The 72,089-nt window shown below is 36.3% G+C and overlaps 2 protein-coding genes across 4 annotated transcripts; both read left to right on the top strand.

The window, feature by feature from the left end:
• The first annotated feature begins 14,615 nt into the window (after window positions 1-14,615).
• Window positions 14,616-17,337, top strand: cited2 (Cbp/p300 interacting transactivator with ED-rich tail 2). Of its 2 annotated transcripts, none has more exons than XM_088626290.1 (2): window positions 14,616-14,915; window positions 15,393-17,337. In XM_088626290.1, exon 2 carries the CDS (start codon window positions 15,399-15,401, stop codon window positions 16,116-16,118), a length of 720 nt encoding a protein of 239 aa, XP_088482416.1. In that variant the 5' UTR covers window positions 14,616-14,915; window positions 15,393-15,398; the 3' UTR covers window positions 16,119-17,337. The 2 variants fall into 2 exon arrangements, with proteins under 2 accessions (XP_088482416.1, XP_088482415.1); XM_088626289.1 differs by having other exon boundaries at window positions 14,640-14,915; window positions 15,390-17,337.
• A 19,304-nt stretch (window positions 17,338-36,641) lies between these two features.
• txlnba (taxilin beta a) lies at window positions 36,642-71,501 on the top strand. 2 transcript variants are annotated; one of them, XM_088626287.1, is made up of 10 exons: window positions 36,642-36,775; window positions 43,228-43,652; window positions 48,562-48,653; window positions 50,558-50,728; window positions 59,845-60,039; window positions 61,079-61,198; window positions 62,908-62,982; window positions 68,672-68,764; window positions 69,405-69,500; window positions 69,695-71,501. In XM_088626287.1, the coding sequence occupies exons 2-10, from the start codon at window positions 43,241-43,243 to the stop codon at window positions 70,175-70,177; spliced, it is 1,737 nt and encodes a 578-aa protein (XP_088482413.1). In that variant the 5' UTR covers window positions 36,642-36,775; window positions 43,228-43,240; the 3' UTR covers window positions 70,178-71,501. The 2 variants fall into 2 exon arrangements, with proteins under 2 accessions (XP_088482413.1, XP_088482414.1); XM_088626288.1 differs by lacking the exon at window positions 62,908-62,982 and adding an exon at window positions 62,779-62,853.
• The last annotated feature ends 588 nt before the right edge of the window (window positions 71,502-72,089 follow it).

Raw genomic sequence — 72,089 nt, 5'->3', positions numbered from 1 at the left:
AATCTAATGGTTGTTGTTAACACACCAGGCCACCAGATGATCCACTTTTCTTCTGCACCTGATCTCTTCTCCATTGCTGATAAGACCCACTAGATGTCTCATGGAATATACACAGTATATTTTGCTTCCAAAAGATTAAGAAGGTAGTTCTTCAAATAAGCTGTGTATTTATGTACTGGAACTGAATGTGTGTGTAGTTATATAAACTGTACACACTCACTGTTTAAAATGTAAAGAAGAGCAAAAATAGACTAGTATGGTTTTGGAGGATCAAATACAGTTGTAAAGAAGAATTTACCCTTTGTGATTTGTGAAGACCTTTGTGAAGGTCTTCAATCTTCTTTAAGATCACAAGATGATCACAACAGTGGTGATCTTAAATGAATACAAATTGCTTAAAATTGAGAAAGTACAAAACTTGAAAATTTGATTTTAATTGAGGATTCCAATTTTTAAAATGATTTTGTATGATAACATTATCTAAGCTTATCAAATTGATATAAAAATTGGAAGTGCTTTTCCAAGTGAAAGTTCAGATCTAGCTAAAGAAAGGCACTATCTTGAAAACAACTGAATTTTTCAAAACAGATTAAAAAAACATTTGGACAATAAAATGAAACATTATTAACTTACATTTGTAGATTATAAAATCTTCAAAAAATTAATGAAATTAATCATGTTTTGGACAAGATTGCAAAGTTGACAGCAGGTGGTACAGGATTGTGATTTACAGTGCTTAAACAGCATAACAAGCTGGTGATAGTGAGTAGCAAGGCAGAGTTTTATATGAAAGGAAATTAGCCAATTTGTCTACCAGTGGTGGCTGCTGCTACCTTTGACTGTGATCTGGTGATTTGTTGCCCAGATGTGAGGTGGAGCATGAAAGACAACATCAATGCAGCATGAATGAATTTGTTCTTTGAGACCTGCTGTTGATATCAACAGGCTTTTCAAAGGCCACATCTCTATTCAACAACAAATTTACTGAACAAAAAAATCCTATATACAAAACAGCTAAGAAGGAAATAATCAGCAAAACTATGGATTCTTTTATTATACATTCCTCATTTCAAAGAAAATATAGAAGTGACATGTTTTGAAGACATTTTACTGCAAACATTTCTTGTTAAATATTACAACTTACTAATAATGATAGCGACACAAGCCGTGGGTATTAAGTCACAGGACTTTAGTAATATTATCACTCTATATTTTTGTCCATAGAGTATTAGACTTGTCTTAATGCTGTTCTTCAATTACTCTTCATTAAAGCAGAAATTAAATATCACTCAGTTCTTCAGCTTCATGCAATGCCTCCAGGAAGGTGATTTGTGAATTAAAGTTGATTTTAAAATGATAATTACTCAAAGCGATTAGTGAAACTAAAACTGAATTTATGCTTAGTTATGGTAAGTCCACTGACTTTAATCTTTCTAAAGAATTATGGGATGAATTTCACAAATTAGTAAAAGATAAGAGTGCAACCATCATGAATATGCTTAATAAGATGACTAAGAGTGAATGGACCACAATGCTAAACTTCTAGATTTAAGTGGCTTAATGGCCATACTATATGCAGCTGTGCTTGTTAAAAGTAGAAATGTTCATGAGACAAATATGCAGTAAAATTAAAAAAAATGTCTTCTCTTATATTTTAGGAAACATTGAAGCAGGTTTGTCATTGGAGAATCTAGAGACAAGCTAAAGACAATTCCTCTATATTAAGGGAAAAAATAGGTGAGGTGTTTTGTATTGAATGTAGGAATCAAGCCTATGGACACATTATCACTGGCATATCATATAATATGTGAACTCGTGTGATTTGGTTTCAATTACATTACCTTGGTATCACTGGATTTATTGAATAATAGCTGTAGCTCAGGTGGTACATATAAATGCCAATTGTCCTAACTGAGGTTAATATAATTTTATTGAGAGGATTTATGAAGGTTATTCTTTTTTCATTTTTCAATTTTGAGCAAGCTAACATTAGGCATTATATTCCCCTTAAAAAGAAAATGCATTTTTAAATGTTGTATCCACCTTAGATTTAAATGACTGAAAGCACACAGTGCTTTCCCGTGCCACAAAATATTGTGGTGGGTTTTGACCATATGGCCTTCTGGTTAGCAGTTCATTAATCTGATTCCCTGCTGAGGTAGGTTCAGACTTGACACAGGGATTAAAATTGGATTGGAATGCCATCATCCTCTCGAATTGAAGAGTCATAGAAAAAAAGAAATTCTAGTTTTATAATGCTAAACTTTTCAGTATGAGTTTATATACAATTAATTTTAGAAGATTATACCCCCTTAAACAAGAATACATGATGAAAAAAATATAATTGGAGACCTTTGTGTTCTCCTTTTAAGTTATATAATTTTTATGTTCTTATAAAGTATGTTCACATTTATATATAATGATATAATGATGAGATACCTGTAAGTACTAAGTACAGACATTCAATGTATACACTTTTTAATTAATGCTATATTTCAATAATTATTCCCAGTCTCAATCTTTGATGGTTTTCAAATTATCTTATGTATATAAAGAATATAAAGAAACCAATCTAAGTGGAGTTTATAATGAAAATTCAGGAGGGATGACTACAACCACGTTCAATCAGACTCAGCTGATGTCTCACAATCACTCCTGATGTCCAATCCTCTCTTAAAATATTATAAATACCATACGTGATCCGCTTCTCTCCCTCACATACATCTTTCTGCCTCCCACCTCCACCCCATCTCCACCATTGCACCTGCTCCTTGTCACTCCTCAATCTGTATGGGGGTCATAGCATCATCATCCTATGGTCAGGAGGGTAGCCCTCAGCCACGCGAGTCAAATTTTGGTAAACAAAAGCTCCATAATCCTTTCAGTACACTTTTTGAGTGTTGTTATTCCTAGTACTAGTACTATTCCTCAACTAAATATACCAATATGGGCTCATGAGCTTTTGTAACACTGAAAACCAAGAAAAAGTAAGGCTAAATAGCAGCACATCTGAGTTACTTCTAAGATCTTCAAGTGGTGCACATTTTTAGTAAGGAACCCCGTTTTGAAACAACATTTCAGAGTTGGCTATTTATGTTATTGAACAAAAATAATTTAACAAGACAAGATGAATACAGACAGCAACATACTTTAAGAAATGGTGTCACTGGGTATCATCAGTCTCAAACCAATTAAATGCAAAATTTTCATGAAACGTAAAGTGTTCATTACAAAAAGAGCAAGGTTTCTTCAAGCATTGAGAAACACTTCACCTTTTGTCCCCCTTCATACAACAACCCAAATTTAAAAAAATCCTAAATCTAAAATTTGCAAATTAGGCTGACTTTGTATAACAATGGTAATTCTGGGCCAAGGTTAACAAGAATCCTTTTTCCTAAGGACTGGCTGCCAACATGGTACTATAACCTTGAGCTATAAGACAGGTTTATAGCTTTCAACTAAACTATGAGTACATTGATCATAATAATACATACGGTAGAGGGTCTCTCACTAAATACAGTAGATTGATTTAATCTTCCAGGATCAAATGAAAGATTATAACACAAATATTATCTTTTGTACTCAAAGCACATGGAATTTTTTTCCTTCAGATATTCTTTATTTATTAATAGTTCAGGGTACACAACATTAAAGTGATTTGCATAAAAAACAACTATATACAAATATACAAGTAATAGGTTTATTCCATGCTGAAAAAAAGAAGAAAGAGAACACAATGTTTCGGCCGTGGAGCCTTCTTCAGGTGTGAAGAAGGTGTGACACCTGAAGTGTGACACCTGAAGAAGGCTCCACGGCCGAAACGTTGTGTTCTCTTTCTTCTTTTTTTCAGCATGGAATAAACCTATTACTTGTTCCTTTGCATCCTACGCATGCTGACGCAGCTACCCACCTATATACAAATATGACATTTTGGAGTATTCATTTAAATATGACAATATGCTTTAAAACAAGAAAAAAACGTAACTACATATATAGTGAAAAAATATATTTAATCAACTAAAAACAAAAACTGTTTTCTAAAATTCTCATGCTAGATGTGTTTTTTCTCTTTGAAATATATTAACATGAATGTTAACATTTTATCTCCTTATCTCTGTGGCAGAAATCTCTATTCCCTGCATTTCTTCTCAGAATTACTATAATTACTAAGTAGTCTGCATCAATATACAGTACTTTATCTAAATAGATGGCTATAGACAAAATGGGATTAGCAATTCTTACAGATTTTTTTTAATCTATATGTATTTAAATCGCAGAAGGAGTTATTCAAGTTAACACTGAAGTGACATCTTCATACTTTTTGGTTCTTATTAAGACTCTATTAACAGTATTCAGCACAAACCGCAACTGAGACATATCATGGCCACATGTAAAAGAAAAGTGCACCGCTGCCAGAAATTACATAAGCAACAGCTTCTCGTTATCTGACAGATTCCTTTCTGACTGGATATACAGTAAATGTTAGAAAGAGAAAAGGTCACCTTGTTGATATTTCAAACATTCAATTTGAGTTAAAGATCAGAAAATTGATCGTCCAAACTTTGTATCTTGACTTTGTGATCATACAGCTATCTCTTTAGAGAAGCCAGTGTATCAGTTCCAACAACATGGCTGGGTAGCTTGTTTAATACTCCCACAACTCTTGTGTAAATAAGTGCCTCCTGTTCTCAGTTTTAAATGCGCTTTCCTATAGTTTCCATTCTGTCCTCTAGTCTAGGTTTCGAAGTAGGTTCTGGATAAGTTTTAGTGTAACTAAAGGTTGACTTTAAAAGAAAATACACGTGTTTAGTGCTTAATGACATCAAAATGTGACTGTACCAAAAACAAATAATAATTTGTTTTTCACAATTATAAACATTTATAAATGAGACAATATTCAGAGTCATTTAAAAATCCATACAAGAAGTATTTTGTGGAACATCTTTTGGATTAATAATTTCAGTAGTTTGGTGAACCCCTAAATAAGGTGGAAAAGATGTGTGATTGGAATATTGAGCGTTATTGGAGTAACTCACACAAGTGAGGTGAACAACCAGCCATCCATCAGGCTGGGCTTTTGAAACACCCAAAAGAAATGTGAGAGATCCCATAATGTTAATGCAGATGTCATCTTATAGCAAGATTGTTGTCCCCTCTGCCACAACAGCCTGGCCTTAAGGAGGTGCGTTACACCAATAAAGCCGCTAATCCAAATCACACTTTCTACACTTTCTTAATTAGGATTTGGGCCAAACTACTGAATCATCAATCAACACATTGTGATTTGCATGTCACTGCAAGCTCTCGGGAGTCACAGTTACACAGCAAGGCAAGGAGAGAAAGGCCAAATCAAGCTCTCCTATCACAGGTGGCATTCTGCCAGTGGAATTCTGCTGTTTTTGGAATCACAGTCATGTGACCGACACAGTTCTGCTCTGCCCCTGCTAGGATTCAATCATGGTCTCTAGCAGACTGAGAGCACAAACACAACCGCTCACTAGGATAGTGGCAAACTCCACTATGCCATAAGAAGGGGTCTTCTTTTATTTTTAGTTTTCTGTTTTTAAAGCTAATTTCAAAGAGAGGTTGTGCAATATAGATTTTTCGTAAATGTTAAACATTAAAAGATGAAACAAAAATGTCTACAAACAAAATAAAGATTGGTAATGGGGTCCAAAACCATATACGTATAAAACATGCAACTATAAAAAAGAAAAAAGAAGACAAAAACATAACAGATACATAGATGATGGTTTGAGAGTTGTTTTGAAAATGTTTTCTAATATTTCATAATACTTTAAACGTTTAGCACTAGTAGTATTTAGTTTGCTTAATAATACTGACAAATTATGACATTTTATGAAAATAGCACTTTGCAAAAAGTATCAGAAAATTAACAATAAACACTGTCTTTATGAACATTATTCTCATTATATTTTTTAGCATTATTTTAATTGCTTTTTTAAAGTTCAGCAGTATTTTCCCCTTTTAATTTATTGATCATGTGTACAGCTTGTTTTCGCTTTTGATTTCTATTTATATATATTACTGAAAAATAACTTAATTTACAAATAGAATCAGAATAAAAGGAAAGAGCAGTGTATACTAAATGCAAAAGACCTTCAGCTTTACATTAAAAGAATTTCCCTTAAAATAAAGCTACCTCTTTGTAGCCAATAATTCTTAGAAATGTTTTAATAATCGGATATATTCAATTTCAATGCAGATACTTTAGAAAATAAATTAACTTGTTTCAGTATCTTGTCTTTTCTTTAATTATCTTCAAAATAAGTAATCTAAATTTCATTACTGTCTACCAAAAAAAAACCTTTAAGCTAGAACTCCTATTGTACTCCTATATCACTCCTATGATAGAACTCCTATTGTACTCCTATATCACTCCTATGATAGAGCTCCTGTTGTACTCCTATTGTATTCCTGTATCTCTCCTGTGCTAGAACTCCTGTTGTACTCCTATTGTACTCCTGTATCTCTCCTGTGCTAGAACTCCTGTTGTACTCCTATTGTACTCCTGTATCACTCCTTTGATAGAACTCCTGTTGTACTCCTATTGTACTCCTGTATCTCTCCTATGATAGAACTCCTCTTGTACACCTATTGTAGTCCTATTGTACACCCGTAGCACTCCTATGATAGAACTCCTGTTGTAGTCCTATTGTACTCCTGTATCACTCCTATGATAGAACTCCTGTTGTACTCCTATTGTACTCCTGTATCACTCCTAAGATAGAACTCCTGTTGTACTCCTATGTCCACCAAAAACCAAACAGTGCTGAATGTTATATAATGAAATTATTAATATTCCCTTTATCTATAACACATTTTAACAACATCTCTAAAATTTGGACGCAATCAAAACAATTCCAATTATATGAGTAGAAATTGGTGTAAAAATGTAACAAACACTTCATAAAATCCAGGCAAAGTATAAGGGCATCATTTTCTGAAAGATGGGAATAGTTGAGAATATGCAGAATTAGTCTGATGTTCTTGCTGATGTGCCTGGTTCTCACGAGCCATGTCTGAATTTCATTTACTATCTGGCCAGACTTCATTTTAAAGAACATGTGGAAGCAAGAGCCAAAATCTTGTAATCCACATTTAACAAAGTTACACATCTCCGACAGTTAATTGAAAATTCTTTGTCTTTGCTGGGTTTAGAAATGAGGGTTACAAGTCCGGGTTTCATTGTAAATCTTCACGTCTTGAACATTCATTAAACATGTCAAATAATGGATTTTTAATATATTCCCCAAACTATAATTAAATTCTACTGTTAGACCAACTGGAACAAGTGACTTTTTTCATACTGCTCAAGGAGTCTGTAATCTCCTTTTTAGATATATCAGCCTTATGAATTTACTTCAATCATCATGAGTTTACAGAGTAAATACTTCCACTGTCACATTAAGATATTACAGTCCAGTTCAGAAAAATTACATTTATACAAGCTTACATAGGATGAGCAAACAGAATTGGAGATTTCCTTTGGGGTCTTACAAATTACATTATTAATTTTAAGAGAAGATATTGTAGATTGCTTATTATTCTTTTCATTTCCAATGCAAAGAGCTATTATTTTTTCCCCTCCCTCAAGCCACTTAGCCCGATGGCACATGAATATATCCACTCATTTTCTAACAACTTCATCCAATTCAGGGTCAGAGGGGAGCAGGAGCCTATCATGGCAAGCAAGAAGTGCAAGGTGGGATACAGCCTGGACTGGACATCACATAGACATAGAGACACAAACACTCACATCAGGGTCAATTTCTCCAGAAGTCAATTAATCTACCGTAATGTTTTTGGACAGTGAGAAGAAACCAGAGCACTAATAGGAAACCCATGTGAACATAAAAAGTCCATCCAGATAACACACCAAGCCTAGAAGTGAACCCAGGGCTCCAGTAATGTAAGGCAGCAATGCTAACCACTGTAATACAATGCCTCCCCATTCGAATACACCTTGGTTTAATTCTAAATATTATGTGTTTTGCTTAGCCTTTGACCTAATTGTCACTGGGTATTGCTCATGACAGTTACTTCATACTAATTCCTTAATTAATTAAACAATGAGTGCTAAATTAAAGTTATTCATAAATCCAAATTCTTTATTCTTCTGGAATATTTTAATTTCTTTACCACATTGAATAGCAAATTTTCTGAAAACTGAAATTCAATGGCTTGAAAACTAAAATACTCTCATACATGTATATTACCAGTGCTCTTATCATTGAATTCTTGCTCTACTAAATTTTTAATATTGCCATTAAATCTTTAGTCATTTAGAAGGAAATTTAGAAGGAAATGGTAAATTACCTATATCCCTGAATAATCAGACATATGAATGGAGTTGCTTAAAACAAATAGTACATGGAAATAAAACACATATTATGTTGTATTAAACATTTAAATTAATCTCATGATCACAAATACAAATCACTCGACTGTAAACAAAAATAACTCTTTTGATTTTGCTGTCTCAGTACTTTATGAAGATTCTATTGCTGCTCTGGGCTCAAAGGACTGTCCTAATTTATTAGACTAAGCGACTGTTAGGGGAAAAAAACACAAATTCCTCATCCACTTCTTTAGATTCAGCAGTGAAACATGATCCAAATGACACAAATGGAACAGTTTTGACATTGGTGTCTGAATACTTTTGGAGGGCAATATCTGCATGAGACAGACAACACATAGCAGGGAGAACGAGACAGAAATCAATCCAGGACTTTGAACCAGAAGTTCAAATTTTACAGTAGCAAGTATATTCTTTTGCTTTGGGGTCTGAAAAATTGGGAGTATTTTTATGTGGGAATCTGTCTAAATCATTGGAAGTTGCATTAATAGCCTCTGAAAACTATTATATAAGCTTTATTATAATCATTTTGTAAAGCTAGGAATTTGCCAGCAAAGTAATTACATAAGGTTCTATTATTATATAAGACATGAATTTTAACTGTAAATATTACAAATACAAACACTGTAATATTTACCGCTATAACTAACAAAATCCACCTTTCTTCTTGGGAAGATATTGATTCAATCTATCGATCAAAACTGAAACCCCAGTAGAATGATTGGAACCATGACTAAAGTAACTTAGATCATCCCATTATGACAGCCAATGTTTTGAGCCCAAATCACAGGAGTGAGTCTATGGAAGATAATAACCTCTGCATCAGTGTTCCTAGCAAAAAAGACACAAACGTTTTTTTCTTAGTGCTATTCCAAATACTTTTAATTGAGAAAAACAATGTTTAAGCATACTATAATCAAAATCAAAATTCATTGGACAACAATCAAATAAAAAAAATATATGAAGAAACAAATATTGCAACTTTAGAACACCAGAAGTAAATTAAATCATGATTACAGTATTCTATACATAAAAGGCATTGTGTAACAGTTCAGAACAAAAATTCCTTTCAAGCCTATTCACTTAACGTTCATATAATAAGTTTAAAAAAGAAATGAATAAAAAGAAAGATTTCCTACATTATTTGAAGCAGCATTGTATAGTCACTAAATGTCCTTGCTATTCATTCTTCTTCCTTCAATGATTGCAAAAGGGCTACAAAACAATGTATTTCTTCTTCTCAGACTTTTTTCAACAGTGCCCATAACTTCTGCAATGCAACACGTTTCAGACCCTTAACATCCCTTTGTGTAAAAACTTTTCTCCTGTTCTCAGTCTTAAACACATATTTCCATTTATGCCCTTTTTATTTAGGTTTTTATTTCACTTCCAATCCTGTTGCATGGGTTAACTTTGTCATTAGAATAAGGGAACATGAGAAAGGTTACAAACAAGAGGCTGCTATTCGGCTGGTGGTATTTGTTACTAGTAGCTAACCGATGATTGTATAACAACTGTGAGGGCTTCCATTTGTATAGTACTTTTTATTCCAAAGAATCCCTAAGCCCTTGACATATAAGAAAGGACCCACAAGTGAAGTGCAGCTCTCACCTGGGTGACACATGGCAGCCATATTGTGCTAGCAACCCCACTACATAGCGGTTTAGGTGGAGAAGAAGGAAATTTATTAGGGAAGATGTAGTGAAGTGACATAAAATGGAGCTGTATTACCAGTTGAATTAAGGGAGAATTTTAGGGAAGCCTGATTGTTCATGCGCAGAGCTCAATTTAACCAGGACACCAGGACTAACATACCTACTTTTATGAAAAGTGTCATGGAACTGTACGTCCCAAGTAGTTAGAAGATTGCAATGTAATGCATCTTCTAAACAATGGCACCTCCTACTGGTCCACCCACACCACTTGCAGCTGCAACATGGTTTTCCTTAGAGGTCTTCCATCACAGCTAAGTGGTAAGAATGCTGCCTTCAAGTCAAAGTCAACAACCACAAACAGGTGTTTCACTCTTCTTATCAACACAAAACAGCATAACATTGTTAGATGCAAGAATTTCATCCAACCATGTCAATATCTCCTTATTTTTCTTTTCACTTTTTAAAATTGCTACTTATAAATCAGATTGGTTGTGGTTTTATGCAAACAAAGTGAATTGAAACAACAACAAAAACACACCAAGAACAGGGAAAATTAAATGAATTTACTTCATCGCAGATACTCATTTTGTGCAATGTACAGCCACAATTTATTCTTTTCAATTTTCAACTCACCGGGGTTCCACAGACAATTCACAAATCGTTCCCTCTGAAACACTTTGACAACTTCCAGGCTTCTTCTTGCTAGCTTATTTCCACTTTCATTTTCACACAAAAAAACTTTTTTCCGTCATTGTTGCTGAAAAGGATTTTACTAATGAGCTCAGGCAACAATAACTACTACATCTTTAATCACCATTACTACTAAACATATAAAGGATACAATAAAAATTAAAAATTATAAGGTTCATCAACAGCTTGATATAGGCTAATGAATTTTAGTGTTTCTATTTCTCTACATTTGTGTAACTCTTCTACACTTCCTTACAAGATTTTCATGCATTACACCTCTAATGGGCAGTTTCTCAAAGGGATACCAGCATACTTTACATCCAGATCCAGATCTTTTGCAAATTTGAGGTACTCTGCAACCACAGTTACTTTTTAATAAACTAGCAGCAGAAGAAAGCATAAGCATGTTACTGAAACCAAGTCAGTTTGTTATATATACACTTACATAACTAGCAGCAGAAGAAAGCATAAGCATGTTACTGAAACCAAGTCAGTTTGTTATATATACACTTACATAAAGCTTTTCTGGACTCTCAACTCAAAGCACTTTACAGGTAATGGGAACTCCTCTCCATCACCACCCACCTGGATGATGCGATGGCAGGCAAACATCAGCTATCGGTGGGGAGGAGAGCAGAGTAATTAAGCCAATTCATCAATGGGGATTATTAGGAGGCCATGCCTGGTAAAGGCCAAGGGGAAATTTGGCCAGGACACAAGGGTAACACCCCTAGTCTTTTTGAGAAACACCCTTAAATTTTTAACAAGTACAGAGAGTCAGGACCTCGGTTTTATGTGTCATTCGAATATGCCTTTTTATACAGCATATTGTCTGCGTCACCATACTAGGGCATTAGGACCCACACAGACCACAGAGTTAGCACTCCCTACTGGTCCTACTAACACCTTTTCCAGCAACAAATAAACTTAGCTTTTCCAGGGGGTCTCCCATTCAGGTACTGGCCAGGCTCACACCTGCTTAGCTTCAGTAGGTTGCCAGTTGTGAGTTTAAGGGTGATATACCTGCAAACTTGACTGCCTTGAACTGCGTATCCTGACTTAATTCCCCTTTGTTAAAATTGTATTATATTTTCCACACCTAAAAATATACTTAGAAGTTCAAGAATTCATCTACTATGACCTTGCAGTGTGTAAATAAACCCCTAAACCACTCACTGCTATACATTGTTTATGAATCAGTGGTGGAAGCATCCCTCTTCAAATCTACGCTGTTATGTGCTGGGGCAGCAGCAGCATCATGGCAAGAGATGTAAATAGACTCCATAAACTGGCTCAGCTTTGGCTGGCTCTACTTTGGGGCTGAGCCTTGACACGCTGGAGGTGGTGGCTGAGAGGAGAATGCTGACCAAGCTCACAGCCATCATGAACAACGCCTCTCATCCGCTACATGAGACTGTTAGTAGAAACAGCGGAGCACTTTTAGTAAAAGACTGCTCCAGCTACGGTGTTCAAGGGAACGTTTCCATAGGTCCTTCCTCCCGGCAGCTTTCAAGGTGTATAACACTGCCCTAGCCTAGGGCTGTTAGCCCTTCATCTGCTCATCTATGGACAGCATGTTGCACTAATGTACTTTTTGGACACTGCATTAATATACTGTTTATGCTGTGGTACTTTCAATCTGTATATACCTATGCGCATTTTGAACATATTTTATTGTTTTACAGTGACTATTAGCATATTTTGCACACACCTAACTCCATTTTATTTTGTATTACTGTACTTATTATAATTTGTAGTCTATTCTTATGTCTGTTTTTGCTTGTCTTGGGCTGGGCTGCTGTAACACCTCAATTTCCCTTTAGGATCAATAAAGTCTTATCTATCTACTACAACTTCCAGATTTGAAATTTAATAACTTGTGTCTAATAAAGCAGAATCGGGAGGTAAATTTGATTTTTTTTTATTTACCCTTTGAAAAAACATCTTTACGTTTTTATTTACATTTTAACCCATGTGACTAAAAGAGAGAATAACAAAATACATAAACTATAATTTATCTTCGGTAAAAGAATAACCAGATTATTCTTAATAGAAAATTCACTGCTCTCTACCAATTTGTGTACTATATTTTAATGCAAATCAGTAGCTGCTAAAGCCTGTCTACCCCGGTACACCCCTCCCTCTCTCATACTGTCCAACTCAGCACTTGAGTGTTCAGAACATGCAGACACGCTGTTTGTTCTCCGCTGTGGGTACATTCCGCACCTCACGTCTGCAGGGGAAAACATTGTTAAAAGTGTTACTTAACCCTATCTTTTCAGTTCATAGTGTCAAGTAACACTTTTAACAATGTTTCTTTTTTTTAGAAGGATAAAATAATCGCCACAAATGTACCTCTTCAACATCTTCCAAATGAAAGCCAAAGGATCAGATTATTATTGATTAAGCTCAATGGGAGCCTCCACTAAAGTGAACCGTTATGTCTGAAATGTCCTGCAATTATTTTCGCGCTACTTACTGTACACGTGCTGTACCACTGTTAATCCCATGCTGTAGTGCAGTTATTTGCAAACGATTGATCGTTACAGTGATCAGTATACGTTTAGCCTTTACTGATGTTATTATCCTACTCTTGACGTGTTATCACGTACACATATTTTATGCCTTTAAGCAAGCCAATACGGGGTAAAAGGTCACAGAGGAAACCGTCCATAGGTGGGTTAGTAAAGTGCATTCCAGGATAATCAACTACCTTCCTGGAGGGTCAATAAGGTCCCCTTTCATCCGATTTGCCACTGTTGATTAAGGCGTAGAGTGTCTCTCCAAGGGATATAAGATGTACTTATTAATCACCGTCAACATTACCGCCACGAAATGGTGTATTAAAACAATGCGGGGGTCACTTAATAAACTGCTGAGTAAAGAATAAAATTTACAGTAAAAAGTTTACAGTGTAAGAGATAATCAGTGATAATAAATTCCATGCATGTTTTGGCTTTTTTTCCCAGTGCAAGTCCTTCTTGCAACCATCACTCTGTCTTAGCATTGTGATTTTAAATAGGTGTTCCCACAGTTAATGTATTTCCAAAGTGACTCGGTTAATCACAAGCCTGATCAGGCCTCGGCAAGCCCCTTAGAGGGCATGTAAAGGGAAGCCGAGCTCGCACCCTGTGGACCAGCTACGGGAATATACTGGTGTAAGTCGGTAGCCACCTCTAGGGTGAAGCTGGGAGCATTTGTGAGAAGAAACGCCTCTATTGCTTCAGCTCAGATGCCAAAGCTACGGGAGCTGAACACTGTCAACTCGAGAGAGCGCACGTCTGCAAAAGGAATAGGCTGCATACAAAACGCGGAGCTGAGAAATGTCCTGCAGAGAGGGTGTTAGTGAAGCGCTCTTTATAATGTTAAATTTGGCTCTCCTCAGTCGTGGCTCATGTCAGCTCAGTTATACTTGTGTTAATGTTGTTGACGATATGTTTTCTAACAGCTCAGCTCAGCCTTTCCGGAGCTTAGTGCTTTGTTTCAGATGTTCAAAGTGTGTACGTCTTCGTTTGCATGTTGACCTCTTAAAATATATAGTAATCATGGCATATTAATACATTGTAGCGTGTAAATTTTCTACATAAATTTTTTCTACCTTTAAGCAATCGCTAGCATAATTTCTACACAGTCTTGTTCTGATAAAGTCCTCTTATTGATTAGTTGTTTTTTTGCAGTTATCTTAATGTATGTTTTGTTTTTTTCTGATTTGCATTTAATGAGTGAGTAAGGTATAAGTAACATTCTAGTAAAAATCAAATATCGATAAGAAAAACTTGGATTCAGTGTATTTTAATCAGTTGTGCCACTTTGCCTTTTTCACCATAAACAACAGAAATTAAGATGCCATTAGGTAATGTTGCTAAATAAACTCTGCTTAACGCAGTAGACAGAAGCGTGAGACTATTCCATGTTTTTACAGGATCCTGCATCCAGATTTTTCCCTCGTCAGTTTCAAGGTTTGCCGTGGCTCCGCCCCTGTATGATTGTATATCAGCAGTGACCACAGGCGATTTGAGCAATTCTCATTTGTTGGACAGAGGTTGGGAGCGTGTGTCTATATCTGAAAGCTTTGCTGGGCTCTATGACTTGGAATACAGATTCCGTGCAGTAACTGAAATCGGTGTACTTTATCATATCGTGCGGACAGTAAAACGGGGGAAACGAAGTAAAAAGGTACAGCCCTTGAGGTAAGAACTATACAGTTTCAAATCCCTGGGGTTATATTCTCAGTAAAAACTAGCTTAATAGAAGAGTTGTTTCGTGACTGTATCGTTTTTTGTTAAAAAATATCTGTAGGTAACTTACGTGCTTTTATATTTTTTTCTGCACGTCTAATGATTGCAATTTATTTCCGTTTCTTTTTGCCCTTGTTAGCAAATGAGTTAAGGTTGGGTAAACAATTCTGACAGCGTGTCTTCAATTCGGAGTTGTTATTATTAAAGAATATATGGATTACACGAATGCCTGAAAGGCAGCACCTTCACATTAACCTCAAGACTATGCCAGTCTTTTATCAGAGCAATTCACATGTGCTGCGGAGTTAGGTTTAATGAGAATGACAGTGACAATGGGAACGAGCTGGAAGTTAATGTTGTGCATGTGACGAGAGTAGTCCTCGGATTTTGTGCATCATTTTAAAACTTCGCTTTTATGTGTCATAGAAGGAAGGAATGGCTGACCGCATGATGTCTATGAACCACGGAAGATTCAGCGAATCTGCAAACGGCATTCACCCTCACCATCCCACACGCAGGATGGCGATGGGACAGTTTTCTAACCCTCTTCATCATCAGCAGCAGCAGCAACAGCCGCCGCCGCAGCAGCAGCATGGGTACAACGGGTTAATGGGTGAACATTTGCACTACGGAGGGGGAAATGTGAACTCTAACCACGGCGTTAGACACTCTATGGGACCCGGAAATGTGACTGGTGTCCACCCTAACAGCAGCCTGGCCCCTACTGCACGATACAGCTCGCAATATGTGGGACCCGCCGTGAGCACTCAAGGACAGCTAGCAGCAAGCATGCAATTGCAAAAGCTCAACACGCAGTATTACACCCATCACCCTCACCCCTCTCATCATCACTATATGTCAGACCTACATTCGTCAAACCACCAGATGAACGGGACAGGACAGCAATTCAGAGACTGCAACCCAAAACATAGCACCTCCAGTATGCCTCCCCCAGCGCACCATGTGCCTGCAGCAATACTGCCCCCCAATGTTATAGACACGGATTTTATTGATGAGGAGGTCTTGATGTCTTTAGTCATAGAAATGGGATTGGACCGAATAAAGGAACTGCCAGAGCTGTGGCTGGGACAAAATGAGTTTGATTTCATGACAGACTTTGTTTGCAAACAGCAACCAAGCAGAGTGAGCTGTTAGTCTCACCATAAGGACTCGTCTTAAATTTGTTTTCCTCAGAAAGACATTTATACATTCCTTTTTAACATGATTTCTTTAACCTGTGTATCAAATGGCATCAGTCTGGAATTCCAATTAATCTAAATATTCAGGGTGGATTAAGAGTTCTGCTGAATTACGTATTTTTACTGATTTAAGCCTCTAAAATTTAGAGGTCTGTGCTATGGATCATTTCTTCCAAGGAGAGAGGTATGACTTGTGAGTGCACTACCATTGCAAGGGACTTTTCTGGTTTGTTTCCAAGTTCATGCTATGCATTATGAGTTAATTCAACTTTGTACTTGGAAAAATGAAGAAGGTAGCACAGAAGGCCCAAAAGCAAGCGGGTAGCTTCGTAGTTAACTGCACAATTGCTTTGTGCAAAGAATAAACGAAATCTTAAAAAATGCTGTGGTAGGTCAAATATTTATTTTCCTGCGTTTGTTTGAACATTTTTATAGAGGTGTTAAAGTAATATAAATTTAAATGAAGCATATACTAAATTATGTGATTATTAAACATGCTTGTAGGCAGGTACTGTGTATTTGTTAAAGACAGTAATATACTGTACAATTTAGTGGCCATATATTTATCAGATATTTGTGCTGTTAAATGATCTGTCTGATTATCAAGGGAGAAAATTGCAAGATAATGCTTTTTGCACACAAACTAGTTTGCAAAATGTCCTGTTGCTTTGATGCTGAACTAGAATCACTGATGTCGGTGCCCTGAATTTTAATTTTTCAGTTCCTGAATTTCTGTGGAAGTTTAAATAATTTGAATTGCCAAATGTTAAGGTTAGAAGAGTCAGTGTAAAGCCTAAATGGATACTGTGTCTTTAAGGGAGTAAGAAGAGACTTGTCAGGCCATGGAAAAGGATACTCTTTCTTAAAAATGTGCCACCCTCCCCCACTCTTTTATGTGAAGAGACAATAAAATGATGTGGAATGTTGACAAGTTAAGGAAGAACATTTTACAGAGGTGTTTTTTTCCCTTTTTATTTTGCATCTTTGGTTATCAAAATTTCCACCACTGTGCTTATTTAGTTTATGCGGTACAAGGCAATACTACTGTGTTGAAGCTTTCTAGGAAAGTTTGACAGTATTTTTGTACAAATTTTTTTTAGAAGAAAATGTTAATTTATTATATTTTAATTTGCAGACATAAATAAAAGCAGATAAAATGTATTCTGAAAAGAAAATGTGTAATTGCGTTTTTTCATTTAGCTTTATAGGTTAAAATCCGCTGGTAAAGAATGATTTGGGCTGGTAGACTTACATTCAGGCAAAATACAAAAACAACATTCGTAATGAAATCCTTATTTTCTTTAACTTGGTAAAGAACACGCTATGGTAAACAAAATGCAATACAGTCCTTTGTTTGACTGTTGAGTATTGGACACAGTCTAATATCTTGCGCATTTCTTAAGTGGCATTTTCTTCAGGGTTTTCCATTGGACACTGTTCTGTACAGTTTCACAATATATAACAAATTTGAGGTACTTTTACACATAAACACCAATAAATTTACAACCTTTTGTACACATAATGTATAAGAACAAATTGTCCATGAGAAGTCAGTGGAAAATTGTTGAAGTTTGTAAAATGACTAACTTAACCCATCTGGATTGCCCATAAACATGTCCGAATGTATTGAGAAAGTCTTCCTTATTGACAAAGCGTGATGAACCATGAAGTTCAACAGATAATATGAATTACAAAGCAATAGCTTTCTTTAAAATTATGTCTTAATGGGTTCAAATAAACTATAAAAACAGAAATAAAATGTAGACATTCTGGCTGGCTATAAAGAGTAATTTCTTTCTGTTACATTTAGCACATAAGCTAGAATTTTACTTTATATTTTATAATAAATCTTACTTTTTATAAGTACAACACAATGTGATGTAAGTTGTTCAATAGCGCAAAGACAAATATACACATTAGATCTAATAAGCTATAATTTTGTTGAAACCAATGCTTTAAACTCTACAGAATGTTTTATAGATTACTTTCCAAAACTACATCCTAATACAATTGTCATAAAGAGCATAGTGTGCTCTAGAATAGTGCTGGCTCTCTCAAAATGTTCAGTTATCAAAGTCTACGTTATAAACAACTTTATGAAAGCAATCCATAAAACAAAAACAGGTAAACACTTTTTTTCCCCCCCTGAATCAAGGTATGTGTTGATTTTCAGAAACAGCTATTATTTAACTGGGGTTTGAGTGTCTACATACAATACATAGATGAAACTATTTCTCTGTAAAGGTTTCTAATTTTAAAAGACCGCAGTCAGTGAATTAATTTAATATTGTTACAATTTTATTATTATACACCAAATTTGTTCTGGAATACAAACAACTCAGTTTTCTACTGTCAGTTTAGATGCTGACTCACAAAATGGCAAAGAGTAGAGAATCTTGTTCTGCAGCATCAGAGTAGAAAAAGATGCAAATTGATTTGTTTTAGCAGTGTTTGTCTCCACAGGGATATTCCATCCTAACTACTTTGCATACATTTACGCAGTAAATGTGAAAAAGCACCCAATACAAAATAGCTATTCTTTCTGCTAATGGCTTCAGAACTCATGTGGAATTGTGGAACTTGAGTGCTGCTACTTAAGACAGGATAATTCTCCATTAGCCAGAGCTCAGACTAATGATTTTACACTGAACTAGGTTGTATTTTTTAGATAGTGCATACAAGCAAGAAATAGTAATACTAAATAACACATACATCTTCTGCAATCTTTGTTCAAAGGTGTCATGAAACTGAGATAAGTATTATTGGTATTGAGTGTGCAAAAGAGTTGTCATCTGCTAAACATAAGTTGAAAATAAAACAGAACTGCAAAAGATATTAGATATTAAAGCTCATTATATCTTTAAATATTAAAGGTCTCATTAAAGTGGAGGTTTTGCACTTTGAGATCCACATACAGAGTTAATTTATAATGTGTTTTTATGTGTTTGTATTTGAAATATTCTGAATATCTTTTTAAAATATGCTTTTAAATCAAATTAATATATTGATACAGGTAGGTAATACATTAATAATAGTTGTATCATTGTTTATGTTGAATGAAGTTATTTCCTCATTGTTACATTTAAAAAAATCCAGTTTTGCATAAATCTGCAGAAAGAAGTTTGATAGAATTACATTCTGTGTTAAAATGAGCTTTTATCAGCAGCAGGAGTTTTGTGGATGGAGGCAATTGCATTTGATAAGGTGTTGGGTTTGCTGCTAAAATGATGTAGTCATGCTTAATTAACTTGGTGTTATGTTTAATTATTTAAAGAAAATAATTCCAACAATTTACTTTCTTGCAGATGTCATTTTATTGTAATGGGAAAGGTAGTAAACAACAAACAAATGTTGCTAATGTGAGAGCTGTGTAGGACAAGGGTAATATAAAATTTGACACTCATTAAATAAAATTTAAGCTTCAATCAACACTACCTAAAAGAACCTGCTTTTGAAGAACCAACCAGAAGCCTAGTAAGTGAATGCAGTGGAAACAATATTGAAACAACCTTTGTTACATTCTTCCACTGAATTTTTTTTAAGCATCTCCTGAATGGTACTTTCTGCCATCAGTTATACAAAATAAACAAAGGGACATTTAAAATCAGACATTTCATGTTGCCAAGCTTTATACAGTATAGCTACCATTATGTGATAACTAGTATAGGTCAAATTGTTTGCATGAAAAGTAACTATACGCATCATTTCACTGACCTGGCCGTGGATAGTTGAAGTTGAGGAGTTAATTTGCATATACACAGGCTGTTTTAAAATGAATTATTTCAGTGTATTTATACTTGAAACAAAATGTTGACGAAATGGGGGGAAAACAAGTTAAAATCAATTTATCGGGGCCTTTCAGACTTACTGTCAAGTAAAAATGAAAGGTAATTGGTCCTAAAAACCAATTACCAGGCCAGACCTAATGGAGGACAAATATGCATATGCACTAATATTGAGTTTAAATTTCAGTACTCTGTTTAAATTAGGATGTCGTTTTTTAGTACTAGCAAGTTTTCTCAGTCTTAATCCTCGAGTACCCTTGTGTCATCTGGTTTTCATTGTGATTGAATTTACAAATTAACATAAAGTCTGTGTTTCAGTGTTCTTCTCAGATAGGTTTATTGTTTCATTGATTTGATTTAAATTTACTTATAAGCCCGTGTAGTACTTGGAACACTAATTACTAGAATGTTTGACAGAGTCATTCCAACTTTTATACATAATTGATTGACACACAGTATCAGTTGTTCAGAAACCTGTAGGCTAACAATTTGAAATGTTTAAGTTGAAACTGAATCACACTCACTATATCACTTGAAATGCTGCAGAGTAACAGTTAACCAATCAATTAAAGATTCAATAAGTTTAATGATTTAGAACTTGGTTAAGTGCAGAGGACACAGGGATACTTCCAGGATCATGATTGGGAAAAACTATTCAATTCACTCTTCCTGAAATGTTGCTGTTATGAATTGTGTGTAAGAGAAAACATTAGAATCTCTATAATAAAATTCAAATACAACATATTTACCACAACATTTATTTAATTAGTTCAAGTAAGGAGCTGTGTCTACATGCATAGGCTGCAAAGGAACAAGTACAGTACAGGTTTATTCCATGGTGAAAAGAGAAGAGACACAATGTTTTGGCTGTGGAGCTTTCTTCAGGTGTGGGCTTATTTCATTAAAGGTTTATTCCACCTGAAGAAGGCTCCACAGCTGAAACATTGTGTCTCTTTTCTTTTCAGCATGCAATAAACCGTTACTTGTTCCTTTGCATTTATTTAATTATATTATATACGGATGTTTTAACTGTGATTGCAGCTGATGGTAAATGTATACAGTAAGGCACCTGAAGTCAGTTATTGATTTCCTTTTAAATGAGCTATAAGTATTTTAGATTTTAATATAACACTGAAATGAAAAAGTGATTTTTGTGAAACAAGGAAAAAGATTTGTTCTAAGAGGATATTATTTTATAATACATCAATTATAAGAGATTATTTGGATATTTTAAGCATGAGTTATAATGCACAAGTAAAATAGTAATATGAAATATTGTTCCTTTTTTTGTTCATTAGTCCGTGTTTAAAATAGTATATAACAAAGTGTCAGTCCACTTGAAACTCAAATGTATTGTTTCAGTGCGGTCTTGTTTTTTGCATTTCCCTGTTTTTGAAACATAAGCAGAAGAACATAATTCAAGATGTTTTTCATTGGAGCTTTTTGTTTGTATCAATTCCAATTTAAAAATATGTAGCAACTGGGGCTCAACTGATAAAGACACTTGCTCGAGTGCAGGCTGTGCTCTGTGATCATGTGTTCAAGCCTGCATTATGTCATTAGCAAACTGTGACTGACATTCCCCAAGTGGTGGCGTACAATTGGCTAGGAACCATCATGTGTAGGGCAGGGTTAGACAGCCAGGGCTCTCTTGACTCTGGGGTGACACACTGACCCCTGCAGCCTCCTCATTCTCCCATGTGAACAGTAGCAGGGTTCTTCTCTGCAAGCCAAGACTGTGGAAAACATTCCAAATTGGGGAAGTATAAAAAATTATTCTTTTTTATATACATTTTAAATCGCCAATATGTGGTAATTAAGTGCAGACAGCTGGCTTTTACTGCTGACGAAGCAGAGCCTGGATAAAATTAAATTCAGCATTCAATCCAATCAGCTGTTGTTTTGGGACCACTGTTTTTTCAATAATGTCTAGTGTCACTTGGATTGTCAGAGCAAAACATTACATAATCATGTTTAATAACGATGCACAATTGTGCTTGAAAATAAATGCACTGATGTTGCCTTGTGTGTCATATATATATATATTTTATTGGCAGTTTGACACCAATACTATAAATAATGTTTCAGAATTTCAGTGTACAGTATTTTAAGGAGTACATGAAGGATTGTGAAAACCAAGTCAGCATTATATGTGAAGGATCCTGCAAACTTCATCCATTCCTTTGGGATTTTTTTCAAGACTGGTATCATTTGACTATAAATAATTGCCCAGGTACCATAGAACCGATAGCAATATAATTCAGTAAAAAAGGCTTAACTCTATAGTATTCCAGGCAAGCACTCCTAAGTATGTGAAATAGATCTCAATAATTATAATTAGTCAATTAAGAATGAAAAGCTTGAAAACATAAACTGAAAGGTACCATTAAAGATGCTTATTTATCCTACTTCCTACATAAATACCTGTCAGCGCGATTACAGATAGTCTTTTATTTTTCAGTTTGTGATATTAATAATTTTGATCTGTACACTCTCAGTTAGATTTCTAACATGGATCATTGGTTGAGTAATGACTAATTATTAACATAGCCCTTAATTCACAGCTTCTCTTGTTATCTGTCAACTCAGACTGCAATGCTGCAATGGTTTTTAATGCCCAAAGGGGATTCAATAGTTACCAGACTGCTCCCCCTGCAGTATCTCTGAAGAATGATGAATCTGTGATGTACTGAAATGTATCTTTTTATTCCCAGAGTATCAGCTTTCTACAAGTTTAAAAATGCCATTACTGTGTGATTGACTGATTGGTTGGTTGACTACTTAAAAAGTACAACAAAATTCAAAAACTATAGTACAAGGAGAAAATCTCAATTTAAATAGTATTTCTGTGAAAAAGAGGTTGTGATGAAAGTTCATTCAACATAAGAAGTATAAACCTTTGGTGTTTCAATTTTTATTTAGATTAAATGATAGTTTAACCTTCAGGCTCTGTGGATTTTTATTTTTGAAACATATATTGGCACAATTTCTAAATTTAACAATTAACATTGTTTCAATTCTTCATACATATTTAAGGTGCCTTGCAAAAATATTCACCATGTGATAATCACTGACATACACACACACACCACTACCAGTGTGTTAACTTCATTTTTTCATATTTGAAGTGGCCTGTCTTGGTCTTTCTGACACCATCTGTGATCCTAGCTTTTATTTTGTTGCCTCTCAGGGAAGCACAGTCCTCTTCTTTCCAAGTTGTTAAGCACTTATTTCTGTGCCCACAAAATAAAAGATCCCCTTGACTCTACGCTCTGTCTGTATTAATCACTGAGCATTGCACATGCTCATCACATTTAGATCTTCTCATCAACTCCTCATCCACCGGTTTCATTAATCATCGGGGGCTGGAGTAGTCATCCCCTTTGTCAACTCCATGTTACACAGTTCTTAATCTTCACTTCACTGATTACTACTCACTTTAACATAACTTGATTTGCTCCATGTCACCCAATTACAATGTTAACAAACATTAACACTTATTCTCAGCCCTTTGCTTTTACTTGTCACTAACCACCAGATCTTCTAAAAAAAACAGTAATTTTACTAAGTACTAAGTTTTCCAGCTGATCCTGCTTTGAACGTCTGCAACCAACACTTGTGTCCCTGACATTGCAGCAGTTGGTTTGCTGCTTTCACTCTCTCCTATCTTACTCCAAAATCTCCAGTCTGTTCGCTGATGTTAATGCACAGTGAGTATTCAAGACTCAACTTGTGCAATCTAGACTGCTCTCTCTCAGCTGTGGTGAAACGATGGGCTGTTAACTTGCCAAGTGGTGCCCTAGTCCTTCAGACGCCAATGCCTCTAGTCAGTACTGACTCACCTGACTGAACCTGTTCCTTGCCAGAGCAGTTCAACCCCATTGAGCTTGGCAGATGAACTACCACGCAATCCGCCTGTCTAGCACCTGTGACACCCATTAATACAGCCTAAACAGTATTATCATAAGTCTCCGAACCTTACTGATTCCCACAGACCTGTAAACCAGCTCAATCCATTGCTAATGAGAATTCTGCTCAGGAAGTCTCACTCGTTCTTCTTCCAGGCTGGAGTCTAGATGCATACTGAAACTTCTTTACTATTTACAATTTACTAATTGACTGATTGAATAAATACCCCTGTCTCTGTGAGATCCCTCAGCCAGTGAATTTCAATCGTTTAGCCTTGACTAGTCGTGAATTTTCTTTTATCACAATTTTATTTTCTGAGATATCGTTGAGATTAAATTGAGACTGATAGGGAGCTGGTGCTCAGGGAATAAAAAAAAGATACATTTCAGTACATCCCTGATTCATTATTTTTCAGGGATACTGTAGAGGGAGCAGTCTGGTAACCGTTGAACCCCCTTGGGTATAAAGATCTTCTAAAACAACCCTAAATTAAAGTTGTAGAGAGGCACAGATCAGGAAAAGGGAAAAAAATAAAGACACTGAATTATCCTTGGAGCATGGTGAGGTCAATTATTAATAAGCAGAAAGTGTATCATACCACTCAGGCACAGCCTAGATCAAGCTGTCCCTCCAAACTGAACAGCTTAGCACAGAGGAAATTGGTTAAGGAAGCTACTAATAGACCAATGACAAGTTTGATCGAGTTAGAGACTTCAAAGGCTGAGATAGAAGAAGAAAAAAAGCATTTCACATCCCACATGAAGTTTGCAACAAAGAACTTAAGGGAATTTGGCAAAATCAAACTTTGGGACTTTATGGTCTAAATGCAAAAATGACGTCTGGTGTAAACAACAACAACAATCAACATCATCCCTACAGTCAATCATTGTGATGGCAGCATTGTGTTATGGGGCTCAGAAGGGAAGACTAGGCAAGATTAAGAGAAAATGGATGGAGCAAATTACAGTTAAATCTTAGAGGAATACCTGCATTAGTCTGATAAAGACCTAAAGGTGGGACAAACATTGACCAGCAGAATAACCCTAAGCACAAGACCAAAGCTACACTGAAGTGACTTAACAAAAAGAAAGTACTTGAATGGTCCTACCACAGTCCTGAACCACAGATAAAACATCTCTGGCAAGATTTGACAATTGCTGTGTGTCAACAAACCTCACAATACTTGATAGAGCTTAGTTTGCAAAGAAGAATGAGTGGAAATTGGTTTATTCCAGTGTACAAAGATCGCAGACTTATCCAAAAAGCCTTCCAGCTGCAATTCCTGTAAAAAGATTTTTCCATCAAGGCTGAATACTTTAACAATTACCATTGTCATTAAAAAAAATGTTTTCTTTACATTTTTGTGACTTTTTACAATTTTCTCATAAGTGTTCAGCTTGAGATTAGTGTTATAATTAAATCATTCAATTTACAAAAATGAGTATACATAATTTGTCATTCAACAAAATGGGATTTTGCTAAAAGGGCATGAACAGTTTCACAATCACTCTGAATTTATTAATCATCCACCAGTTCACAGGTAGGAAAGATTTCGTTTTCTACACCCACACACTGTTACCACCACTTCACAATATAATGAATGCCCACAAAACAGAAATATAATGTTGTTTGATTCCTAAGCCAGGCCTGCACCCACCACACAGAGCTTCCTTCCTCGGGTCAAAACGATGGTACAAGGCTGTGTGTGTGACAGATCTTTCTACAACTTTGTAATATGTACTCACATGTACTCAGAGCTACAGTGCAGTGAGGGTCTTGGTTATAAGCTGTTATGCAAAGCCCCTTGATGGCAATATTTATAATGGAAAATGGTAACTCAGTATACACCACCCATGCAACTAAACTATGGAAATAGATAGATAATGATAGTTTCACTATGACATGGTCACTAACTATAAATTCTATAAAAGATATTTGAATCATCCCTTAAAAACTACCATAGTAAACATAATTCAAAGAACTTCCTACTGTACGTTCTGAACCTGAATGGGAATTCAGTGTTTGTATTTCCATCTGCACAATATCTAAGTGTATTATTGTCTTGCTCAAGGAATTAGGGCAGCAATACCAGCCATTACCTCCATTGAGATTTGTTTCTGCTATGTAGAAATTCAGAATACAGTCGTTATTTATAAGATCATTTACTTACAGCAACAATAAAATAAAATGCTTTAGATGAAACCTATCTTATGCAATAAAGAACAACATAAGCAAAAATACACTTATGGGCTTTTGTTTTAAGTTAATATAAGTTAATATGCTTTCCAGTATATGAAACTGTGACAGGACTCTTTTCTTTTTTCCAGAACAAAGAGTTCTTTTTTACTGCAGTAAACTAAGTGCAGTTCTGTCCTGTAACCATTAGATGTAGCCTGAAGTGCATATGACTGATCTCTGTCTGAACAGCTGATTAGTTTGACTACAATTTTATATTCAATTTGATTCGGTGGGGGTATGAGTATTGAAAAGTTGTGCTAGACAGCTGTGTGGCATCTTTTCTTTTATTTTCCAAATTTCAATAACCCAACTAAAAATTCCTAAAGTGTGGAAAGAATCAGTTGTCGTCCCAGTAGCTAAAGTCAAATCTCCCAGTGATTACAGACCAGTAGCCCTCACCTCTCGGGTTATGAAAAGTTTTCAACAGATTGTGAAAAATTCAGTTGTAGCCAAAGTAAAGGATAACCTACTGTAGATCCATTACAATTTGGTTGCAGGGCAGGTAGGGGGTGGAAGATGCTACAGCATGCCTTCTTAATCTTGTTCTCCAACAGCTTGAGGGAAACAAGACCCATGCTAGACTGCTGTTTGTGGATTTCTCCTCTGGATTTAATTGTATCCAACCTCACTTACTGGCAACTAAGCTATTGTCAAACTTTGGTCTTGATCTCAGTCTCGTCAGCTGGGTTACTGATTTCCTAACAGACAGAACTCAGAGGGTGAGAATCAACAATGTTTTATCAGACAGAAAGCATTACTCTACACGGTCCCTCCAAGGATGTGTATTGTCTCCCTTACTCTTTGTCCTATACACAAAGCTATGTATGCAAGAGCTATCACCCCTCAAGACACGTAATCAAATTTGCTGACGACTCTGTCATTGTTAGCCTGCTACAAGCAAACACATGGAGCCACGAACCAATCGTTGATGAGTTTGCCACCTCATTCACCTCACCTCAAGCTTAATTGTGAAGCCAATACTGACCTGATCCTCCGAAAAGGTCAACAGCGTCTTTTTTTCTTAAGGAAGCTTAAGTATTTTAAGGTTGATGATTCATTGTTGGTTTTGTTCTACCAGTCCTTCCTTGAATCTGCTCTAACTTTTTCCCTGGTCTGCTGGTTTGGCAACCTGCAAGAACAAACTACAGTAGGCAGCCTTGTGAAAATATGTAAGAAGGTCAGTGGTGCTGATCTTCCAGCCCTCTCCTTCATCTATCATTTACATGTTTTGTGAAAAGCAAAATCCATCTGTGATGATCCTTCACACCCCTTGTTTAATAACTTCCAGTTATCCCCATCAGAACGTATATACCGACTCCCCAACTATATATGTATGTATATTGTCGTTCCTGTCTTTTTTTTTCTTCTGTCTGTCTGTACACCTCTGGGGACTTGCCCCCCCCCTACGGGATAATAAAGACTCTCTCAAAATGGACAGATAGATGGTTTTTGTCTCTATTACACTTCTAAAATCTTTGCATTCTAAGCTTTACACTGTATATTAAATCAGGCATATAGCCTTTCCAGCAGACGGTACATAGAAAAGTCTTAAGTAAACCATTAGCACAGCAGTGATAAGACTAAACAATTCATACAGCTCTTTTTGGATTTGTAGCAGATATTGACTTGTACAATATTGTTTGACTTCATCAAAGAGTCTCTTTTGCTCCCCATAACACATCATGCCCAGAAGAAAACAAAAGAGACATTAATGTAAGTAACTCTGCAATGTATCTTTTGGAACTCCAGTATGTGATGGAACACTTCAATTTCAAGTTCAAGTTCACGTTTATTTGTCATTCCAGCCATTTACAAGTATACAGTGGAACAAAACATCGTTTCTTCTGGTCCACCGTGCAAATACAGACAGGACACTGACATAGACATTGTAGACAGGATACACGTAGTGCAAAGTGCAAATAGTGCAAATTACTAAGGCAAATACTTAATAAATATACACAAGACACTGGGGGAATTTAAACTCTGTTTCTGGAATTGGAGTGGGTGCAACTAGATTCCAGGGTGTTGAGGAGCCTGACAGCCTGCGGAAAAAAGATGTTACAGAGTCTGGTGGAGTTAGCCCATATACTGCGATAGCTTTTTCCAGATGGTAGAAGGCAAAGAGTTTATGGGAGGGGTGAGAGCGGCCATTTACTATACTGAAGGCCCTGTGTAAGCAGTGTTTGAGATAGATGGCAGAAATGGAAGAGAAGGAGCCTCCAATGATGTTTTCAGCTGTTTCCACAATTCATTTCAGGGTCTTGTGGTCGAAGCGTTGCAATTCCCAAACCAAACAGTGATACAGCTGGTCAAGATGCTCTCAATGGTGCTTCTGTAGAATGTGGTAAGAATGGGCAAGGGAAGGTTTGTCCTCAGGAAATGAAGATGTTGCTGTGCTTTCTTGGCTAGGGAGGTGGTATTGAGGGACCAAGTGAAGTCATCTGTAATGTGTACACCAAGAATCAATAATTATCTCTTTTGTTTAATTTACATTAAGAGATAGGTTGTTGTTTGTGCACCAGTTTATTAGTTGCTCCACCTCCTCTCTGTATGGTGACTCATCGTTGTTGCTAATGGGGCCCACCACTTGTCATCAGCAAACTTGATGATGTAATTTGAACTTTTCAGAACACTCATGAGTCATCAATATGAACACCACTGGTCTAAGCACACAGCCCGGGGGGGTTCCAGTGCTCATTGTGATGGTGCTGGAGATGTTATTACCAATCCGGGCTGTCTGAGGTCTCTCTGTCAGAAAGTCCAGAATCCAGTTACAGGGGGAGGTGTTGTGATTCATCAAGCTCACTTTTTCTATCAGCTTCTGGGGGGTGATTGTATTAAATGCTGAACTGAAGACAATGAAAAGCATTCTTACATAAGAGTCTTTCTTATCCAGGTGGGACAGGGCCAGGTGAAGGTCAAGAGAAACAGCATCATCAGTAGACCAGTTGGGGCGGTATGCAAACTGAAGGGGGTCCAGATGTCACGATCGCTACTCCTCCTCTTAAGGGCGCTCCAGCTCTTCCCTGTTCTGCCCCATTACCTGCACCTGTTTCGGATTTCCGTTCCCCGTTAAAAGCCAGACGCAGACGTCACCCGAGGTTCCTCATTGAATCCCGCTTCGTGAGAACCCGGGGTCCTGCTGCGTCTGGCTCCGTTATGCTTTTAACCTTCGGTTCCTGATTCCCTGCCCTGGCGGTTACGACCCAGTTCATGGTTTTATTTCCTGGATGGATCCCCTGGGTTTGGACACTATCTTCTGTCTTGGATTACCCATTCGGATTTAATCATGGATTGTTCCCCCCGGATTCACTCTCCCTAAACACCTGCACCCCTTGGACACGCCCCCTGTCTCCATAGCCTCTCCTGCATGATTTTTTCCCCAGTGTTTCTTCACAATTCCGGATCGTGTCGTCTGCATAGGGCCTGGAAAGAACTGTTCGTGACACCACAGGGGTAGGGAGTCTGGACTTTATGGGCTCATGACTAACCTGTCGAAGCACTTCATGATAATTGGTGTGAGTGGCATGGGGCGGTAATCATTGAGGCAGGACACAGTTGACTTCTTCAGCACTGGTATAATATTGGTGGATTTGATGCATACGGGGATGACCGCTTGGCACAAGGAGATGTTAAAAATATCTGTGAGGACGTTAGCTAGCTGTTCTGCACATTCCTTGAGCACGTGACCAGGTATATTATCAGGTCCAGCAGCCTTAAGTGGATTAACTTTGGCTAGTGTCCTCCTTAAATCAGCTGCAGACAGGCAAAGCACCTGATCATCGGGAGGGGGTGTGGTTTTTCTCTCAGGCACAACGTTCATTGCTTCAAACTGTGCATAGAAGTTATTTAGCACATCTGGGAGGGAGGCATCACTGTCACTGGCATGTGGGGTAGTCCTGTAATCAGTAATGGCCTGGATGCCCTGCCACATGGGCCGCTTATCTCTGGTGTCCAGGAAGTGGCCATTGATTTTCCGTGCATAGGTGCGCTGTGCCTCCTTGATGGCACGGGACAAGTTGGCCCTCATAGTTCTGGGCGGGATATACACAGCCACAGTAAGAACAGTAGTAAATTATCTTGGTAAGTAGAAGGTTCGAGACTTAACCGTTATTAATTCCACTGACAATGAGCAGTGACTGGAGACCACTGCAGCATTTCCGCACCATTTTTTGTTTATATAAACACACAAACTGCCTCCGCGAGACTTACTGGTCACTGAAACTTTCCTGTACCCATGGAAGGAAGTCAGTCCATCTAGCTGAATGCCTGTATCCAAAATATTGTCATTTAGCCATGTTTCCGTAAAAATAAAGACGCAGCACGCTTTCATCTCTCACTGAGTAGCCAGTTGTAATCTTAAGATGGGAGAGCCAGTCTGCTAGGCCTGGATTCCGTCCCTCTTGCCTCGTTTCTGTTTTCTTTCTCTTCGCTTCTGGCACCTCCTCATTCGGACACCTGCAACAGGTTGCCCCGCTGTCCTAGGATCTGAGCCTCACAATAAGCCAAGGCTATAAGCTTCTCCATCAGAATACTCGGCAGATAGTCCTTGCATCGTTTTCCAATTTCCAGTAGGATCAGACGATCGTAGGCATTTGAAAAATTTGGACAAGAGACAACATTTAACACTGAAACAACATTTAGCACCGTTTTTTTCCAGACCTGGAACAGCCACCATCTTGAGAAAAAAAACATTTATCAAATAAAAGATCTGAAATGGTTTTTTTTTTTTCAAAGACTTGTTTTATCTAATTTTCCATTAAACAAATCAGGAAAATTGTTTTTATCTAAATTTATACCTTAACAGATTATATTTTTATCTTAACAAACCTTGATGGATAATGATTCTTGAACCTTTTGTGGCCAAATGTACTGTAATGCTGCATTTATGTGGTGTCCAAAAAAATGTACTTTTAAAATGAGACTAAGAAGGAATTAACTTAGAAATGAATCAGACTTTCCTGGTATTTACACATGTATCATATCCTAGGCCTACCAGGATTCAGAAGCAGTGTTTATGTGTATATAAATAGCCTGTCAATCACATGTGCCCACTGACCAGGGCTATACATGAAGGATTATTTTAAGTAGCCCGGAGCACTCCAATCAAACTTTGAACAAGCTGAAATAAAGTTCAATATATGCACAAAAATCAATAATATATTGCTACAAAAATCAAGAATCAAGCTACTGCACATTCTACAACAGCTATAAGAATAATGGCTATCCTTATCTCCAACATAATTATATTTAAATAGAATTCGTAATTTGAGAACATTATCTTGCTTTTTAAGCATTTTGTCTGTATTGTATTAAATTATTAAATCAAAATTGCTTCATTATGAAACACATATAATTGCATTTTTTATATTTAATTATTGAGTTCTTCTAAAAAATCAAATGATTAACAGTCCTTGATAATGCTAATAGTAGTGTAGCATGCTAATTTTGTACATTAATTTTGAAAAGATGAGATCTCTAGAAACATTTCTTCATTCAGGTGCTCTGACGATCTGAGTAAAAAAGCTGTCATTAGCCATATCTACCATTTTACTTTCTCTTACTGACATCACTATAGATCTTTCTCTGTCGATGTGGGAAGATTGAAGGCTCCCATAAAATCTACTTCTTCGTACATTAAATATTAATTTCATACATTCATTCTACTCTGTTCACCCAATATTTTTTCTTTCTTTATGCAGAAGCACAGTTCTGCTTATGCTCTCACCATTTTCTGTATTGCTCCCTCAAGTTGCAAAGCTTGTTGTTCAAAGCCCAAAGATGTAAGATAGAAAAAAAAATCAAGTCACTGAAAACTGTCTGGCAATTCCAAATAAAAATTCCAAATAAAAAATAACTGAGTATAAATTTTGAAACAATTGTAATTTGGATTTGCTAAAGTTGAGCCATATTGAAAATTGGCCTATTCAATTTTCTGTAGGGGTATTCATTCCATGATCTTACTCTCCCAGTGAAGGCCCTAGTACTGTTTATAAATATAAAAAATAATTGTTCAATTAGAAAGCATTATATAAATCTTAAGGATGCATTTGGTAAAACAAAAAGGCAAAAAAGAAAGAAACAGTAAAAATATTTATGAAAGCATTGGTTAAGTAGTTGAGTAGTTACAGTTTTGCATTTTGTTAATTGTTCTAATGAGTATATCTCTGTCAACAGGCAAATTGTAAAAGCACAGTAAGGGAACGTGGAATAATATAAACATTTATAAACATACAGAACTATATTAGTCATTTTTTCTACATAAACATCATTATGAATGAAATTCTTAAAGAAAAGTATATAGTTAATGAAGTACTATAAACAATATAATTTAAATAAAAGCTGCTTGCATTAAATCTAGTTACAGAGTGATAGCCAGTTGAACCATTTGGTGTTTTTGAAATTTTAAGTAGTCATTAATTTTACTCGGACTTAATTGTAACACATTTAAAATAAGCTGTAATTGTACAGTCACTAATGGGGGTCACTGTATGTATAGGTGAATGGGGAATGGGATATATCAATGAAGGGATTGAGAGACTGAATTTCATTGTCTGGAGATTCTTTGTCCCTTGTGTTCTGAGTCACTGCATGGACGAATGGGTCAGCACCAACAGTCCTATCAGTCTCTCAGCTTGACTGAATCTACTTCAGCACAAAATCAAGGATTGTTTCAAAGCTTGCCCACAACAGTCCTTTTCATTTTAGGCGGTTTTGTCTTTTGTGAGAAATAACACGCAGGACTAGATTAAACTAAAAATGATGGATAGTTCTAGCCAGAGTTTACTGGGTTATTTTAAACTGCAATCCTGACAATCTTTTCACAGTTAATTACACTGCACCAGGCTGACAGACTTTCTATTAATTAAAACAGTCTGGGAACGGACACCAAGCACAAGCATTGTTTCTCTTAGTGGTTTCCATAGCTATGTTACTTGATTTTCTTAAGATGCAGTGCTGTTTCTAATACTATTTTTACACAAAAGGCTTACCAATTTTCTTATTATTCTATCATTTAAAGGCCTACCAGACACATCATTAATTAAACAAATGTATTATTTTATTACTTATGTCAGTCATATCTAAATAACATATGTATTATGACATATTATGCATTTGTAGGTTCTTCAGATCGACTGTACTTCTTTATACAGATTTGCACGTTAGCGAATACACCATCTACAGTACTGTGTAATACTGTGTGTGAATTATGTAATTTAATTAAATGAAAGTGAGTACATGAACATACCATGATGTTTTGAAACATATCCTATCTAGCCCATTAGTTAATAGCTAATTGATCCTAGGATCAAATTCAGCCACTTCATGAAAGAAGTGATTGTATTAACTTTGACAAAATAACTGGGGAACTTGCTTCACACCCCCACAACCTTTTATGTAAACAAGTGCCTCCAGTTTTCAACTTTAAAAGCATTTCCCCTTAGTTTCCATTTGTGTCCTTTGGTTATTTTGTCACTGCTGAAAAGCTTGAAAATATTGAGGTTTGAAATATTTCGCTTTTCGGATTTTCTCAAAATCAGTCTAACTGTACATGACAAGCTGGACACATTTTGTTTTTCTGAGAGTGTAAAGGAACTAACACTACATTTACAAAGGATTCAATCTGAAAGTTTTTTTTATATGGATCAATATATACTTTCACTTCACAAATTTGTAAGTCGCTCCAGATTTTCAGAGGCCACAGTGCAGTTTTCTGCAATGATTATTTCCTCTTGACTGATGTCATATGAATTGATTAAATTCAGGGCTTGGAGGAAGAAATGTCTACAGTCTTTTTGGATTGATATCATAGTAAGGAAAACCCAAACAATGAAGAATATTCTAGTTTAACATACTGAAAGCAACCATCTATGATACTATATTCCTGACCTCCACGCTGCATCGTTTCACTAACATCTGACAACAGGACATTTAAACAATTCTTTTGAAGTCACAAAGATTTGTAAAACATTTTACACTTCTGCTTGTTTAACTGAAGTCGATCCTACACGTTGGTTCTCTCCAGCTGCTCCAAGCCTTACATCATAGAAGACAGATACTGCACTCAGTGCAGTAAATTTCCCATCTGACTCATTGGGAATATTATCTCCCAGTAGAGGTGCAATTTAACATCAAATATACCTTTACACTTATTTGGCTATAAAACAGCAAATATACAAAATGTATATAAATTCAACCACATTTATAAGAATATTGAATTAATTTTGTAGGGAGGAAAAAATTGCTTTAAAACACAAAATTTTTGTCACGATCATAAACCCTCCTCTTAAGGACGCTCCAGCCCTTCTTTGTTCAGTACTCATTCCCTGCACCTGCCTCTGGTTCCTGCCCCTCGTCCTATAAAAGCCACTCTCTTCTGGGCTCTGCATTGGTTCCTGTACCAGACAAGTCTGGTATGGGAACCAATGATCTGGAAGCAATGATCTGGAAGCGCCTGGTCCCGTCAAGGTTTTAGTTTCTGTTCCTGTTCCCGTTCCCGTGCCGGTCCCAACCCGGTTCTTGTTTTAATCTCATCTGTCTTGGATGGATTGCCTGGCTTTGGACTTTTGCCCCGTCTTGGATTCCCCTTTTGGACTCTGTTTTGGATTGTTTGCCTCGGCCACACCTCCCCCGAACACCAGCGCACCATGGACACGCCCCCTGTTTTCATTCCTGACTCCTGCATGCTTTTTTCCACGTGTTTTCCTCACTTATCCCCAGATTGTGTCATCTGCATAGGGTCCGGAAAGAACGCTTTCGTTACAATTTTGCCAAGATGTATATACAGAAAGGTGGTGCAGATTTCCATTATTTAATTATTTTCCATTTTTGTTAACAGTTTCTGAAGTGTCACAATTTCAAATAAACAGTTAAAGTTTTTTTTTATGTAGTAAAAGGTGAATGCTCTATGGTTTTCTCTAAAAACACTTCCTCAGAGAATGTCAAAAACATTAAAAATGTTCATATATAGTCAAAATGTTTCTTCATTGCAAATGTACACATACATAAAAGGAAAATAAAAATAATTAAGCTTCAAACCCATGTTAAGTTCATTATACACAATTGTTCATAACCCTTATAAATGCAGTGGCCATAGAAGGGATTAATTCAAGGTGTTCCAATTGTGTAAAATTTAATTATTATAGTTTATCGGTATATATATATATCTTGGCAGCAATTATCTGCTGTGAATCATTTAAGAACTGATGGGCCTACTGGTCTCCTGTCATTTTCATATTTTTGTAGCACAAGATAAAATTATCACAGGAGCCAACAACATGTCCTTTATTCTCAGTCTTTCTGTTTACTCAGATACCTATTAGCCTCTAATAATACATAAAAGTATGTTCTGATTTTCACTAGTTTTAAACTGTAAACATTTTTTGGAGAATGTATCAGCATGCCCCCACCCCACGCTTCACATGACCATTATTCCAAATAGATTTGCTTTGCAGTAGTGGAAGCCACATAATCTGATTTACTACTTTTCTTTTGTTTCAGTCTTATTCAGTAACATACATTATTTTTTATGTTTCTCATAGCATCCAAGCATCTGAATTTTACAAATGCAAGCCATTCTCATGTAAATGTCTGAAAGTTCTCAGGAATTCTGATATACTTTTCAGTTAATGGATTGAATAGCAGGAACACAACAATATCAACAAAAATAATCTAGAGCACTTTATTCTTAAACTCTTGACATATGCAGTATGTGAAACACAGGTGAACACCAAACTTTCATGTATTCCTCTGAGTCTTTTTATTCATATTGCAACTACTGTATATGTTAAGAAGGAAAACATAATTGGAAGACACATTAAAACTATTCTATTCACTCCATCTTATTTCTGTCCATTGCTTTGCCATGAATACTTTTCAATATATTCATCCGGCTGTTTTTTAGATGCTACCCGGAAAAATAGTACCTTTACATTTAAACAATGTTCACTTTGTGCATAGTACTCCTCATTTCAAATTGACTTTGTTTTTCACACAACAGCCAGTACCTTAATAACATTTGCCCCTGAGGTTCTAGCACAAACAACACTTCGCTGAGGCTAATCTAATAGTAAACCCTGCAGACATAATAGAAAACGTGTGAAAATGAACTGACAAGGACCTGACAGGACCTGTGAGAGGTGTATGGACAAATGACATGTGCTGGTAAGAGACAAGATGAAGTGTGCATATTTGCAGAAGACTCTCAACAGAGTTTTTTTTTTCTGTGCATCTGTGTATCAGTTCCCTTCTGCATGTTATTCCCTCTATTGGAGATGCTATCCCAGTTGAATTGGAGGGATAGTGGATTGATGTTTTTCATTTGTTAATTCCATTCATAAGAGTACATCTCTAAGACTGGAAATGTCAGATCTGAGTATTGTTTTTGTAAATTACAGTTCCCATATTGTATTGCTGACACAAAAGGAAGTATCAAGGGTTTGTTTGCAGGTAAGTAGCCTTCTAAGGTTTGTCTCCTTATGTAGCACATTGATTCTATTCTGCTTCACATACTGGTCAAAAGGCCCTGCATTTTTCCCCCCTGTGTGAAAACTCCCTTTCCATTGGTGTGAGCTGTATCCTGTGAGGTTATTTTGGGGGTTTGCTTCACACAGTTGTTGTCTTTACATCTGCTGTGTCACTGAGCCCTCTTCACGACTCTCCTTCTTCCTGGCTCGTTGTGGTAAGTATCAGCTCCCTTCTGAGTGCCGTATGATTGTATAATTCACTTTGATTATGTGGGTCGAGACATTGTTGCTTGTTTTTTTATGAGTTCAATAATTAAAGATGGCATGACTTTGTAAGTTTCTGAGAAAAGAGTCTTTGGGTCAGCTGTTTGCCACAGTTGAGCCATGTGTGCTTAGCTTTGAACACAGACTTAACTGGTGTGATTACCTAGGTTCTGCTTCTTCCAATGCAATTTTTGATGTCTAAAAGATGTCTAAGACCAATGTGACTCTTATTTAGACCTGGCATTGAAAACTAATAATTATTGAAATACTAGAGCTTAGAAGTGAGGTTAAAACACTCAGTAGAAAAAGTATAGCTCACTATTAGCAGAAGTGAAAAATTTATTAGGTCATGAAGAGTACTTTTATGACGTAAATTTACAATATGGCTTTATTACAAGGTTTTACGGTGACTTATTAAACCTTTTTAAAATTTTAGAAGAAGAGCCTTTTTGTTGTTCATTTCATGTGACATGACTCATGAAATTCATGATGTGGCATAAAATATGCATTTCAATTTCTTAGTTACAAAGTGTTCACAAATGACTCTAAAACATAAAGTATACACCAGTCTTATGATTACTGTAGTAAAAAAACATAATGTATTTTGACATATAATTCTGGTATTTTATCTTTGGGAGGTGAAGGGAGTTTTCCCACATAACTTCACAAGTTAGATAAAATATTTATATCCATGATTAGTAGAACAATTACATTCACATTGAGCATAAATACATGATAATCATGAAACTACATTGTTAGGCTTTAATCAAATTGAAAATTCTGTTAACATAACTTAAAATTTTGTTTCACAACATATTAGTTAAATATATAAATTAATACAAAATAATGTTATACAAATGTAGGAGAGTAAAACCTAATTTATATGGCTTGTCTGTTTATTTTTTCAATTACCCATGTATACAGGAAGACCTATACTGATACCAACAGAGACGTGATGGGAATAAGAAATAGCTTGACCGTATTTAGAAATTCCCAAAATAGCCCCTGGCTTCAGAACAGGTGCCATGTGCCTGCTTGATGGAAGAAGAGGGGGGAGGAGGGAATGGAAGCTAATTTTATCCTGACAGGGAGGGTCAGTCGTGAAGCGGAATAATCAAGAGATACTTTCTGGAATGATTGCAGTTCCTCTAGTTTGAAACATCAAAACAATAAAGGCCTCTGTCAATCAGGCCATTTTCTTGTATATTTGTGACATTATAGATCGAGCAGGAAGAAGTTACAGTGTTTTGATAGACTGTCACACAAGTGGACACTGCAGATGATCTCTGTCATCTGCGCTGTCATCATCTAATGTCTTCTCACTGAATCCTCAGTTTGCCCTCAGTTTTGAAGTTTCAAAACTGTGATTCATTTGAGGAGAAACTAAAGAGAGATTCTATAATAGTAAAAATCCCTAACAGATTCCAAAGTTGCATCATCTAGTGAAAATCTCCAGTAAAAGTGTCAAATTTGCTTAATCAAGCCCCGAGGATCACTTGCTAACTTTGGTTAAGGAGCATTCAGGAACAGTTTGAAAGTGGTCAAGTGACAATCAGGGCAAGATGGGATGGGATTAGCTAAAAAATGCTCAGCTCACTAAAAGAACACTCAGATGTTTGTGGCTTTATGAGTAAAAACAGTGTCTCTTCTCCCTAGCTTACAAGTCTTCTGTTCTGGGTTTGGAGTACAAAATGAAACGTCTTTGCAATGTTCCGTAGATGTTTTTATGTTTCATTGGTCCAAGTGGCATTTGTCTGGTGCCTAAATGTGATGGGTTTCTAGTGTTCTGCTTTATGAGAACACTAAATACTTTTTTAAATGTATTTTTCAATTGGTTGACTAAGCGCACAGATCTTAAATATTATTATAATGCCCAGATGCATTAAAAACTGCTGTTTATCACTCATTTGCTTAGCTTGTGGATAAAACACAGAATATATAAAGATGTGGCATTGATTAAAGTACAGAACTAAATCATGAAACTTAGTTCTAATAATCATACAACAATTAAAGATGAATTCCTCACTGAATAGTAAAACATCACTGTTTCAACTGTGGAGAGTGTTCAAGTGTATGGATTTCACAATTGAAATGTTGCTTTTTACCTTTTTAGCTTTCTGGATGGCATTTAACCAAGCTTATTTTTTTGCAGCTAGCACTCTGACGCAGCTCCCCACTCTAATCTATTAATTATTGTAATTAGCAAAGCTCTTATTAAAAGTACCCTTCATTCATACCCAGTACAATATAAGGGCAATGACGCTTTGAGTCAATATTAATTTAACAGTTCCGCCTATCCATTTTCAATGGATCTATGGCATCATGCCAAGCAGCGAGGACCGGACATCTTTTTCCACCACAACAGATTCCAGCTCCTGTTGTGTGAATCCCCAAGCATGTCAAAGCTAAACTGGATTTAAAGCCCCTCCAGTGTGTTTTGGGTCAGTCTTGAGATTTCCATGATCTTATGTTCAGTTGTTACCCAGAGTTCATGACCAGATTCATGATCTAGTAGATCAACTTATCAACAATGCTTTGAGAATATACCACCCACGTTACCACCACTACACAGCACATGCAACACTGTTAAGCCACTCCAGCCACCAAGCTGACCACATGCTATCAGAAAAGTTTTTCTAGAGGTGGGAGCTGAAATATTTTTGCTTGAGCTCATCCACCAGATCATCAGATCCAGCACACCACTAAATGGTGATCAGTTGACATCTCTGCCCCTCTCTCTACTTGAGTCTCCAGAATATTCATTCTTGTCCAGAGTTTGTTGATAGCATCCTACAGAACACTGAGCCCACTATCTCCAAGAAGGTTGAATACTTTGAATTGCAATTAGTCAACAACAACAGTCCCAAGTTTCTTCTCTGCAACCTTTGATAAGTCCCATTGAGGCGATCCTCTCATTTATGTTATAAACTCCAACAGTATAGCAGCCAAGGGTTGTTTGTGAGTATCTCCACATCCTCATTGACACCTAGGGTAACTTTTAGTAGGAAAGACATGTCCCTCAATTGAAAAGTTTGATTCTGCAACCAATGCTATGAGTGGAGGTGAGACCAAAATATGTCTAGTCAGAGACTTCAAACGTCTTCCCCACAAGAGCAGTGACATTACAATACATTCTAAAGCTGTTCTCCATTCTCATCATACCCACCCTCACCCTTTGTCTGATGAGAGCTTTATATAGCCCTTTCAGACTGAGTCCAGCTAGGTCATATGGGGAACTTAGCGACCAGGCAGTTGCTAGGGAGCACTACCCTTAGGTTTGGCTCTGGAGGTGTTTTCAAGTATTCCTGTCCTGGACAATGTTCTTCTGGTCTTCTTCTGGACCATCATGGTTTTCATCTGGATCCTCTCCTCATTCTTGTTCAATGAGAGAAATCCTACCAGAAGCAGAATCTATATACTATACAGAAATTAATATTAAAAATCAAAACATGCCTATAATTCAGCCTAGCAAATCTAGTCTTACAGATAAAGTCTCATCATTGTTCTTCGATTTATACCTTTTAAGAGAATTATGTAATCTAGCACTAGGAACTATGCAAAAGCTAAAATCTATTGAAATTATATATTTTTTAGCTTTTTTTAAAGAATGTAATTCAGGCAATGTAACCCACACTGAAAACTACCATTTATTATCTTAATATAGTGTTACAAGATAAAAGCTCTAAAATGAAGGAGGTTTTCTCTGACTGGATGTTGTACAATGAAATTAAAGTGTGAGATAGCTACTTATTAATTTGTCTTAGAAGAATTGCCACTGGTTTTGGTAGATTTTGTCACACCACAGAAACAATAGGAATTAATTATATTTAACTTTGCAAGCTTCATTTCCTTTATTCAATATTTGGTGAAGGGCATTTTAATCATATTTAATTTAATACTATGTTTAAAAATGTATTTACTGAGATTTCCCACATTATTGACTAAGTTTGACACGTCTTGTTTAGCTGTTGCACCGCCATCTAGTGGTCATTGAGTTTTCAATGTAACTCCAAAGAAAGTCACAACCTGATGTGCAAGAGTGTTAAGGAAGTGTCATTAACATTAGGGAAAATCTTTTCCTCAACTGATCATAAATCCCTCCCTTTCAGTTTAGTTAATATTAGTAAATCATCATGGCTGAGGCCTGAGCAGGATTTTTAACCCCCAATTTATCTTATTTTAAACAAAAGTACAATGCATTACAAATAGTACTTTAAAGGAAAATCATTCATTTGATTTATCCACTCCCTAACTGACCTGAATTATTTCTACTTTGTTGCAAAGACTATAAACAAATGCTGAAAACTAGGTTATGAATTGGGGTCATAACATAAATATACCAAGTCTTACTAAAACACACTCAATGTCTGAGAATGTTTATATAGAGGGCTTGTACGCTAGTCATGGTATAGTGTATATAACTTCCTCTTGTATTGATTCTAGCATGCAAAATATATTCTTCTTATACTGCTGTGGATGTGTTTTGTCCATTATTTGGGTTACTAGTTTAAAGCAGTTCTGTTAGCAGTTTGTATGATGAAGGCTGACTTTCTTTGAAAACTGAATCATAAGATTATGATGTTCTCAGTTGGAGAGTGATTGCAGTTATATGTGTCCAATATTCTGTAGCATAGAATGGAAATCAATCATCTCCACAGAAACCAGACACCAGTTGTGTGGGTGTATGATGGAAGCTTGGCAGACTTCCCAAAAAGGCTATACACAAAAAGTTGCAGGACGTGATTCTAGGTTTTTAACATTTGAAGCATTCATCTAGGTTCCTTGCAGAACCCTTCTGCCTATATGGCAAGACTCAGCTCTTCTTGCACAAAGCTATGAATTGTACGCTGAATGAAACCACTGAACAATACATTTACAGTTAATGCTGTATTCACTATTCTGTGACAATGCTAAAGTGCTGGTTGCATTTTGTTGCTGTGCACATAGACCTGGACCCAGGACGTTGACCACCAGCAAAAGTGGAGCAATGTCACTCAAAGGTGTATCAGTTAGATCAGTGGTTCTCAAACTGTGGTACGTGGACAGGCAGTGGTACGCGGAGTGCCGCCAGGTGGTACGCCAAATGACCCTGGAACTGTGTTGTGTGCGCTGAAAAATCGTGATGGGTTTTCATATTTCAGCCTACATACTACAATACAGTGCGCGATAATACTTCAGTGGACACAAGAGATACTCTGTAATTCTATACCACTCTATAGGAATGCGTGCTACGGACGCAAGTGACCAATTGTATTTAAAAAAAGCTACTGTATCTCCAGCAAATAGGGAGAAAGGAGAATGTGCGTGATTTTGGAACAATGCCAACGTTGTAAACACAGGAATGCATAGAAATGCGTGCTACGAACGCTGGTGATCTTGTGAGCACAGGAAAGCGTGATAGATAACAGAAAAATATTTAAGAACTGTTCTAAGTTAATTTGAGAAAAATACAACGAGCGTCTCTGTGTTTCGCTCCTATGCACATGAAATAAAAACTTAAAATAAAAACGGAAAAGCGGAAAAATGCAAGCTTGCAGATTGCTAAAGCACTATGTTTGAAGAACCTTATTTGCCATTGGCAAAAGAGCTGACACGTATTATGTGTGGAGAAAAAGCTGCTAAACAGCCCGACCTGCTGCCCCCTCTGAAAGACAGCAACTCACAGAATTATTGAAATGGCGGATGATGTCAAAAGTACGCTGATAGAGCGCGTTCAGATGAGCCAATGCTTCTCACTGCAATTAGATGAGTCTGTAGTCGACTTGGCTGGTTCGTTTGCTTACGTTAGATACGAGTTTCTGTTCTGTAAACCGCTACCAACAGGAACTACAGCAGAGCACGTTTCAGCTTCTGAATGAAATTATCGAAGAGAATGGCATCGACTGGATAAAACGCGTCAGAGTTTGTACAGACGGTGCTAGAGCGATGACAAGCCGACATAACCGTGTAGTTGCACGAATTAGAGAGGTTGCTTCAGAAATGAATGGACGCATTGCAACATCCTCCGCAAGACCTTTGCTCGACTAAACAGGCTCACCCCTCTCACTGAAATGGTGCCTTTTTATAAGTTGTTGTTACTGTTTTTTTTCTGTAAAACACTTTGAGAAGCCACCTTTAAAGGCGCCATATCAAATTAAGTTTATTATTTTAATATTTATTATATGTATGTGTGAGTGTGTGTGCACACGCGCTCATGTTGGTCATTGAGAATTTCTGGGGTTCCTATGAGATAATGACTTGTAGGTGGTACCTGGATGCTTTAGTTGGATTAGGGGTAGTACTTGGTCCAAAAAGTTTGAGAACCACTGAGTTAAGTGATAGAGGACCTCTTCAATGTACATGTTTGTTTTGTATTGAGGGGGTGTAGGTAACCCCAACTGACCTTGTGCTTTGACCCATTCAGCTACATAGAAAGAATGGAAAATACTATCCAGCCCTCCGAACCCATAACTGACCAGCCACAGACTACCTGTGTTGCTAGCAGTGACACCCCAGTACCAGGAATCAATGGGACAGATAGGGAGGAGAAAGACGAACTAAAGGACCTGGTTCAAGAATCTAACCTCGAGAGGATCGACCGTGATATTTCGGAAGAGCTTGGGCGACAGCTGGAAGACATCATTAACACATATGGATCAGCATCAAGCTTAGTGGAACAGCAATCTGCCGGCAGGGAGGCTGAAGATGCTGACAAAGGAGAATCCCTGAGCCAGGGGGAAACTGAGGAGAGCAATGAGGAGCAATCTGTTGCTGCAGAGGTCACTGTGGCCAAAGACACAGATTCAAGCAAAGAACAGAAGCTGGAGAAGAAGATCATCAAAGGCCTGGGTAAGTGTTTTTTTAACTAAAGCCAGAATCTGAAAGTAACCCTGCCAAAAATATTTTTTTGTGAGTTGTAAATTTGCTTTAACACTCAGGTTTTTAGTTAAAGTCCTGTTGTGCTATATTTCAAGAGACAAAAGACTTGTTTGGGTTGACAATAATATAATTATTTCAATTTATATCAGCAGTGACTTATTTATTACAACTTAGTGACCCCTTTCACACTTCAGTAAAAGCAAATTTGTAACAATATTTAAATACGAAAAAGACATAATCACAGCTAATAGTGGTAACTAATAAATGGCTTACATTTTATCCTCAGCAATTTATTTGCCATTTTCATTGTTTTTTACTTGTTATTTACCGTATGTTTGAAAAAATAACAGTTTCTCCTCCCCTTTTAACCACTTAGATACTATTTTCATGATTGCATAGGGGTAAAACATCAGAATTACAAACACAGTGATAATTGTTTCCAAAAAGAAAAACAAGAAAATGTTTTTTCTTGATAAACCAAACAAATCTGGTCTCAAGACATCAAAGCATTTGATAAGGAAGCCAAGACAGAGGATAAGAACTTATTTCCCTTCCATGTTTTCCATTTTCTTTTCACTCAAATGTTGCAGGTAAAAAAATTTAATCTTGGGATTAAGAGTGTGTTGATCATTTAACGGAGAGATTGTTTGCTGCCCCACTCAGTTTTTGTTCTGAACAAATAGGATTTTTCCCAAGCCTCCACTTCGGTTTCAGCCACAGCCTTAATTTCAGTGTTCTAACTAATCCTGTAGTTTGCACAGTAGTATTTCTTCAAGAGATCCATATTTCACTTTGCAGTCTCTAAACACTGCAGAAGACATAATTCTGGTTTCCAAAGTATTTAATAGATACTGTTATAAATATCCATCTCCTCCCTCTCAGCAGTCCTCTTTTTTAATGTTCAAATATGAAAACTCTTCATAAAAGCACCCTCAACCCTTTCTCAGAAGCATCCACCTGTGCCACTGTTTTATTCTCAAAGTCCAGGGTCATCCTCATTGGGTCAGCAGTGTGCCTTCTTCAAGGTGCTGAAAAGATTTTTCTATAAATTTATTCCATTAGACTATGTGATGTTTACTATTCATGGTAAGATCAAGGGGCACTGCAGAAGTTGACAAAACTCTTAATAAATGTATGATAGAATTTAGCCAATCCAATGAAGGCTTGGACCTGTCTTCACTGAAGGCTTCACTGGTCTTTGCCAATTCCTGATGGTTTCTACTTTCTTTTCCTGCAGCCTGATCAAAATTGTATTGTATATTCTAGGTACTTGACTTCACTGGCTTTAAGAACACATTTCTTTGAGTTGGCAGCCAATCTGGCATCCTGTATAAAATCCATCAGTGGTTGTACCTTAATCACATTACATAAGTATACTGTGGCATAGCCTGTGTGCTTCATTAGGGTTTTTTGTCCATGAGTCTCTGGAAGGTGGCAGGTGAACCACAAAGTCAAAACAGCAACATGATATTATGATACAGTCCATCAGGAAAAGCAATGCTGTTTTTGTTTTTCCCTAACACTCTTCTGTAGTGGGACAGTAGCTTTTAGTCAAGTCCAGGGGTAGACAAGAATCTGACTTTCCCAAGTCAGTCTCTTTGCTGACTCTTCACACCCTGTGTGGATGTTTCACTTAGCCTGAGGAAGTCATTGCGAAACTGCACAGTGCCATCTGGTTTAGGCACTAGCACTGCAGGACCAGACTATTAACTGAGGGACATTTCGATTAGTTTTAGCTCCAGCATGTCCTGTAGATTTTATCACAAGGCTTCATTCCAGGCTTCAGGGACTGTACTGTAGGTCCTTTTCTTCAATACCTTCCCTTGTGGAATGTTAATATCAACACCTCAAAGGTCCTTTCAATCAGTATCTTCACTTCCTGCATTTGATTTGGGGTGAGTTCAAATTCATTACATTCCCTACTACATTCCTAGCAATCACTTCTCTAAATAGAATCTCTTAATTTAATCACCTCTTAAGGTGATTGACTGGTACAGTTGCTATGTCCTCCTTCTTCCAGAGCATTAGATTTTGTAGTGGAATGGCCCTATTTGGCTCTAGGACTTTAAAGTGCCCCTTCTAGTTGAACGCGAACTTGTTATCATCGGTGGATACCAGAACCAATTCTCAGTCCTCTGACTGACTGAAAATCACTTTGTTGATCAGGCTGAATGTAAATGGTGCTTTGAGCTTACCTCTGACCCCCTCATTTCACCAGGTTGCAGTGTGGGTATACCTGTTGATTCCATTGTTCATTGCATATGTCCAGTGGAATGGCTATGTTTCTGTAGTGACCTGATTTACAGTACCACTCTTATGGCAAACTGCTCCCAGTTACTTTCTTAACACCCTCCTTGAGATTTTTTTAACCTCTCTACCATTCCATCCATTTGTGTATAATATACTGAAATTCTTAGCTTCTCCATGCACATCAGGACGCACAAAGTAAGAACTACATCACTCTTGACATAAACAGGGTGCCCTTATATTTATAATATATTCTGAGTATCCTAAACATCTGCAGCAGATCTTCAGGTATTTTCTTTAATAACATGTTCCATATAGCATGTGTAGCACATGGCATAATCAGCTTTCATCATGCTACACCAATGCCTATATGTAAACTCCACAAGAGGACCCTCTAGTCCATCACTTTCAGATTAAGTGGTATTTCAATGATGGGCTGGAGCACCAATGGGATACAGAACAATGGTATGGGCGCTGTATGTTGGTATTCCGAGAAAAGTGACCATGTTTCCCCAAATTCTTTTTTTTGTCTGTTCCAATCTCAAGTGTCTTCCCACACAACAAGATAATGGACTATGTCCAAAACAATTCTGCATAATGGCTGAGGCACCAGTAATTGTCCTGAAACTTGTTTGTTTTTTTTCTGTACTCTGTTGAGTACACCTCCTAGTCTTACTTTTCCCCTCTTACTTCAATTTCTCTCTGGCTTCTCTTTCTCTAGGGGCTGCTGCTGAGGATATTTTGTTTTCCCACGTACAGTACCTCCTGTCTGTAGGATCAGGATGTACCCAGCTTTTCCGTTTGGTTCAGCTTCAGCAGTTGTGTAGTAGTCTTGTCATACTTCCACTATTTCCACAGTCTAGTACATGATGGTGAGGGTTCCTTGGCTCACATTTTTCTTCCCTTTTTCAAATGGAAGTCTCCTTAAATAACACCACCACATATTCCCATATAACAGCAGAGGACAATGGCTCAGGCTGCCACCACGTTTTAGCAAGATGGATGAGGGCAAACATTTGTGTGTGGCCAATACCACCAGACTGACACATCAGGTGTGGATCTGTTCAACTCTCATGACTATAGGAAGTCAGGAAAGCATCTGAACTGCTGAAAGTCAGCGTAAAATCTCTTTTCGTAGCTCTTAGTTTCTTAGTTACATGCATCCATTGGTTTAAAGTCATGTTGTATTTTGTGTGCTTCCTGCATAAGAAGAGATCTACCACCCTTTCAAAGGTGCAAAAGTAAGCTTATGCATCATCTCTTTCTGTCATCTTTTGCAGGAACGGATTTTCTAGGATAAGACTTGAAATATGTTGTCCCTTTTTGCTCAGGCACGTGTCTGCACTTCCTGCAGCAGTATATTTCTTGTTTGCCTCTATTTATCTAACAGTTGGTGGTTCATCTCCTGTTGCTACTGGCTAACCTGGTAATGCCATGTGTTGACCTGTACAAATAACTCCTTCTGTCCTTTGTAAAAAGTATTTTAATGTCCTTGCACTGTCTATGTTCCACATACTTCAACAACTGTGAGATATTGAAAGGTAAAATATTTTTAGAGAAACCTCTAGTCTGCACATTTGATATATTCATCTACTATCAAATCATCACATACAAAACAAAATTCTGATTTTTCAGTGTTTAATCTATTAACTACCTTTCCCACAATGTCTGTTTTTGTGTACTATGTGTATATTAATTATTAATAAAGAATCTTCTTTCCAAGGCAATCCATACATCTGTATTTCAGTCAGGCTGCATTTATTTCAGCCAGCCCTGCTATAGGTAATCTATTAGTATCTGACAGAAATTACTGTGGAGGTAGTGCAGAGCTGTATATTAGAAGGACCCTTGGGAGTTCTGTGGTTGAGTCATAACTCAAAGAGAAATCAATTGACAGGGTATTTGTCAAAATTACAGGGGGTGATAAGTCTGTTCGGATGTTGCATGCTTACCCATTGCACATTTTTCAAAATTCCTTTTATGAGAAAATACACTTAATCTCCTTAGTACATGGTCCTTTAAAATGTCTCTCCTTTCCTATTTTATAGCAAATATAAATATGTACCATTCCAGTACACTGCACACCTTTCCAGACATAAACTAGCTAAATTAGAAAAAAAGACTAAAGGCATTTGACATTTCTGACTGGAAATCCTTTTTTTCACCTCTTGCACTACATTTTATTTAAAAGAATCCATGATTGTTAAAGAAAATAATCGCTTAATCGTAATTTAAAAGTGATTTTCTTTTGAGTCATGCAAAGGGAATTTAAAATAATATACATGCCAAAAAGGGTGTGTGGCAAGTTATCAGGTTATGCTTTATCAAACACAATTCACAGTACCAACTGCTGGGAATTAAATACAAAAGCTTTTGGGCTGGAAACTAGAATGAAAATTGAAGAAGCATTAGCTGATACTGCTGAATCCAAAATGATAAATATTATGGTTTGTTCAATTAAAAATGTATGGTCTAGGAAATGAGTACCAAATATGCAAAAAATAAATACTCTTATGTGGAGATGTCCAGTTTTTGTCCTATTCATTTTATTTTAAGCCAGAAAAATGGGGTTCTCCCATATGTCTTTTGTACAACACACTAGTAAATTGCATGATGATTTCTTTCTTAAAAGGAAAGGAAGCCACTTTGCTAATGCAAAATTTGAATAAGCTGAATACTCCAGAGGAGAAGCTGGAAGCACTTTTCAAGAAGTATGCAGAACTGGTGAGTTTACTTACTGTATTTGTGGGTAGGAAAGGCTCATTCTTACAGCAAAAATGTACATGCATAATAAAAATAACAAAAGGGTAATAAGAGTGTCTGCCAAGCTGTTACAAGTAGTTCAGCTTGTGCTGAAATGACCTAAATTTTCAGCACCGCAGGCTCTAAAGAAAGTAAGAAATTAAAAAAGAAAACTCAAGCAAATGTACTGCACAATTTAGATACAGAAGTTTTTTTTTTTCTAATTTCTAACCTCATTAAAAATTCAACTTACAATGAAGGTAGCCTACCTACAGAAACCTATAATGAAGTAATAATTCTATTTAATATAGGTTAATAATATGAAACACATACTTTCTGGTGTTGTGAAATTATTTATAACTTTTAAAGCCCAAGGTGTCTCATCAGGCTTTTTTACATTTTGATTATACCAAACTATGAACGCATCATGCATTTGAAGACAAAATGGTTCCACAACCCATAATATGTAAGAGACATTTAACACTCCTTTATGGACAGTACATTTGTGTACCTTCTCTTATGTAGGAGAAAAAACGTTCGATTTAGGCTGAATGGTTTCAAAATGAAATATAACAATGTGTGTTTATGGGGCAATTATAGGGTATAGACCATCCTATAGAATGTTTAATGAGTTATGAGTAATAAGTCATAATCCCATGAGTATTAGTTACTGTTATGATTGATTTGGAACTATTGGCTTTTGAGTGACTAAAAGTTTTATTTTAGTCTTGGCATAATTGCAGAACAACAGTATAGTTCTGAAATATATTATTCCATAATAGCAGGCTAGCATTGTAGTAATAAAGACAGTACATTTTCTTACTTGAGGAATACTGTGTGTACAGAGTACACCCAAATGAAACAGGTATTATGTATGTATTTGGATACCATTTCTCAGACATCTGTGGTCTTACTACACACTTATCAGTTATAGTTTAGGATTCAAATTGAATTCCTTAACAAGATCTAGCTTCTACATACTCTAACATAACTTGTATCACAGACTGAAGCACTAACATACCTATGGGCATAGAGCGGTTCTAATGAAAGGTATATTACTTTACTAGGACAATTCTTGTCAATTAAAATTTAAGTCCATATTACAGTTTACAGTTCAGAGGATATGTACAGAATTTGGAAAACAAGCATTTTAGTTATTTTGCTCCTTCAGAATGGCCTAATATTTTTCCGATCTGAAATTACTTAAAGGTTTTAAGGACAAGATAGGTGACTTTATACAATATACAATTTTTAAAAACTAATTTCTGTCTTGAAAAGTAGTTGATTAAATTGATAATTTAATTACAATACAATTTATTATCATACCATGTTAGTTGTTTTGATTTGGGAATTAATGTTCTGAATGCATTGCTGCTGCCTTCTTGAGAAGGTCTCTCTTGAAAAGAGATCTTGATCTTTTTAAAATCAACACTAAAATAGAAAATGAATATAATTTTTGAAAGGAGAACCTGTTGAACTATACAAAATACCAAACTCAGTGATGAAGAAGGTGCCTTACTGTAATATGTCGTACAATGTCTCCTTTCCATTAAAATGTAAGAATTTAAAACTAATTAGTATAAATGTTATTCTGATTAATTAACACAGGGCATCAGCACAATAAATATGTTTTGTGTTCTCAAAGGATAAATGTTCTCCTTTTTAAACTATCGGAGATTATCTACACAGCAGTCTAAAGATAATTACTATATCAGCAGCTTCAGTGGAAGACACTACACAAACTCATTAGTTTTGACTGACTTATCTGGGTAATGATGAAATATCTGATAGAATACATTTGGGGTGAAAATGGATTATGATCTTTATGCAAAACGTGAAAGATAACACGTGTGTAGTCTCTGAAATCTTCACCTTACTTCGCACAGCTGGAGGAACACAGATCTGAGCAGAAACAACTCAAAGCCCTTCAGAAGAAGCAGGTCCAGATCACCAAAGAGAAAGACCAGCTCCAGAGTGAACACAGCAGGGCTATCTTGGCTCGCAGCAAGCTGGAGAGCTTGTGCAGAGAGCTGCAGAGACACAACAAGACTCTAAAGGTGTGTGATCATCTTTTCTTTTCCTGTAGCCAAGCTATGCACCATTTCTTCTTCATATTCGTACAAAAGGAAGGTTGTACAAAGCACTGAAAACCAGCATATATTTTTTCTTAAATTAGCACTGAAGAAACTAACACTTTTTTAAAAAGTTAAAAAAAATGTACCTTTGCGGTGAGACTTTCAGGCTTATTATTTTGCTGTATTACATAAAGAAATAAAACAGTGAAATGAAGGTCTCTTAAAATGAATTTACAATGATAGTTTCAACTTCATATAATGACATTTACAGTATTAGCAGTTGAAAATGTTCTAAAGCTCTCACTCCTCAAACAATTGTGGCAGTAGTAATTCAATTAAAATAAATTTGTAAAAAAAATAAACATTTATTCAGTTAAACAAAAATTAAAGTAAATGTCCCTGTTCTTAGGAGTTCTCTGTTCATAACATTCATTATACTTTCTGAACATATTTTTTTGCTGAATGTTAACTGATGTTTAATGTATGTACTGATAGCAGGAAAATCAATAACATGTGGAAGACATTAAGAATAAAACAATTCTCCATCTGAATAATTTTTACCAGCTTTTGTCAGGTGTTAAACTATATTTCAAGTAGTATGTAATTGTGAAGCTACTGTTTATATACTGTACTAGTATTTCACCCTAAGAGGTGAGCAAAAATACTCTTCTCTTTTTCTATACAAAACATATTGGAATAGTTATAATGCAGGCCTAAATCAATAAAAATTACATTGACAAATAGGTTCTAGAAAAGTCCATATTGCAATACAAATGCAGATTATAAGACAAGAAAACCACATGTTCTGTAGAATTGCAAGTATTGATTTCAAATGGCAAAGCTAAAAACATTTCATATTTCTATTTACACTGTTACTTATTGACAAAAATGTACAACATTTCCGTAAAACATTTCTGCTTTAGCAAACAGATAAGTTATTTTTATTTTTAGCACAGTTTTCCTGTCTGAGGAAGCTTAAAAGCTCATTTTTTTCCTGAACCCACTGTAACACAACCGTTCCACTGAGTTCCTGTACCTCCTTTTAGTAGTCACCAAATAAGCATACTATATATCAAATCATTGTCCTCACATAAATAACAGAACATAGCACTCCTAAATGATAAACAGTGTGTCTCGTGGTTTGGAATTAGTATAGCAAAAACATGGTGCCTTGCTCTGAATCAACTGTCAGAAATAAGGCAGAAATTAAAGAAAAAACTAAATATATTTTGTCAATAAAAATGATATGTGGGGCACTGCTATTGTACTTTTGATCCAAATATTTTATTCAGAATGTTCCAGTAAAATATTTGGCTATATAAATGGCTGTCCACTGTAAAAGTATCATACAAATAAATTGGTAATATAAATTGGAAATTTTAGACTGAAAAAGCATTAAAAATGGTTGAACCTTAAAAATAACAACCCCAGTGTTGCAGTGATATAAATGAACAAAGAAAATCACGTGAAGACTATTAAATAAACATAGAAGAGGAGGCATATCTCCAGAAGTGAAAGGCCAGACAAAGAAACCTAGGTACAAACCTTTTTTAAAAACAATAAACAAAAACGTAACTATGAGATTTCCAATGAATACTTGAAAAAGCTTGATGTTTTTTTCAGCTACATTTTCCAGTCAATTCAAAAATGAACGTTTGAGTACCAAGAAAGTGACGATATATTTGGAGAAAGGAATGAGAAGAAGTTTAAGAAAATTAAACTGAGATATCCTCACATTTTGCTTCTTAGTTGTTTCTTCACAGTTTCTTAGTTGTTTCTTCTAGAAATGCAAATAATGTAATGAAGTGAAGTATTATCACTTAACTTTTTAAAAAAAAAAATCTTACTTTCTATGTGTTCCACACTTTCTATTTATTAGTTTATGTTTTTACTAACTGAATGCAAAAACCAGCACTGGTCTCCATTAAACTTTATCTGCTAGATGTTTGCCCAGTCTTGAATTATATCTACATCTTTTTCAATTTTATTTTCTGCTTCTAAACATTTCCTAATCCTCATAATTTGATGTCATCTGCAAACCTCACCTCAATTTTATTACCTTTTGCACACTACAGGTCACTGATACATATTAAGAAGAGTATTGGTCCTAGGACAGATCCTTGTGGTACCCCTCTCATTACAGCAATCCAATTTGAGTATTCATCCCTTAACTATACTCTATTTTCTCAATTCTCAATTTTAAACACTTGTGTTTCCCTGAATTCCTATTCCTACTACCTTCAGGATGTTTGCAGGTTTTGCACTAGTAAAACATTATATAGCTATATTTCTTTCTGTTTCACCAACTCCTGCAAATATACGCACCCAAGTAATTTTAAAACCATACCTTGAAAAATATAATAACCTGACCATCAGACCAGTGAGTAAAAGATGACGTACTTTAAGATTGGTAGTAACATGAGAACAATAGTCAAATAAAAACCCAAAAGCACTCTCTTACAAGAAACTCTATAACATGTAGGTTGATACTGGTTACACTCCACCTGCATCTGTGTCAGAGAGGTTTGGGAGAAATCATCTGTACCCTCCAAGGATATCATTACATTTTTTCTAGGCCGAAATTTAAAATTGGATTATGTTGTGTATTAAGCTTTTAGAGGAAAAATATGTTTCCTCTGACTGCATTTCAGTAAGCTCTAACATCCAGTCTTTCTAGCTCACATTTATCTTTTTTTTTTAAATGCCAGATAAATGACTATATTCAGTACATTGTTCAGTATGCTCATGCACTTCTCCTCTGCCACTGGGCAGAGTCCCATAATCTTTGAGACTTAATTCACTGTAGCTGGAGGTTACACCAAGCTTTACTATAATCGATTGCTTGAATTTCAGTTCAGTGATGTACTCATTGTCAAACTCTCGGGGGTTTGGGGATTGAATTCCTATAGCAGTTCAAAATCAGAAAAATATAGGGTATGGAAACACCTGATGGTCTGAGCATGGGAAACCTCAAGTAAAAAGAAGGATGCTACAGTAAGTAGTCCTGGTAGGCTAGGAGGTAGCTTCTTCCCCCTGAAAGATCTTTCGTATGAGACGTTAAACTGAGCTCCTGACTATCTGCCTATTAAAGGTCTCATGGCATACATGTCTGTAGAGTAGGTGTCCCAGTATCCTGACTAAATTCAGTCTGGTCTTGCACAATCTGGCCTACCTCAAGTTCTCCCTTAAATAACTGGTAAAGAAATTGTTCACTTTACCTGCTTTGTAGTAGGGCTCCTCATACAGAATAACTGGCATAGTTCACCAAGCTGGGTGCTGTACTTCAGTACTGAAAGAAGTGAGCTATTAACTATTCTTAAAATGATTTTCTCATCTGGTTGTTATTCTTGTCTACCATAAAAGCTGCTAGATCTGTAGTTAGTTTGGGAAAAGCCTATTATTAGATAAATGGCAAAAAAATGTTTTGCATCTGTAAATGGGCTCTGTACAGTAAGCATGTTACAGAAATGACGTCACCCCCTTGAAACTGCCTCTGCAGAAGACCCTGTCATTTAAGATGTTTTAGCTGCTGCTAAGGTAGTGGTACTGTGCATACTCTGAGCCCACAAGTGACTGTGATGGAATCCCAGCAGGGGTTGAGAAATGCTGCATTCCTCACACAACCAAAGTGAAGTTCACACCTCAGGATAGTTTGAGCTTCAGATACAGTACCTATCTGACATCCTCTGTCATTTTCACCCATTAATCTTTCTCTTACCCACATTACCTAGCCCTTTTCTTTGTCTCTCATGGCAATTAAGCTGGTCAATGCCAGACCATTCAAACATGTCAGATGATGTGGAGATATTTGATTTTGGCAATGGATATGGTCTTTATATGGCCGATTCAGGCACACATTGGCAATTCTCTGCAAACCTTAGAATGTAGTCTATTTGTAATGTTTCCTGCTGACATTTACACTGGTTTCAGAAATGATTAGGGATGCCTTGCATATTTGAAAAGTTAGTGGAAGCATATTCATTAAATCTTGTCCATCAATGTTTGCCTTTTAAGTTAGTGTTCCCTGATTTACTGTAACTAATAGTATTCAATATTTGTTATTTTGCAGTCTTTCACTGCGAGGAAACGATTGAGGTATTGCTCAGTCAAATTGTACCACTGCATTATCTTCAAGGTGCACTGAAAGAGCTTGATAACCCACAAGCTATCTGTCTTTTCCTCGTGTTCTTACCAGAAACACTTTTTTATCACAGACACTGACTGTCCTTCTTTTCAGTCCTTCTATGCTTTCCTAGAGCAGGGCTCTCTGTGATTCACAGTCAGCCTTCAGTGAAGAGCAGTTAAGAATCGCAGCACTTGTGACACACGTCAGAGACAAGAGGGATGGTTTCATTAGGGCTTTGTGGCATCTGCCCTCTGCACATAAATCAAGAAGCAAAACAAAGCCCTGAAGATAGGTCACAAGATAAGCACACCCTTTCTAACTCGATTTAGTTAAATAACTTGACTCTATAACCTTGCTTTTAGATTTTCATACCATATTGCTCATGTTCTAGTATTCATAATTTCAAGTATTGCAAAGGTCTTCCAACGTTCAGATTATTATGGGATTTCTCATGAGGTTATACAGTTTTGTGTACATTTTCCCATCCTGTCTTTATAAACTGCTGCGGGAAACTATAGAGCTGTTTCAAACTGCTGGATGGAGGACTTGTAACGTACAGTATGTAGGTTAATAGCTTGTGATGTAAAACTATAGCACAATTTGTGAAACTGTGCGTACGCCATTTGAATATGTATGAGGAGCAAGATGAGAAAACACTTAGCAGTGCATTAAAATAAGCTCAATTTGTTTTGCTAGATATACAGTACAATTTTAAATACAACGTCCTGCAAACATATTCAGACACTCCCTGTCTCATTTTTGTGAAATCCCCCCAGATTTTTTAAACTTAGTATTTTATTCAAAATATTACTTGTTCATATGAAAGATTCATAAGGGTAAAATATATTAAAATAAACGTCATTAACATCTAAAGAGAAAAAAATAAAATTGGTTGGTTGCATAAGCACTCAGACCTGTAAATTGAGTATTTGGTTGGAAGCATCTTTGGCAGCAATTACAGACACAAGTCATTTCAGGTACAGTAAATAACAACTTTGCACACCAGTTTTGTCTACTCTTTGCCCATTCTTCTTGGCAGATTTGTTCCAGTTCTCTCAAGTTGTTTGGAGATTGCTAATGAACAGTAGTATTCAAGTATTTCTATAGATACTCAGTAGGATTCAATTGGGACTTTGACTGGACCACTCAAGGACATTCACTTTCTTCTTGATAAGCTACTCCAGTATAGTTTTGACCTTGCATTTTGGATCATTATCCTACTTAAAGGTGAATTTTCACCCCAGTTTTAAGTATTTAGCAGACTGAAACAGGTTTTCCTCTAGGACCTCTAGGACTTGCCTCTACCTTGCTTACCATCTGGCCCCTGCTGGAGAGAAGAAGAGGCTGGGAAGCATCCCCATAGTATAATGATGCCACCACCATGTTTTACTGTAGGGATAGTGTTAGCTGGGAGATGTAACGTTTTGGGTCACTGCCACCCATAACTATAAGTTTCCAATTTGGTCTCACCTGACCACAACATCTTTTGCCACATTTTTACAATGGGATAGGTTTTCCACTCTGCCATTCAGTACAGATTGTTGTATGATATACATTTTCTCTCATCTTAGCCACTGACTCTAAACCATTGAACAATTTCAGTAAATTGTCATTACAATGCACCTGCCAGTTGTTAATGATGTAGTAGACTGTGCTCACAGGGATATTTTTGTACCCCTTCTGATGTGTTGTGTTCAAACACTTTATCCATGAATTGCTTTGAAAGCTCCTTAGTATTCAAGTAAGCTCACAGATACAGGTGTTTTTTTCTGAAATGACAAGAATCTCTGTAATTGCACAAACATAGAGGTCACTCAACTAAGTATGTGGCTCATTAAAATAATATTGTGCACTTACTGTATATTAATTTAGCTTTAATAATAATAATAATAAACTTTATTTTATATAGCGCCTTTAAAGGTGGCTTCTCAAAGCGCTTTACAGAATGACAACAACAACAAAATAAAAATAATACACAAGATAAAACACAATTACAATATACAGAGGAGACTGTGGATGGTGGTACTAAGAAAAGCAGAGGGGTGAAGAATGGAACAAGTTAACTAAAGGTTTTTCTAAAGAAGAGGGTTTGCCACAGCAAAGGGTTTGAATACTTATGCGATCATGACTTTTCCAATTTTCTTTCATATTAATGATCTATTTACTTCTTTTTTTGACGTTTTTGTTGTTCCTCTTTAATGCATTCATCATAAAAAAAATGTTGGAAAGACCCAGTGTTGGATTATTAAGATATATTAAGAGACATGTTTTATCACTAGAAAAACACATTATTAAATACCTTAATGCCATATGCCAAATGCCATAAATCTGTACCACTTTATGTTTAGGTGTTAGAACTACCATTTGTGCATGTTTAAAGTAATTTTAAAGAACACATTAATACAGTCTTATAAATGTGATAGCGCATTTGACCAAGTGGCACTAGCAGTTACCACAATCTCTTTCCTATATAAGTTTAATGAATTCAGTCTGTCACAGGCCCCCACCCTTTGCTAAGATGCACAAAAATCAAAATCTGAGTAAGGTACAGAGGGCTTTATTGCAGAGTACCAGGTATTGCATCCAAAGGACATCAGAAAACCAATTCTCTATACAAACCAGAGGAGGCCCATCTAGGCCGTTTTGTGGTTGCTTAACTGCAGCAAGGATCTAATCCAACCATTTCTTGGAAAGAGCCAGGGTATCAGCTTCAACATCATGGCTGGGTAGCTTGTTGTATACTCACACCTAATGGGTAGATAAGTGGCTTCTCTTCTGCTTTAAATGCATGTCTACCTTTCTCACTTGAATTAAATGCTTCTTATAAAATGACTACCACTAATACTGTACAAGCCCCATTTTAAACAAAACTAAGTTCATGTGAAAATGTGGAGAATAATCCTACTCCAAAAATCTAATAATTATCTAATTATCACCTAGTGAGCCTGTTTACAATTGTCAGAGAGCCTTTGGTTACTTCTAGTGGCAGGTCATCTGCTACTAAAGTCTGTTTATAGGATAACCTGTGTGCCACACAGTCAACCAGAAAAACAGAAATTTCTTTGCTGCCATTCTTATTTTTGAGATCCTGGAGACATCTCTAAACTGAAGAATACTTTGTCCTATTTGTTTTGTGGCACACTTTTTATTTCACTGTGAGATGTCATTTTCCTTCACTTTTTTATGATACCTACTTTCTTTGTATATACATTAAAACTACCAGAAAGAAATAAGCTGTTTTATCTTTATACAGCACTATAACAGAAAAATACATCTTTGATTTACCTACTTCATAAACACTGACTTAACAGCTGATATTTTAATGCTTATAATAATCCTTGCCCTTCTATATTTGATCAGGTTAATTTGACAGTCATGCTCTGCAAACTTGACATTTCTGACCATCTGACCATTTTACCTGAGGAACATTGTCCATTTCACTTCTTGTTAGCATGATCAACCATTTAATCTTTTTCCCAGGCTGGGTCAATGGTCAACAACCGTTAGACAAACATTTATTTTTCTGTGTGGCTTCGTGACTCCACTTTTCTCTGTATTAAATTCATTATATCATATTATGATGGGATGAACAGGTGCAATTGTCTCAGTTTGGAATTAATTTTTGTCATTATTGCATAGACAAGCACAAAATTGGTATCACTTGGGTGTGAATGCAGTAAGCCAATATAAACAATAAGAATCAATCCAGAGAAAGCTGCTGTGTTGTACAGTAAATGGTCTATAAAAAAGAAGTATTCAAAACATTTAAAAAATAAGAAAGGATAGTGATAGTAAGCCATTGAAACTTGGTAATTCAAAAGCTGTTCAGCTAATTTGATTGTAAGTACTGTAGCTAATTGATCTGAGGTGATCATCCAGCTGTTTCTTGAAAGATGAACATTTCAGGTATCAGCTTAAACACATGTAAAGTAATATAAAACATTTCACTTAAGGATATGTATCTTAAGATGACACATTGTTCATTGTCCATTAACTAATTCTCAGCTCATGTGGAGACATTATCTCAAATTCTATGGCTTTAAATTTGAGAATCACTTTTTTTCTGAAGGACAAAAGCTGTCAGGAAATCTAAATATATTTTGTTCAATGCCTCAGCATTGTATACTTCTAAATCAACTCTAAATATATTTTCCACAATTTTCACAGTAATAGAAATAAGTCAGATTGGCCTGTAGTTTCCTGGTTCATTTACAGTATGTGTTCCTTTTAATGAATTGGTGTTACATGTGCAATTCTCTAATCCGTAGTTACAGCTCCTAAGTGAGTTGGTCTATGAATAACATGCATTAATTTTCTAAATATGACTTGGAAAATATCTGTTATAAAAACAAGTGAAATGTTTATTTAGTGCATCTTGCATTTATTTAGCATCTTCTGTTATTAATCCCTTATTATTTAGGAAACTGTTTATTAAACTATATACTCAATATATTTGAGTATATATACAATATACTATATAATCTAAATAATTTAATTATTATTTTATTGGTCAGTACTTTTATGCATTATGTTTTGCATTCTTTACAATGTTATCATCTCTCATGGCAATTCTATTATATTTTTACAAGTGTGCCTTCATTGGTATTAATTTGGTTTTTTTTTAGCCTTTAACATTATTTTTGAAGCATAACCATGCTACAGTATTTACTCTGAATCCATCTATTCCACGCTCACCAATGTTCATCATTCCTTCAACACCTTTCTAAAGTTATGAACCATCATTTTAGACTGAAGTTTTAGAGATTTTAACTATGCTTTGAAAGTTACTGTATTATGGTCACACTTCCCAGATATTCTATCTACTCCTTTAATTATATCATGTCTGCTTAAAAAGACTAAGTCAATAATAATGTCTTCCTTATTAGGTACCTTTTACGAACTGGGTTAAAAAGCTCTGAGGCAAAGTGAAAAGGAAGACAAAAAACTCTGATCTTTTTCCATCTGGTTAAAGGAGGAAACACTGCAACGATGTCGAGAAGATGAGGAGAAACGCAAGGAGATAACCACTCACTTTCAAAGCACGCTGAATGACATCCAGGCCCAGATTGAGCAGCACAGTGATAGGAACAATAAGCTGTGCCAAGAGAACACAGACTTGGCTGAGAAGCTCAAAGGAATTATTGAACAGTACGAGCAGAGAGAAGAGGTACTGTATATGCTGTTCTCATAGTTACCGAGCCTTGCTGTATTGCATCTTGGTATTACTTCAATTTCAGCATTGTTAATAAAAAATTGATTGTTTTTTTCTGAGCTGTGCACATATTGTGAATGTGATGAATTATCTAAGAATTAAGGACTTCAGTGTAGTGTCACAATATATAGAACATATCTATCTATCACGTGATCTAAAGTGTTAATCTTATATAATGTCAGTGATCAGTGACTTTTTCGTTTTTTATAATTAAAATGCTTACCTTATTCAAAAATAAACTTTTTGGAATGAACAAAATCATGACATATTACTAAGACATCAGACATAATTGGCAGAATGAGTCGATATTATTAATTTAAACATAAGTGTGTAGGATCTTCTGGGATTTAGTACTGGGGCTTTGTTTAGGATCTTAAGAGACGGGAATACTATTCAAACTTGTGCACATACTATTGACATTTACAACAGCCCCTTGAGTGCTAGTAATTCAATATCATATTAAATCATTTAAACAGAGGAAGCTCCAAAATGAAGTTGTCCGACAGCAATTTTTCACTTGGTGAATAATGATTGGGTTTCCTTACTCACATCCATTATTTAAAAGTCCTTTCCTTATCCCTTGCGTATGTTTTTATTTAATCTGGAAACATCTGCCATCTGCTGGTGAAATACTGGAACTTTACAACTAAATTTGTGAGTGATGAGGTGGATAAATTACAAGCTAGTACAGTATTTGCAGATGCTCAGTATTTGAATTTGCGCCTTTTACGTCCAACACACTATCCATTTAATAAGAAATAGGAACATTATCAGTTGTGATTGTGATTATGATTATTTAAAAAGCACATAATTAGATAATACATATAATTACTGCAGATTTATTGTGAAACACATTTGTCCTTTGATATATTTTGAATGATCATTATCTCTATAGGGGATTTTCCTCACTTAAACCTCTCTTAGGACTGCATTTGGTTTTCAGTCTATGCCACCAATTTGCGAACAATGGATATTTGCATTGTCTTTTTTGAAGCACCTTGATAAGATCTTCAAGCATCGTGACTTGCAGCAGAAACTAGTGGATGCCAAGCTTGAGCAGGCCCAAATGCAGATGAAAGAGGCAGAGGAAAGGCATGCCAGAGAAAAGGAATATGTGAGTCATTTTGTTGCTTTTGTTACTTTTTTTAAATTAAAAGACATTACTAATTTATTTTAGAAAATACAGTTAATTCATTTGCAATGCCAAATAGAGTTTATGACAAACGTTTGGGAGGAAGGTTGCATCCAAATCTTGCAAACTTCTGCTTGACTATGAACACAAGTCTCTGACCAAGGACTTCCCTTCGTTTATCTCTCTCACATCACTCCACCTACACATCTACACATTTTCAGCAAACTTCTAGCACACACACTTCCAGCGGGTTTGGTGGTTCCTTCAGCTAGGGAAGACTTTATATATATTTCTCTATCTAAATTTATGAATATCGCTATATATACTGATGGAAAAAAGAAACACAACATTTTCTGGAATGAGAATACTATAGTTATACCTTATGTACTTTCACAAAAAGTCGTCAATTCGTTTGAAGCCCTCTGACCAGCAATACAGCTTGTGCAGTAAGGCATTGCAACTTGACAATCTCAAGAAAGCTCGTTAGGTGTATTTTTTTCCAATGAGGTCCAGGTGGAACAATGCCTGGTTCAGGTCACCTTTCAAAAGGCCTAAATTGAAAGCTTAGGTCACTGCAAGAAAAAGGCCACACTCAGTCAGTTTACTGTGCATTCCATAATGCCTCAAATGTCACCAGAAGCAAGGGAGAGGGCCATTGGCATGCTGCGGGCAGGCATGTCATGTGCCAGCATTGCCAGACACTATGGACTCTGTCCCAAATGCAGAGAAGGTTTCAGCAGACCGGCAGGACAAATGACCAACAATCCAAGATCCAGTCGCCCTCGAGTGACCACACAAGAGCAGGACTGACACATCAGACTGGTCCATCTGAGAGATCGTTTCAGATATGCCACCCATACTGCTGCTGAAATTGCTGGTAGACACAATGTCCGCGTCAGTGACAGGACAGTGAGGCTCCATGCTGCTGGCCTTAGAGCAAGGTGACCAAGGAGTCCCTCTGCTCACACCTCCTAGACGTCACACCCGACTGGCTTGGGCCAGACAGAGGATGGAGTCATCAGCAGTGGCATCAGGTCCTCTTCACGGATGAGTCACTCTTCAGCCTGTTCCACGCAGAAGGGAGGGCCAGAGTGTGGAGGAGGAGGTGTTGCGTTTCTTTTTTCCATCAGTATATTTTGTAACTCTATCACAATTCATTAGGCTTTTATTTGAAGAACTAAAGTTTTTTAAATTAAGGTTGTTTTAAAAAAAATCAACATCAAGGTCCTAAGAGACATTAAAATCTGAAGTGCCACAGTGTAGAAAGCAATGGTTCCTCACCCATTTTCTTTTGCACACATGATGGGATCTGTCTGAGGTACAGAGGGCGTACATGTTCACAGTAAATCTGTGTCTTTTTAATAAGAAATTTTGAAGGTTTGTGAAGTCTGAAATGTTGCATATGTGAGCAATTTAAAACATAGATATCTGGTTTAGATAAAAATGTCTTAATCCATGCAAATCAAATTTGCATCACTCACAACCAATTTATGAAAAACCGCTAAAGTTGTGAGCATAGAGATGATTTTGATTAATTATTGACTAATTGTTTTTGTTGATAGTTGCTTAAACAGGCAATTGAAAGCACAAAGAAGTGCCAGGCAATGAGGGATCAGGAGTTGCAGCTGAAGAAGCAGGTAATGAGAAATCTTTCATCAATTCCATCTTTCATGTTTTGTATCTGACCACAGTTACTGACCCAAGCTGCTGAGTGGAAACTACAGGCTAATCTTCTGAAAGAGCAGGAGACAGTGATGAAGGCACAGGTGAATATCCACTGTTTGACAAAACACTTCTACGTCCTTACTGTACTGGTTTGACTGCTTACACATTTCCCCACTTTAACAATGAAGGATTTTCCCCCATGTATAATATGTCCTTTCAAGCATCCACAATTCATTTAATCAAATCATGTCCCATTCTGTTGAATGATAAATTATATATTCACATTTTATGTGGATGATTTTAATCACAATGTAAATGTTCAAACTGCACACATAGATGGGTGAAAGAAGGTAAATGTCAGCAAAGCTGCAACAAAAATCAATATATGTAAAGATCTTTGAGTTAAAAAATTTAAATTTATTAATTGCATAAGTATACATTGCATTAGTATTCACTCCATTTGCTATGGCAAATGTAAATTAGTTCAGGTGCACAGAATTAAGTCACACAATTATTTGAATGGCCTCTGAGTGCAATAGCATTGTTTCACATGATGTGTCTCTAAAAGGTCCCTAAGTCAGGTGAATTTTAAGCAAGTATTCAACCAGTATTAAAGTATTAAACAAGAGACTTTCACAACAACTCAGGGATACAGGTTACAGTAGCCAATGCAAATATCAGGATATACAAAAAAATACAAAGACACTGATTTTGAATATTGTTAAGTTCGTCATTAAGAAATTGTAGGATACCACTCAGACACTTCCTAGTTAAGAGAGTGTCCCAGAAACTGAACTGCTAACCAAGGAGGAAATTGCTGACTGTGAGGTCAACAGTGACTTTGAAAGATTTACAAAATGCACGAGTCAAACCTTACGTTTACGAATAAGAGGCAAGAATGGAGCCTTTATTTTAAAAAATCTCAAATCTCACATGGATTGTGCAACAAAGTACTTAAATAATACTACAAAAATAAGTTTTTTGGTCTAAATGCAGTGTTATGTCTAGTCAAACCGAACACTGCACATCACCCGTCAACACCATCAAGTTAAGGCCAAAGCTGGATGTTCTTGAGTGGCCTACTCAAAGTCCTGACTTGAAATCACCAACTAATTTGATAGAGCTTGAACAAGCTTTGAGAAGAATAAGTGGTGGAAATTGTAACATTCTGGACTATTGGTAGACACTTATCCAAAGAGATTTGCAGCTGTAATTGCTGCCAAAGGTGCTTCTGCCAAGTAAGGGTGGTAAATTGTTTGCAATCAGCACATTTTAGTTTTGTATGTTTATTTACAGTATTTGCTGACATTTATTTTTTGAAATCTTAAAGGTGTTCAGTTTCATCATTCCCATTTTTATTAACTTATTTGAAAGGTATGCCTTTTAATGTTTATGTTCTGTGTGTTATTTTCAGTTTTCATTCTGATCTAATGTGTCTCCTGGCATTCAATACACAGAACATATACTAACACAAATAGAAAATAGATGTAAGCTTGCTTTTGTCATTTAATAAAGAAAACATTTTCCATTTATTTTACAGTTAATGCTAATAATAAAAATATTCTGTTTTGCAGAATCTCTTAAAATATCTTAGATTGCATATCCTGCTGTGAACACAATTACTGTAATTGCAATGGCAATTGACCTATAGGTAGGAGCTATTGTATAAGTGTAATATTTACTACTGGGCATATATAAAATACATTATTGAAGAATATTAGTATTATACCTTAGAGAAGGACAGACAAGAGTATCTGATTTCAATTTCAAGCTATATTGTCTTAATTTTGTATTTATAACATGTTACAGTATGTTGCAGCTTGGAACCTATACAATTACATTTTGCTGGTGTTCAGAATTTGTATTTAATAAGAAGCACTTAAAATATTCACAGGGGTGCTCTCCAATTCACCTTGTGAGAAAACAATCATAGCAAGTAGGTCATTGATCCTTAGTACACTATAAGCAATGTTGATTTTGTTGTCACTCTGTATACTCTATGAAAAAAAAACATGATTTGTGGGTTTTGACCTTAAAGATTTTCATTACAATCAGTTGTACATATCTGGGTAAGGTATTAAAGAAGAATACAAATCAATTTCAAACAAAAATGTTACAGCACTAAAAATCAATCAAGGTTTTATTTGATTGATTTGATTGATTATGCCAGCAGCCATATCACCCTGCAACTCACAACTGGCAACCCACTGTGAGCCTGGTCAGTACCTGGATGGGAGACCTCCTGGGAAAAACTAAGGTTGCTGCTGGAAGAGGTGTTAGTGGGGCCAGCAGGGGGTGCTCACCCTGCGGTCCATGTGGGTCCTAATGCCCCAGTATAGTGACGGGGACACTATACTGTAAACAGGCGCCGTCCTTCGGATGAGACGTAAAACCGAGGTCCTGACTCTCTGTGGTCATTAAAAATCCCAGGGCGCTTCTCGAAAAGAGTAGGGGTGTAACCCCGGTGTCCTGGCCAAATTTCCCATTGGCCCTTACCAATCATGGCCTCCTAATAATCCCCCTCTATGAATTGGCTACATTACTCTGCTCTCCTCCCCACTGAGAGCTGGTGTGTGGTGAGCGTTCTGGCGCACTATGGCTGCCGTCGCATCATCCAGGTGGATGCTGCACATTGGTGGTGGTGGAGGGGAGTCCCCATTACCTGTAAAGCGCTTTGAGTGGAGTGTCCAGAAAAGCGCTATAGAAGTGTAAGCAATTATTATTATTATTATTATTATTATTTATCAAATGCACAACAATACAGCTTACAGCGGTGGTTGTCGGCAATGAAATGCTTTAATATAATTTTCATAAAATCATTAGTAAGGGTGCAAAATGTGAGCTGTATTATATTTTCAACCATAAATGTTTAACACTCACATCTCATGCCTGTTGCAACTAATACATTATTTTAATATAAAATTCGTGATGTTAATTTGGTTTTTCTAAGTGATAAAGTCAAATGTTAAGTGTTTTGAAAGTCTTAACACTTAATATATCTTAATATATTAAACATAATTTACTGATCTACTGATTCTACTGATACTCAAAAACATTAAAATGCAACAAATAAATAATGGAACCAACTGTTGCAATTCTAATGCCTCTTGGTATATACTGTACAATGCTCATTTAATAACCGAAAAAAAATAAGTGTAGTATTTGGTTGTACAAAATGAAATGTTTAACCTAAATCATATATTAATATTGCTTAACATTACATTTAGTTTGCAACTTATTAGCCCAAACATTAACTCAACATTTTCTGTGTTAGTAACTAAAAGAAAAACAATAACACCCCCCATTCACTATTTAAAAAATATGTTTGACTAATTAAAGCAGAAGACATCATTTTAGACAGCAAATAGAAATCTAAGACATTGACTTGATAGAGGTTCAGTGTGACCTATTTAATAAATGTACATTCAGAGGATTTTTGTGAACTCTGTAAGGAGCCTGTAAATGAAGATATTCCATAAGGAGAAGAAAGTGAATAAAAATCCATAGGAAACAAGGTGGCTGGATAAGAGACCTGTTGTATGCAGGTTCTGTGCCCTGCAATAGGCCCAGAATAAATTAGCCTTCAAACTCATAACATGTCACCCTTCTTCCAAATAATTAGAAGAGCTCATTATATCCAGACAAAAACTAAGATAGTTCAGGTGGGTAGCTGCGTCAGCATGTGTAGGCTGCAAAGGAACAAGTAATAGGTTTATTCCAGGCTGAAAAAAAAAGAAGAGAGAAAACACCACGTTTCGGCCATGGAGCTTTCTTTAGGTGTGAGTCACAACTTTAAGGCTCTTCATGGATTTTCCTAAAAATCTTTCATTTAAAAGATCATTTCTTTGTTTCTGAGATGACTCTTCTTATCCATTCCACACACTCAATTCTTTTCAAATGTATCAGTTCATTTAAGTTCAGCGATGATGTAGAAGGGTTTAATGTTTACTTTTTGGGGGATCATTCTTGAAGACAACTCTTAAAGCAAACAAAACATGACTATATTATTAAATTCCACTCCACCTTTCCCACTCAGGTACAACGCCTGAGTTTCTCTCTTCTCGGTTACTTGAATTATGCTATGTGCATCATTCCACAGCAGTGCTCTTTGCCTCCCGATACCCATTTGATATCTTTGAAAAAACTCACCTGGGTTTCCGCAAGTAACCAATTCATAAATTGAACTGCCCATATCCCTGGGTACTCAAACACGATTGCTGTTTCTTTCTCATTCTCAATTTTAGAAATTCAGGGTCTGAATTGCTGAATTTTGGATTTTTCCAGATGTGAACCAAGCAATAATGCTGATTTATCTGTAATTGGAATCCAATTCTCAATGTCTTTCATCACTGTCTCTCAGGAAGCTATTCTCCAGAGTATCACAGTCTACACTTTCTACTACTTGGTCTGCATGGAAAAAGTCCAGTGAAACCTTTCAAATTTCAACGTCCTCTTCCCACATTTGACCTCCTACTTTTGCACTGTTCTGATAACAATAAGGGAATTGCTCTGTAAAAACTCACAGAAACACTCTACTTTAACCTAATCATGAGTCTTCTTTCTACTTAAATGACTCAAAAACGTTGTCTTCACCATGTAAAAACATTCCATTGAAATACTAACATACGGCATTTTCTTGCCACAACGTGGCTCCGAATCCTTTCTAGTTGATATGACTTTCAAAGCATTTAATCTTCCTCTATTCTGTGATTTCCTTCAATGCTCCAAATTTGCAATATTATCTACCCCCATCTATACCCCTGTTTCTCAGACTTTTCTATCTGCTCTTATGATTTAATTATTTACACCTTAAAATCTGCAAGACTGATCAGTTAGAGCAGGATTTTTACATTTAATATTTCAACTCAATTCTGGAATCAGTCCTGGTGAGTCTCTTCATTGCTATGATTCCCTTTGTTCACCCCATCAGCTATCTCATCCGATCCCTGGTTCATTAACAATAACCAGCAAATTCTTCCTATATTGCCCCCAGAGTGCTAAGTAATTCTGCAGCCTATCATGAAATGCCAGTCTTCACCATTAAACCTTAGGTCATTGATCTTTTAAAGCTTACCTCACATATATTGAAACTGATCCAGACAGCCTATAGCTCGTAATAAAATCTTTCATTACCAATTCTGCTTTGGTGTTTAGGGGTACATTTTGGGGGCTGTGTCTTAGTTGACCTTTGGTCAGCACTGTCATTTCCTTTGTCAGTTCAGTAAGTACCAAAGTATTCATTATACTATGCCTGTATATTTGCTGGCTCGTTTCATTATTAGAACTTGATCATCTACTGAAATGGAAATGTGTTGTCCCAATTGCTTTAATTGTGTAAATTGCTTAAGTTGAGGAGCTGTAGACATTCATAGACTGTTCTCCTGTTTTTACATTTTATATATTTGTAATCAAAGAGAAAAAGTTTATTTTTAAAGTTGTAAAGAACCTCATTTGAGTAAAGAATACAGATTTGTACATGGTTTTGATTTCTAATTATGTTCTATGTCAGTTATTTACAAGATTTATTACTCACTTTTTGACATATAATTTTTCAACAGTGTTATTTAATGTATGTCTACCTCTATGGTTTCATTTAGCAGAGAGTATCATATTTTATTGATTTAAGCTATTATTTCAAAGATTGTATGAAACTCTAATAAATGCTCCTTTTGCTGGGTCTTAATGGTCTTTTTAGTGCTGTGCTCTGGAAATATTTTTTGTCTAATTCCTTTTTTAGTATTCCTTGGAGTTTCTTTCCATTCAGGTTTTAATTTTTCCATCTTTCTCCAGCTCACACTGTACTCTGAAAAGTTTGAAGAGTTCCAGGGGTCATTAGCCAAGAGCAATGATGTGTTTTCAAATTTCAAGCAGGAAATGGATAAGGTTAGTGCAACACATTTCAGTTCTGAAAAGCATGGAAAGGCTCATACTAACAGATCCTTTTAAATTTGTCTTAGGGCTGTATGACTTTTTAGCTGACATGTTTTAAAAATACATTATATCATGAATCAGTGTCTTTCTTTTTTAATACTCAGGTCCATTAAGTTGCCTCTATTGATTAATCTTATCCAACCTTTAGGGTAGTACTTAGTGAAAGTCAATATAGATTGATTAAAAAAGACACAAGTTAAGTAAAATCTAAAAGTGTTATACAAAGCAAAAACAAGGATTGTTTTATTTTAGTAAACAGTTGTTAGTTCTCCTATCCCTAAAGTCATTAGGCAGTTTCAGTTCTAATTTTATTCCCTTCTTAATGTTATAATGATTTTATGAGCAGCTTGTCTTCTACGTTACTGGCTTGTTTAAGGTTAAGTTAAACGATAATTATGATTATGAAAAAAGCTCACCGTAAAGAAACACTGGTAATAAAACCATCAAAAGTACAGTAGAAAGCAGTGATTGTTATCGAATCCTGGAAAAAACACTGAAATTAAAATCACCTGTTGTAATTAGTGCAGAGTAAATTTTGTTTATTTTTTTAGCTGTCTTGTATATATGTTCTCTTTCACACTTGGTTTTGCAGATGACGAAAAAAATGAAAAAGTTAGAGAAAGAATCAACCGTCTGGAGGACTCGCTTTGAGAGCAGTAACAAGGCTCTTGTGGATATGATTGAAGAGGTGAGAAGTTTGATATATATTCAGGACTCAGCTGTCTAAAGGAAACAAATCTGATTTAGAATACAAACCTCAAGGTTCGGTAGGAGAGAATCAAATTTAATTAATGTTGTGTTTAACTTCACAATTCTTGATACAGGAGAAAATCTGGTGTAAGGACTGGTACAACCCTTATTGTGTTTCTCCTATTTCTGCAGAAAGCTCTAAGGGACAAAGAGTTCGAATGTTTCTCACTGAAGATCCAGAGGCTTGAGAACCTGTGCCGGGCCCTGCAGGATGAGAGAACTACGCTTTACAAGAAGATTGCAGAAGTCCGGAATGTAAGAGAGGAGTCTAAGGAGAAAGAAGAAGTGGTGAAAGAAGAATTAACTCAAGAATTAACCTGGCCCAAAGAGCTGATGGCTTTGAAGGCTGAAGAAGCTCGCCTGCAGAACATAGCTGCCTCCTTCATGGTCTCCCATGTCTTGGAAGAGCCTCCTGAGAGTTCTGATAGCTTAGAGGACTCTGAAGCTTCAGAGGCCACATGTGCAAAGCCTTCTCAAGAAGCAGCAGAGTTAGCTAATGCAACCAAACCCGATCCAGTTCCTCCAATCTCTAATGGTAACCCAGAAAAACCTGACAACACCAAGCCATGTACCACACAGGAGAAGATGGACAGTGATATAGAAGCAGTAGACTAATATTCAATCTGGAAATGGAAGTTAGATTCTGTATGACTGCCTAAAGTGCCTTTCCTTGCTTGATGCTATTATTCAAGTTGTTAGCCCAATAGTGGCTCAGTATTTTCTAGTACTAAAACTAAGTTTTTTTCATGATTAATGTAAAATGAAAATGTTGTAATGGCTTTTATAACAATTAGAGTGCAAAGTCTACCTAGGGCAGGAAGCAATGTTAAGAACCTTAACTACAGAGACTTGTGGATGGGCTCACTATCCATAAAAAGTTTAAACTCTTAGAAAAGCCTTTTTACCAGAAAAGATTTGTATTTTCCAATGAGACAATTGCCTTCTTCAAAACATACAGTATATTAGGAAAATGTACCTATCCACCCACATTGTAGAATTTGAACACATCTTTTTTGTTCAAATTAACAATAATAACCTCAAATTAATTGAAATACAGACTGAATAACCCATTATCTTAAAGCGGGTCTTGGATTAAAGTTTTAGGAGCTCAAGTTTTGGTCTGCACAGGTATTATGTTGGATGTACCTTTTTGTTGTTTTAATTAATTTAGGTCTCTTTATTACATGTCATATATTTTCAACTTAGTTTATAGTACTCCATTTTTACTTATTTTTGCCCTTGTTGACCTTCCTAGTGAACTCTGATTTCAGGATATACCCAAATATACGAAGGCAAAAAAGCCCCTGCGACATTAAGCCTTTGTTGCATTAAAGGTGTATACATAGTTTGTGTTTATACTAATACTGATTCTTTTTCTTTCCTTACAAGCATTCAGCAGTCCTGAATAACACTCCAAAACCACAAAATAACTATAATTAATAAGCAAAATATAAATTAAGGGACTTATACCTCTCCAATGAACACTGATCAGACATCTTTTGTTTTGAGTGGAGGGACGCCGTGCTTTTCTTCTGTGATAGCCTTTTTCAGGGAAATAACTGTGTTACTAGCAGCAACAACAAGCTGCTCCAGCCAGGGCACAGCAACAAGCATGATGTCAGGGACACTCATGTTGTCATGGTAACACATACTGCAGATTCACTCGTGACATCAAAGGACTGGATACAGCAGGTTATTTATGGAGGTTGACAAAATGAGTGAAAAATTAAGCCTGTTTTTGTTGTGTTTGTATATGAGTTGGGTGCTAACAAGGCTGGGGGGAACAAAAAGGATGAAACTGCAACAAAAAAACACAGCATAACGTTGCATGTGCCCCCACAGCATTTCTTTCTTGAAAGAAAAAAATATTCTGCTCCCACTTCTATTAGTGTGACTATATTTATTGCTATTCTAAATAAAATATACAGCATTTGACTCACACAGGTGTGATTTATGTGCCACTACTCAGCCATTCATCCATTCAGAATACTGCTTATTCTACAGAAGGGCCTTGCATCTAGAGAGGAAGCATGGAGTATCCAATACAAACCTGTGTGAACACAGAGCTGGGAGACAACACCACCCTTTTGTGTCTCTACTATAAGTATTTCAACTGGTGTCTTAAATTGGAGGGGAGGCTGATGTATGCTTCATGTATGCCCATACATATACTGTATGGTGTTTATCTGTATGGCCAGCAGCCATATCACTCTGCAACTCACAACTGGCAACGCACTGACTCTAAGCAAGTGTGAGAGTTGCTGCTGGAAGTGGTGTTAGTGGGGCCAGTAGGGGGCACTCACCCTGGTGTCTGTGTGGATCCTAATGCCCTAGTATAGTGACAGGAACACTACACTGTAAAATGGTGCCGTCGTTTGGATGAGACGTAAAACCGAGGTCCTGACTCTCTGTAGTCATTAAAAATCCCAGGGCGCTTCTCGAAAAGAGTAGGGGTGTAACACCAGCGTCCTGGCCAAATTTCCCATTGGCCCTTACCAATCATGGCCTCCTAATAATCACCATCTAT

The sequence above is a fragment of the Lepisosteus platostomus genome, chromosome 3 (genome assembly GCF_059453375.1).
Source record: "Lepisosteus platostomus isolate fLepPlt1 chromosome 3, fLepPlt1.hap1, whole genome shotgun sequence".
Taxonomy (NCBI): domain Eukaryota; kingdom Metazoa; phylum Chordata; class Actinopteri; order Semionotiformes; family Lepisosteidae; genus Lepisosteus; species Lepisosteus platostomus.
The sequence above is the reverse complement of the archived record's forward strand: the minus strand, read 5'-3'. Positions and strand labels throughout refer to the sequence as shown.

Coding starts and splice junctions, on each gene's coding strand:
- cited2 (XM_088626290.1), top strand. CDS start 15,399: ATGGCTGACCGCATGATGTCTATGAACCACGGAAGATTCAGCGAATCT.
- txlnba (XM_088626287.1), top strand. CDS start 43,241: ATGGAAAATACTATCCAGCCCTCCGAACCCATAACTGACCAGCCACAG. Junction 48,654..50,557: donor TCAAGAAGTATGCAGAACTG/GTGAGTTTACTT, acceptor TACTTCGCACAG/CTGGAGGAACACAGATCTGA. Junction 62,983..68,671: donor AGACAGTGATGAAGGCACAG/GTGAATATCCAC, acceptor ATCTTTCTCCAG/CTCACACTGTACTCTGAAAA.